The 62,507-nt window shown below is 35.6% G+C and overlaps 3 protein-coding genes across 5 annotated transcripts in view; all 3 read left to right on the top strand.

Moving 5' to 3' along the window:
• Nucleotides 1–17,216: 17,216 nt before the first annotated feature.
• On the top strand, nucleotides 17,217–40,992 carry LOC114494671 (cysteine-rich secretory protein 3-like). 3 transcript variants are annotated; one of them, XM_036024219.1, is made up of 8 exons: nucleotides 17,217–17,346; nucleotides 27,046–27,116; nucleotides 31,502–31,618; nucleotides 33,124–33,211; nucleotides 34,919–35,067; nucleotides 35,476–35,573; nucleotides 37,658–37,746; nucleotides 39,781–40,992. In XM_036024219.1, exons 2-8 carry the CDS (start codon nucleotides 27,048–27,050, stop codon nucleotides 39,906–39,908), a joined length of 738 nt encoding a protein of 245 aa, XP_035880112.1. In that variant the 5' UTR covers nucleotides 17,217–17,346; nucleotides 27,046–27,047; the 3' UTR covers nucleotides 39,909–40,992. The 3 variants fall into 3 exon arrangements, with proteins under 3 accessions (XP_035880112.1, XP_035880113.1, XP_035880111.1); XM_036024218.1 differs by having other exon boundaries at nucleotides 17,220–17,371; XM_036024220.1 differs by lacking the exons at nucleotides 37,658–37,746; nucleotides 39,781–40,992 and adding an exon at nucleotides 37,540–37,624 and having other exon boundaries at nucleotides 17,217–17,371.
• Nucleotides 40,993–46,367: 5,375 nt separating this feature from the next.
• Nucleotides 46,368–48,464, top strand: LOC114494825 (protein FAM177A1-like). Its single transcript, XM_036024217.1, has 2 exons — nucleotides 46,368–46,471; nucleotides 47,029–48,464. The coding sequence occupies exon 2, from the start codon at nucleotides 47,061–47,063 to the stop codon at nucleotides 47,694–47,696; it is 636 nt and encodes a 211-aa protein (XP_035880110.1). The 5' UTR covers nucleotides 46,368–46,471; nucleotides 47,029–47,060; the 3' UTR covers nucleotides 47,697–48,464.
• Nucleotides 46,368–62,507, top strand: part of CRISP2 (cysteine rich secretory protein 2) — a 16,662-nt gene continuing 522 nt past the window's right edge. The window contains exons 1-8 of the mRNA XM_028510121.2: nucleotides 46,368–46,471; nucleotides 51,684–51,761; nucleotides 52,917–53,033; nucleotides 54,033–54,120; nucleotides 57,512–57,657; nucleotides 58,081–58,178; nucleotides 60,082–60,170; nucleotides 62,453–62,507. The exon at nucleotides 62,453–62,507 is cut by the window's right edge and continues 522 nt beyond it. Of these exons, the coding sequence (XP_028365922.1) occupies nucleotides 51,693–51,761; nucleotides 52,917–53,033; nucleotides 54,033–54,120; nucleotides 57,512–57,657; nucleotides 58,081–58,178; nucleotides 60,082–60,170; nucleotides 62,453–62,507 (662 nt within the window). The 5' untranslated portion in view covers nucleotides 46,368–46,471; nucleotides 51,684–51,692. The remainder of the gene's footprint in view (nucleotides 46,472–51,683; nucleotides 51,762–52,916; nucleotides 53,034–54,032; nucleotides 54,121–57,511; nucleotides 57,658–58,080; nucleotides 58,179–60,081; nucleotides 60,171–62,452) is intronic.

The raw sequence follows: 62,507 nt of genomic DNA, 5'->3' as shown, positions 1-62,507 counted from the left end.
TCTTAGAGGTTCTACATCTGTGGCAACTCACCATGTAAGATGTGTGAGAGGTACTTTTTAAGAGGGAGCACATAATCATAAATGGAAAGTTGAGAAAGGTAAATCAGTACAAAGTTTCAATCAACACATATCCCAAGGAACTGTAGATACGTGGTCATAAATATCATTTTCAGGAAAGAGCACACACTTGGAGTTAGAGGATTCCCATAAAACTACCTGGGCTCACATTTCCTCAAGACTACTTATGTATCCTGGTGACATTACTGCATTTGGTAAAACGCAGTTATAAATTGCATACACGTGATTATACTAAGATGTTACCAGGGAATTTTAATAATCCACTTATTTAGCCTTAAGGATTTAGATACAGGCATGACTGAGATGATAGAGAAAAAAAACTTTTTAGCAAATGGAATAGTCTTTGACTTAGTGCTTAGTGAAGAGGTCGAAATCTACAGAGCACTTTAAAGAGGAATTAACTAAAGAAAACAGTGTGTTCCTTCCTTAAATTATATTTATAATAAAGCATAATTGGAGAAAGTATTCTTAGTAAAGAGTGCTGGAGTATTGGCCTAAAAGTGGTAATCAGAGAGAAAGCAAAACTCTTCTCAGATGAGAAGGTGAAGGTCTCCTGAGACATTAGAATTAACCCTTAAACTGACATAAATTATTGCTAATTTCATTTGGACAGTGCTAAAGTGTCCCATGTAAACAACGAGAGTCCTTTAAGAGGACTCTCCTGGGGTCCTGAGGACTTGATGACGATTGTGGTTTCCTGGGTACAAAGGAAGCCTAGTGCCAATTCAGACTTGATCTTCTTTCCAGGCAATTAATGATATTAAAAAATTAATTACAAATAAAACAACCACATAGCTCATGCTTTTCATATTCTTTGAGAAGAGAGAAGGTCTTTAGTAAATAAACATGTAAAATAATACTATGACCAACAACAGCAAAAATCATAACAGGAGTGTTCACGTATTGAGCGTTACTTTGTGCTGGGGAATGACCTAAATCTTTACATATATAAACTGCTTTAATTCTCACAACCACCCTATGGAATGTATACTATAATTATCTCCATCTGTGGAAGAGAAAACATGGAGTTAGCAGTTAGTGATACACAGAGGTAGCAGTTAGTGATATAGCTAGGAAGAGGCTCCACTGGAGTCAGCTCAAAGGACTGCACGTAATGTTTTCTGTAACAGGGAAGGTGAGTGAATACGCATAACCGTGTCCCACTTGTGATCATTGTCATTCCCCTAATACTGCTTGCATTTTACCTAGAATTTTTATTCTCTCAAATCTTAAGTTTAAGTCCGGGGACTCCAACATGTTATGAAAGACAAAATTTTGAATGTTTAGATGAAAATATATTTTAACTTCTGACCTCTATTAGCTCCATGACCTTGAAATATTTTTTAACTTTTCTAAGCCTCCATTCTTGTAAATTGGAGATAGTAACACTAGTTTTCCATAATACAATTTAAAACTTCGAATGATACATGCGAAGTTGCTTTGTGAACTGTAAAATGCTGAACAAATGTGGATACTCGATATCTATTTCTGACTTTTTCATCTCATCCACACCTTCCCAGTACTTCCAACATGTCTTAATTTCCTAAGGTATAACACATGTAATAACGGATTCATCCAGGCATTTATTTAACAAATTTGTCTTGAGCCTACTCATGCAGTGCAGACTAGGGGAGCCAGGAAAGGCTTTTCTAAAGGGGTAATATTTGAGTTAAAATCTGAAAGGTATGAGGAAGCTAGCCATGAAGCTATGAGGGCTGGGCTGCAGGATAGAGCAATCTGGGTAGAGTCCAGAAAGTATAACAACCCTATGGCGGGCCTGAGCTTTCACTGACAAGCATTAGGATGTCCCATGCAACTGGAGCATCATCAGGGAAGAGGAATGCGATCTTCATCGAGCGTTCATAGTGCTCTTAGCAGAAGAAAACCCTTCTGACCTTGAAGCTGGTAGAGAGGAGTTTAAAAAAGTAGACTAGGCATTAAAATGAAGGACAATTGGGTGAACTGAAACCAGGTTCAAAACTGGAGAACCATGCTTACAAAAATAGTATCTTTCTTATAAATTACAGCACAGGGAATTAATCTATAATACTGTAATAGCTATGGATGGTGTCATATGAGTACCGGACTTATCAGGCCACAAGTTACATAAATGTCTAATCACTAAGTTGTACACATGAAACATATAATATTGTATATCAACTGTAATTAAAAATTAAAAAAATACAACAACGATAAAATAAAACCGATGGTGCTCCTGTCATACCAGGACACAGGTCCCCTGTGGTATTTCAGAGTGATGACAAAAAAACCCCAGAATGTTTCTCTAGATTTGGGGGTGGAGGGAGAGCACACTTCAGCCAGTAGGAACATGTGGATAAATCACCTGAAGACCCAATTCAGGACGAAAGAAAAATTTGAAAACTGGAAGACAGTATGCAGTGATTCTATCTAAAAATTTTTCTGGCAGGCTGAAGAATGGTTTCTTTACCCCATATAAGAAAGAAATTTGCCAAGGACAGCATCACTTGAGTAAATAAGATGATCTGACACCACACAGAGGGATCAGCGCTAGTTATTCATATGTGTGAATCTGTAATTATAATTCGTTGTCCATCCTTAGGCAGGAATCCCACTGTCGTAAAAACTTTTGCTTTTGCTTAAGATCATAGTGAAATGAACATATGTTACTTTCAATTTTATGAAACTGGAAAGAAATAAAATCACAGGCTAAAATTTATTTAACCTGATGAAGGTGATACCGCTTTCACTATGGCTATGAGTATTCTTGGAGTAATCATTTACCTGAGAAAGGGAAAAATAAAAATAGATAACTGCAGTCAACCCATAAGCTTCATATTAAAAGCAGATGAGGTGTCTTCCTTATTGAGGGCTAAAAAATACACCCACAAGGACTGGCTTCTATTGAGTCAGAGAGGGCCTTTGAACACCAGTGAATTATTAAAACAAACATAAAAGGTCACATGCCAAAGAGCAAGGAGCCAGTGCCAGGTGCAGCAACATCCACACAAATCACTAAATAATGGATTTCTTTATTCCTTGGGCCTTTATTTAAGGGGGATTAACATTTGACAAAGAGCCACATTTTGAAGGGACAATGAGCCAGCAGACCCAAATAGCTATCAGCTGACCTTTGAAAGAACAGGATGAGCTTGGGAAGTACAAGCACAGGGAGATTGGTTAATGCTTAACCTAGATTTACATCTTTCTGAGACACAGATGGTAACATTGTGTAGAGTTGGAACCAAGCCCCAGAGAAGAGTAAACTGCCACGTGTTCCAAACCTAAGCCTATTATGAGGACCTAAGGTTTTGAATTTACTGGTTCAGTGGTATAGCTCTAAACTCCTCAAACTGGTACAAAATGTTTTGGAGTAATTCTCTTTCTTCTATATCATCTGCTTACCCAATATTGCCGTTCTTTACTCACCTATGTACTAATTTCTCTTCCTGTGCTTTGCTTTTGTCGCTGACTTCATTGGGAATGCAAATCTCCCTTGTCTCCAATCAACCATATCTATTACTCCTTTGAAGTTCAGCTCAGAATGCATCACATTCATGAAATCCCTCTCCGACTGATTTTATCCATCTTTTTTTTCATTCATGTACTCTTTCAAATAAGCATTCTTTATTCATTCTTCATCCTTTATGTGTCATATATTGACATATACTACATGCAGGAAAAGTGCTAAGGATGGGGAATAAATATACATGAAAATCCAGGGTTTGAGAATATAACTGTTAGAAAATAAAGAGACATGTTTTAAAAATAGCCACATTTAAGAATTACTGATTGAGAGATATGTCCAAAGTGAAATATGAGCCTAGGAAAAGTATTCAAATCTGCAGGGACTAAGGAAGACCATCATGAAATACACACACACATTTACATATATATATATATATACACACACATTTACATATATATATATATATATATATATATATATATATGGCTGAGATTCAAACAATAAAAGTAAGAGTTACGTGGAAGGGAGGTAGAAAAGAGAGTGGTTCAGGAAGCAGATGCAAAAACAGGAAGACAAGGGAGAAGATGTCATTTTTCAGAGCAGTGAAGCATACAGTGGAGGAGCTGGACCATGGAATTGACGAGGAATGAAAAAGCTAGATTATGAGGAATCTTGTGTACCATGAAAAGGAAATTATTTATTCTAAGGGTGGATATTAAAAATACTTCTAGCTAGTCCAACACTGGCACTGACGCATTAGAACTTTTCCAGGAGGACATGGCCATGCCAGGCTTAGCCTTGTTTGTTGCCAGATTGTGGGAATGTCACGCAGGCTCCGAGGGCAGGTGTCAGGGTGGCCCTGCCATGGGCAAGGAGCACCTGAAAGCTTGAGAGCTGTTGCCAGCTGGTATTTTAACTAAGGTGTGTACCAGGTAAATAACACTGTTTTTCCCCATTAAATAATTTATTATTCATATCAATATTATTATGGTCTACTTTGATTTTATTGTTTATTCTGCTCATTGTTATAGTTTAAATCATGTCAAAACATTTATTGATTTCAAGCATAATAAGAGAATAGTAATTTATGCATCATTACTCTGGCATCAGTTGGGGAGAAAGAATGGGAGAAACAAAAATTGAGAGAGCAAGAGCAGACAGAAGCACGACACTATGATGTGGAAGATCAGTGATGAGGGTTTGGTCCAGGACAGTGGTGCTGGCTTTAGCAATAATGTGGAGGCATAGTCTGTGGTGCTCATGGGGCATGAGGAGGGGAAATAGGAAGCCAGCAGTCTAGGATGCACCCAAAACTTTTTGTCTGGCCTGGATTTCATACTTAAAATGTGTCTTAGTATTCAGCTCTTACTAAAATAACAGTTTTTTTGGTTTGTCTGGGAGGTCCCTGATATAAATAATTTATCTTTAGTAATAATTTTTGATAATGTCCTCTTTTTACTTTCAAAGTATCACAAATTAATGGTCATTCTAACCGGTTTTAGAGAACTTTTCAAGTGAATCCACACATGTATGCCTTTTAAAAGAGCTCTCAACCTGTAAAAACCACTTGGAAAGCTTACTGAAAATGCTGAAATCTGAGCTTCACTTTCAGAAATTCTGATTCAGTGTTTTGAGGAAGAAACAACAACAACAAAAAAACAACATAAAACAAGATAAACCCCCCAAACTTTTTTTTAAATCAAGGACCATTGGTGATTTTGATTATATTATTAGGATCCCTATATTAACATATGCAAATGAATTGTATATCATCTATTCTTTTCTTCACAAATGAAAACATAAATTTTACGTACAATAGGTGCTTACTAAATCACATACTGCTTTTATTGCTTGTGTGTGTATGTGTGTGTGTGTGTGTGTGTGCTCTGAGAAAAATGACTTAGAGTTCAGCAACTACCTTGGAATGTCACTAGGGAAACTGCCTATTATAATAAGGCTATAAAATAAAATAAATAAATAAATATGAAAACAAATGAAACCAGAGACATTCAAAGCCTAGTTGAGGAAAAATTTTAAATACTCTTGGATGATCTAAATACTTCAGCAGAATTTAAAACATGGAAAGATATAACATAGTCTTGTATAGGAAAACTCAGTGGCATAAAATTGTCAATGTTTCAGTGTCCCAGGTTCGATTCCCAGCGAGGGTACATTCCTGGGTTGCAGGCCATAACCCCCAGCAACCGCACATTGATGTTTCTCTCCCTCTCCCTCCCTCCCTCCCTTCCCTCTCTAAAAATAAAAATAAATAAAATCTTTAAAAAAGAAAATTGTCAATGTTTCCAAACCTAATTTACTGTTCTAATATAATCTCAATAAACAAACCATCAGTTTCTTTCCCCTACCAGGAAAATGCTGACTCAGATGTTCATATAGAAATATTTCTAAAATACTGTGCATAGTTAATCCAATCTTCTGGCAGAAAATTACCAAATGAAAAAATTAATAATACATATTTTAAACTTTAGTTTTTCTTTCTTTTAAAAGATATGGTAGCCAATAATATTGTGAATTTAAGTGAAAATAAAAAGATGATTATTTGCCATACCACCTTTTATCATTAACAGGATAGATAACTCAAAGGAAAAGTAATAATCACTTGCATGCATAGAATAAATACTTTGAATATCAAAATGACCAAGTACATGAAAATACACAAAAGACACCACTGTTAACTACAAAAATTTCAATTCATAAACAGCAACTTGCTAGGAGTTAAACTCATACCACAAATATAAAAGTTAAAAGTGAAAATTAACTTTTTTCATGATGAATGTATGTTGAAATAATGAATGAGAAAGGAGAGAGGAATGAGAAGAGAAAGTGACATTTTCATCACTTCTAGGATACAATGAATTTTCATGGTCAGGTATACTCAACATTTTTTGTTAGGTAATGTTAAATAACGACTATGTTAATACATTTAAACAGAGCCTCAGAGACAATAGAATTAATATAAATACCTGTACAGATACAGTTGTCTTTGCTGGAAAATTCTGTCAAGATCTATAAGGAAATATCACCAAGATGTGAATCTGCAAATTAATTGCTTTTTTTTTTTTTTTGCTTTCTTCATGAGTAAACACTGCTCTATTTGCTAAAGGTAAAATATGTCACCATTATAAATTATGCCACTCATCTTTTAACTGCTCACTAGATTCTCACCTTATAAACCTCTTCAAGTAACAAAAGATAGATTCCTTCCTCATTGCTTTCAGTAATAATGAAAATTTTAATCTCTACATATAATTGATTAAATCATATATAAATATAATTATCCTGTATTTATATACCCAGATTTTTGGCAAAGTCCCATCACACATCTCAAAATTTACAAAGAGATGATTACATTAATTTTCATTCATCAAAAATTAGGAGTTCAGTCAAGTACTGACCTTTAGATGCCTTAATTTCTAGGAGTCCATTATTTTTACCAATAATTCAATGTTCAGATTTTGGAACTTTGATCTAGCCTTTGAGCACGAACATAACTCTAATTTTTAAAATGTATGAAATGATGCTTCCATGCTTACTTCTATAAAAAATGTTACATTGAGCCAATTTTTAACTAATATGAATATTTTATTTAAGATGGAAATTGTCAGAGACTGATTGATTTTAACAAATAAACATATACACTAAATTAATTCAAAGAATAAACTAAGAGATATGGTTGGATTTGGTTGCCTTATTAGGGCCCCAAAATTTATTCATCCTTAAATACTAACTCTCCTTCAAATTTCTGTATGTGTGGATGTGCAATTGTCATTAAGTGTATTCCTTTGATTAAATTCTTACAACCATTGTAGTGAACACAGCACATAGTGTCACCAATCATGTGCACTAATGACTTATTGTATGTTTTCACATATTAATCTTTTCAGCAACTTGGGGAAGAATTTTTCATGTTCCTTATAGTACTTAGTACTACATACTAGGTGTTTGGTACTTACTTAAGAAATACTTGTTGAGTAACTAACTTGTTTCTCCAGTGATTGCATTTTGTAGAAGTGTGGTTCTCAACCTTCACTTCAATTATAACAACCTGGAGAGCTTTTAAAAGTCACTATACCCAAGACATACCCCTGATCAGCTGAATCCTAATCTCCATGTGTAGGACACAGGCATCAGAATTCTTTTAATCTGAAAATTTAGGTTAACTATTTTTTAAAAATCACAATCATAAATTCCAATGCCTATAGAATTTTTAGGGGAAAAGTATCATGACCTAAGAATTTTATTTCCAGCTATGGTATATTTAATGTTCAGAATATACAGAACAGCTTCAGGTAGGCATGTGCTATTCATTTTCTTTCTTTATATATTTATCTGGTACTGTACTGAAGCCACCCAAAAGAAAAGTAAGATTAAAAAATTAGTTAAGCAGAAATAATAGTATATTCTTTTTTTCAAAATTTTCTTTTATTATTATTATTATGTATTGTATTTTCCCATTACCATTTAACCCCTTTAACTCCCTCCCCTGCCCCACAGTCACCATGCTGTTGTCCATGTCCATGAGTCCTATTTCCTTTGGTTCCATACCTCCACCCCTTCAACTCCCCTCATTGCTTAGCTGTCATCCTGCTCTCCATCTATGAGTCTGTCTCTATTTTGTTTGTTACTTCAGTTTGTTCATTAGATTCCACATATAAGTGAAATCATATGGTATTTGTCTTTCTCTGGCTGGCCTATTTCACTTAGCACAGTAATCTCCAAGTCCATTCATGCTGTTGCAAAGGGTACAATTTTCTTCTTATTTATGGCTGAATAGTATCCATTGTGTAAACATCCCATAGTTGTTTTATCCACTCATTCACTGATGGACATTTGGGTTGCTTCCATATCTTGGTGATTGTAAATAATACTGCAATGAATATAGGGGTACTTATGTTCTTTTGAATTAGTGTTTTGGGTTTCTTTGGGTGTATTCCCAGAAGTGGGATCACTGGGTCAAGGTCATATCCATTTTTTAATTTTTTGAAGTATCTCCATGCTGCTTTCTACAGTGGTTGCACCAGTCTGTATTCCCACCAATAGTGTATGAGGGTTCCCATTTCTCTACATCCTTGCCAACACTTGTTTATTGGTTTACTGATGATATCCATTCTGACAGATGTGAGATGATATCTCATTGTGTTTTTAATTTGCATTTCTCTGATAATTAGTGATGTTGAACATCTTTTCATTGTCTATTGGCTATCTGTATGTCCTTTTTGGAGAACTATCTATTCAGGTTCTTTGCCCATTTTTAAATATCAGTTGCAATTTTAAATGCCAATATTGAACTAACAGAAGGGCTTGTTAAGAAAACAATCCCATTCACAATTGCTTTCAGAAGAATTAAATACTTAGGAATAAATCTAACCAAGAATGTAGAAGACCTATACACAGAAAATTATAAGACACTGAAGAAAAATTGAAGAAGATACAAATAAAAGGAAGCATATACCATGTACATGGATAGGAAGAATTAATATCATAAAAATGCCTATACTACCAAAAGCAATCTGTAGATTCAGTTCAGTTCCTATCAAGATTCCACTGTTGTATTTTCCAGAACTAGAAAAAATATTACAAAAGTTTGTATGGAACCAAAACAGGCCCTGAATAGCAACAGAGATCTTGAGAAAGAAGAATAAAATTGGAGGAGTCATGCTTCCTAATATAAAACTACACTCTAAGGCCATAGTAATCAAAACAGCATGGTACTGGCATAAAAACACACACATAGATCAATGGAACAGAACAGATAGCCTAGAAATAAACCCACACCTTTATAGTCAATTAACATTTTGACAGAGGAAGTAAGCACATACAATGGGCTGAAGGTAGTTTATTCAATAAATAAGATTGGGCCCTGGCTGGCATAGCTCAGTGGATTGAGTGTGGGCTGTGAACCAAAGTGTCACACGTTTGATTCCCAGTCAGGGCACATGCCTGGGTTGCAGGCCACGGCCCCCAGCAACCGCACATTGATGTTTCTCTCTCTCTCTCACTCTCTCTCTCTCTCTCTTTCTTCCTCCTTTCCCTCTCTAAAAATAAATAAATAAAATCTTTAAATAAATAAATAAATAATGTTGGGAAAATTAAACAGAGTTGCAGAAAAATAAAACTCAATCACCTTTTTTACACCATACACATGAAGAATAAATTCAAAATGGATTGAAGACAAAAATTAAATCCCAAACCATAAAAATCCTAAAAGAAATCATAGGCAGCAAAATCACAGACACTGCTTGTTTCAATATTTTATCTAAATATTCTATATATATCTCCCCAGGCAAAGGAAACAAAAGAAAAAATGAACAAATGAGACTATATAAAACTAAGAAGTTTTTGCACATATAGGAAACCATCAACAAAATAAAAAGTCAGCCCATGGAATGGAAGAACATATTTGCCAATGTATCTGATAAGGGGTTAATATCCAAAATTTATTAAAAAATTTACAAAACTCAACACCCCAAAAATCTAATAGTATATTCTTAATTGTGAGATTTTTCTTTCATTGTGAATCTCAAATTTATGAATTCATCTATGGCATCTGAATTTTACATATTCTTATCTTAGTTATTCTTCTGCTTTACTCCTTGCCAGGATATGAGTCTCTTGAACCAAATACCTATACTGTAAATCTCTAAAAATACCAAGCTAATTTTCAATTATGGACTCTGTAGGGAAATATATAACAAAAGTTCTCTTTTTTTTTGTCCTCCTGTGCCTCAAAAGCAGTCCACAAAGAATGTATAGTGACTATTAGTATTATGAGAAAATGTGAGTCTTGACTTTCTGTATCTTTATAATTCTTTCCAAACAACTTGAGAGTTATTACTTTTTTAAAAGAAGAAACTCGTTTAAAAAACTACTCAGTGGCAGATTTTCAAAATGCCAGTCAGTTTGTTACCTTCCAAGTAGATCATGTATTAACTATCAATTTTGGAGAAAGAAATCTGACTCTATTTTGCAATAAAAAATCAAAGACCAAAAGAGACTGGAAGAAACTACCCTAAAATATTTCCTGTTTTGATTTACAATTGGTAAAGTCTTCAGTGATTAAAAAATAGTGTTCTTTCAAATACATTTTCAGAATGTACACTGTGTGATCATAATTGTAACTATGAAGTTAACCTCTGGCTTCCTAACTGAGGAGCTTGAGCAATTTTAAGCAGTACTCACTTGGGGGAAATATTTTTGTATCTTTTCTATTGATCCTACTTTATACTTAGTGTATTTTCAACAAATGTCTATTAAATTCCTGTCATGTACCTACAATTTTAAGAATTGACACACATGACTCAGTCACTGATGTGAAAGGAAAATCTAATTTTTCTTTAAAAAATTTGTCCTGTGCATGTATTTTGTTTGTTGACACAAAGTTTGAGAACATTGGAAGTGAAATTTGCTTGTTAGACCCAGCAACTCTTCTCTCTAGTTGGATATAGATTTTGGATATTTCCTTACTCACTTCCCTGCTGTAGAGTTGTGAGTTCAGCCAGACACCAGGATATCCATGTAAGACACTTAACTATGTAATCCTTAATAAATTATTTGTTAGTTTTATAAACTTTGTGATGATAAACAACAATTTCTCTATACTTAAAGTAAATTTCACAAAATTAAAAATCTAGCCCTGAATAGACCCATGCACTCATAATTGCTAGTATTTATGGGACATTTATAGTATATAAGAGATTGTTACAATATGTTTTATATCCATTAAATTTGTTAAACCTGCACAACAGTAGGTATTATTTTTATCCTTATTGTATTGATAACAAAGCTGAGAAATGCTTTAAAACCAAGACTAGTAAAAGTCAATGACTTAGTAAATAAATTCATCTAGGTAATGAGAGAAAAAAAATAATAGAACCTTGTTTTCTCTTTTCCTAAAACAGATACAGTAAGTCAGGAGTGGGGAGAGTTTTAAATTAGTCTGCATTATCATTTTTTTGGATGAGATAGCTGAGTCATAGAGAAGATAAATGCCTTCACTATACTTTGTATCACTTTTAAATATGCATTGATTATAATAATGCACATGTTATCCCACAGAGTGGTGGCTGTTTCCATAGCTCGCAGCGATTCTGTCCCAAGGTCAGTGCCTCCGACACCAGCTGCTGTGGGTACTGGTTACTAAGTGCCCACATCTGCTCCCCTTTTCAGGAGAATTGTCTGTGGTCAATGGGAGACACTTTGCCAAGGAAGTCTGGTCATCCCACTGCCGCTAATGACTGCTAGCTAGATCATAGGTTAGAAAGGCTGTCTGGAGCTCTGTCCCTGTGGTTGAAGAAAGGCTAGACTTGACTTGAGACCACACTTTTCCTTGGCTCTTTGCTCTTGCCAGGACTACTCCCTTGCCTCCACTACAGGCTTTTCCTGAAATGTACTTCTTCAATGGACCACGAGCAATCTAACTGTGCCTATTTCTAAAGAGCCTGACTCAAGAGACATATATGTATGTATATATGTAAATTGCTCATGCATTGAAGAAAAGAACATGTAAATAATTTACAATTCAGATATTTTGCTCCCGTGGTGAGGTGTATGAATGATCAGAATGATTTGGAGACGATGTGGTATATTTACACAATGGAATTTTATTCAGCCACGAGCAAGGACATCCTGCTATTTGCCACAACATGGATGGACCTCAAGCACTCTTGCAATGTGAAACTACTCAGACAGAGGATGACAAGTATGTATGGTATCACTAACATGTGGGGTCTGAAAAACCTGGATTCTTAAAACCTAGAGTGAAATGGAGGTAACCAGGGGATGGGGGAAGCAGGACAGGACAGATGCTATTGAAGGGTACAAATTTCTAATGAGTAGTAAATAAGTCTTGGAGATCTAATGTAAAATTTAGTGAATATAGACAACAGTATTATATTATAGCCATCAAACTTGCTAAAAAACTGGAACTTAATATTCCAACAATTAGCAAGAAAGTATAATTATATGACATATGCTAATTATCACTATAATGACAATCATATTATAATATGTAAAAATATCAAATTAATATATTGTACACCTTAAATTTATAGTTACATGTTAAATATATTTTGATATAAAAAAGAAGTACCATTTTGCAATGTGTAATGCACACCCACATTTTTGGCCCAAACTTTCAGAAAAAAAATCTTTTATTTAAATATTTTAATTCAATTTTTACTTATTTATATTTAGAAACAAAACTGATTATTGTATTCCAAGGTATTACTTTTCATACAGATATTGTTATTACTTTTTAGAATTAAACTTTTAACATATAAGCATAAATAACAGAATTAAAAACATTTATGTAACTACAGAATTATTACTACCCATGTATAATGTGCATACTTATTTTTCTTTAAAAACTTGGGCAAGAAAAGTGTGCATTATACAAGGCAAAATATGGTAATAATCACTGAATTAACCATGGGCACCGAAGGAACAATACAAATGAGAGAACACTACAAATTGGCACATAAACAATCCTTTTTCTGGAAATTAATGTTACTAAATTAAATTAATATGCTAAAGTGCCCTGGCTGGTGTGGCTCAGTGGATTGAGTGTGGGCCTGTGAACCAAAGGGTTGAGGTTCGATTCCCAGTCAGGGCACATGCCTGGGTTGCAGGCCAGGTCCCCAGCAGGGGGCATGTGAGAAGCAACCGCACATTGATGTTTCTCTCCCTCTCTCTCCTTTCCTTCTCCCCTCTCTAAAACTAAATAAACTCTTAAAAATTAATATGCTAAAGAATAATTCAATAAGACAACTAATTTATAAACATACTATTTAGGAAGTATAGTGAAATTATTGCTAATTCTGAAATGCACCTAGGTGGGTAATGCTTATTTCTTAGCAAGGACACAGAGGCCCAGAGATGCCCCGTCATTTTACTAAAGCCACCCTCACTGCCCCTAATAGAATTGGGCCTTGAACATTTGCTGCTTACAGTATATTGATTCTTTCCCATGACACCTAAAAAAAGAAAAAAGATCTTATAAAAACCCCAAATATCATACAATATCACTTATATGTAGAATTTAATGAACAAAATAAACTGACAAACAAAACAGAAACAGAGGTATGGGTACACCGCACAGACTGACAGCTGTTAGAAAGGAGGGAGGAGGAAGGACTAGAGGTGAAGGGAGTAGCTAAAGAACATATATGCATGACCAATGGACACAGACAACAGTGTGGTGATGGCCAGAGGGAAGGGGAGGGCAATGCCTGGGTGGAGGTGGGCAACGGTGGGAGGAAATGGGGACATGTATAATACTGTCAACAATAACAATCAAGTTTTAAAAAAGCCCTGCATTAGTAATTGTATCAAACAAAAATCATATATGGAAACATTTTATGTGCTCAACAAATAAGCTTTTGTGAAGATAATAATAAAAATGTTAGTTCTATTTATTGAGCATTATATGCCAGGCATTGGTTTAAGAATTTTCTGTACAATATGCTTTCAATCACCCAAGCAAACCTGTGATATGAAAATCAACATTTTACAGAAAAGAAAACTGGAGCTTGTAGAGGATTTTCCAGACCTGACAATTTCCAAAGACTGTGCTCTTAACCTGTAAGCTATAGTCAGTTGGTAACTGGGAAGGAAAAGTCCTAGAAACCTGGGCCATGGAGGTCAGCTCTAAGACAGGGATGCTTACATCCCAGTACTGTTTGCAAACAGTACTTAGCTCTAGGGGGTCAGCACGGTGGTGCCAAAGGGCAGCATCCAGTTACAGCTGTGTTGAAGACAAGAGGAGGGAACTTGTGCTTTATTTAATTTATATTATAGCCAACCTAGTTATAGTGTACTGGTCAAAACCCAAGGACAGAAGAATAATTTTAAGGAGTAAGATAAATAATATTCTCTAAACATGATGTATTGATTAATAACAATGGTCACTGAGACACTCAATGACAAGTTTTAAGGAATAAGACAAACAACATTCCCTAAACAAGATATATCGATTATTAGCAAAGGTCACTGATAGACTCAATTATAAGTTCCTTTAGAATGGTTGGAATTGATTAAATATATACACAGGAACAAATGACTTGCCCTTTTAACATAAAGTCTAGGTACACAAATAAAAATAACCTGGAAGATATTCATTGATAAAATTGGATGGGATGGATTGTGAAGGACCAACAATGATGATGCTCAATGTATGAGGCCTGTCCAGGAAGTATCCAGCCACATGCTATGAAAAATAAAGACACTTATTGAAGAAGATACAAGATACAAGAAACATTGTACATAAGACAATGACACCTCAGTCCCCTTCAAGTAGGCACCTTGGGACCTCACACACTTCTTCCAATTGCCATCAGCTGCCCTGTCATATTTTCTTGAATTTTGTCAATCTCTTCTGGAATCTCTTCCTTTTCAAAGGTGATTTTAGTCTTGAGAAAAGCCAAAAGTCACAAGGTGCTGAATGTGAGCTGTAGGGGAGCTGAGTCACTTGGGTGATCTGATGTTCTGACAAAAAACTCTGCACGAGTCTTGATGCATGAGCAGTATATGGTTGTGATGAGGCTGTCAATCACCAGTTACCCATAGCTGCAATCTTCTGAATCATTGAAGTAGTTTCCTCAGAGAAATCTTCAAACTTAATGCAAAATTTGATGCAGATCCCTTGTTCTACTTAGTCATTTTGAATGCAATGGCCACATAGTGCACATGCTCACTCAGGAGACTGTGTCTACCGCCCCCACTGACTAGTACAGTGAGGTCATCATTGTTCATGCATGTGCATTCCAGTCCACTCTCCTTGGCTGCCAGGTTATGCTGATGTCATGCAAACCATTATTGTTATGTTAACAATGGCTGTGCTTTTTCTGGACTGACCTCATAAATACAGAAAAAGACAAATTGATATCGTGGGAGGTGAAGGAACAAAGCTAGTTTCAAACAATTTTTAAAGATTAAAGTCAATATATCAGTTCAATATGTATGTGGCATTTTGTAATCCTAAAGGGCCACATATTTTTGTTTGTCTTAATGATAAGCATGCTAACAGTTGACATGCAAAATACCTATATAGCATGGTGCATGTAATGATCATTTAGTTGTAACTATAGATATACAATTAGAGAAAATCTAGTAAATGCTAATAATACATCAAAAATATAGTTCCCTTTTTTATATTTTTCTATTCATTTCTCTCATAGGACTACTTAATCATACCACCTCTCACAAAATGCAATTGTGATGTCATAGCTTACCAGTGTTAGAGACAGGCTTGTGCAGACACAAGGAAAGAAGTCGATAAAATGGAAGGAAATTAACACTTACTATATACCAGGAAACTTACATATATGACTCATTTTATCTCAGTGAAGAAAAATAATATTCCCATTTGTAGATATAAAACCTTATGGACAGAAAAATAACTTTCCAATACACATTGGTACATAAATTTAATCTGTGCTCACCATACCATGAATCCCAAGCTCTTAATATTCCACACTGTTAACTGGAGAGTAGGATAGGCTCTGGGTGTTTCTGGATCTAGTGTAGCCCATGACACATGTCCTCCCATAGAAAAATGGTTGCATAGGCAGCGAGTCCAAGGTGATTTTATTCTATTGGCTGATTCAGCTTATTGCGAGCTCCCATATCAAATATAATGGGGTAAAATACATTTTAGGGATCAAGTGGAGACTTGGCAGCCAAATAGTTCAAGATTTTTCAAAAAAAATTTGTGGTAATATCTATCTGGAGTTCTAAATAACATTTAAAGTAATATTCAATTATTTAACTTATAATTAGCTATAATTAAATTGTGTTTCTATCACATCATAGGCACTTATCTGCTTTAGTGCATTTTTGCTATGTAACTCAATAGAGCTAGTATAAACCTGAAATGAACAGAAATTATTAAATTACACACTGCATTGTGCAATGTATATGCTGACATGAGCACCCGGAAATGCCTGACAGTGCTGTATATGTGCTATTTGTGATTTATTAATTTATACTCCATTTGTAAAAATGCAATATTTAAAATCATTACACTTTAGAGGTAGAGAGAACCTGAAATCATTAGTCCACACCCCTTCATTTTTGAGATATGGCAACAAACCTGCAATGATTAAATAAAGCCTTTTATAGATGAACAGAATTAAATTATAATAATTTAGTATGCAATGTACATCAGTGGTATGTTAAATTCCATACAACCAGAGAACAACTTTTAACATCAAGAGAACTTAAAACTTAGAAATATCAATTGTTATGAGGTTTTTTGTCAGTATGTTTTGAAGAGCATTGTCACCTTACATTTACAAAGATAAAATATTAGATATTCTCCAAAACAATGAGGTCCAACAGAATACTAATGAATATTTTAGATCTCTGTAAGGAAATACTGTATTCTCTCATCATGAAAATCTGGGTTCATGAAAATGATAAGCTTAGCTTTACTAATACAGAAGTAATCTTGGAAGCTTTAATGTTGTAATGAGAGTGATTAAGAATTATCAAAATATTGATTGGCAAAAATGTGGATAAATTATAACAGTATATGAGCTCCAAGGAATACAGGTTTGAAATAAATGTTTAAGAATCACGAGATGCTGCCAAAACTTCCGTCAGACAGCTGGCAGTGAAATCCGAGCCCACTGGTGTGACAAACCCCGCTTCAAACCTGTTGACTTAGATTTACTTGCACAAACAGTATTTGCTAAAGACAGGAAATAGGTGTAATATATTTAGATACCTCTCTAACCTTCTCTGTCCACTTTCCTTCCTCCTACAGAGAAAGCCAATACGTTCCCTTGCTCAGAGAACCAACAGTAAGTGATAGTTCTTTATTTTAAGGTGAATATTGTATTATGCCAATATATTTATGCCAATGGTGCCAATGGTAAAATGATCGAGAGTAAATTAATCTGTGATTTTCAAAACTCTGTTGATAACTTTTATTGAGAATAATGACTTTGTTATTATCTTCTTTTTAATCTAAGAAAGTAATATATAGCTTTAATATTCCAAAAACACCTAATCAAATTTAACATCTAAATGAATTTTTTACCTTTTACTCTAAAATAAGCAATATAATTAACTCCCATGTCTGTGACTTTTACAAACAATTTGAGTAAAACTTCCTTTAATAGGAAAATTAAAAAGATGGTTATATGTGTGTGCACACTTCCAAATATTAACTTTACTAGTGTTCACATATATAATTTGTGTTAATATAGACATTATTAAAATGAGGATGGGAAGCTATTGTTAATAGTTTTAAACCCATCAAAACCAACATATAGTACTGACCTTGAGATAAAAAATATTCTATTAAAGATTATCAGTATGAGATACAATTTCCCTCATGAAATGTACTCAACTAAAAAAAAGAGAGAGAGACTTTAAAAAGTGTTCTAATACAAGGTCAATCTACTTAGGCAGCTAACTTTGTATAAATAATTTAAGGATAGTATCTGTTTTATATATTTTATATCAGGAAGCAATTTCCAGACAGAGTTTTTCCTAATAATAAGTGATTCTGGATAAACAGATACTAAAAGACCACAGAGCTACCTAAGGACAATCTGTCAGGAGTTATTTACTTCATAGAGAAAAGATTTTACTTTCAAAATATTTTATTAATGCTTTTCCCCTCTGTGGCTGAATGCTAGGCAGGGAGCTTGGGGATGATTTACACTGTTGCCAGAGAAGCTCTGGAGTTGCCTCTTTTGCTAGTTAAAACTAAATACCGTATGATCTTACCTTTAACAGGAACCTAAACAACAAAACAAACACACAAGCAAAATATAACCAAAAACACTGAAATAGAGAATGGGTTGACAGGGACCAGAGGTGGGAGGGGAGGGAATTTCAGGGGAAAAGGGGAAGGGTTTACAGGAACAAGTATAAAGGACACATGAACAAAAACTAGGGTGGGAGTGGAAATGGGAGGGAGGTGGGGAGGACTTGGGGGAGGGCAGGGAGTAAAAGACAGAAAACTGTACTGAAACAACAATTAAAATCAAATAAATAAATAAATAAATAAATAAATAAATAAACCAAAACCAACATCTGCCTGGATGACTAACACTCTGGAGGAGAATCAGAGGAAATTAAACTGATGACATGTTTCAAGACCGGAGTTACATCTAATGATGTGTTGTGAGGTCAGTTGGGGCCACTGATCTGAGCTCAGATTTGATAAAGAAGCAAATCCGGAGGAAGAGTGTCAGAACTCCCAAGCAGAATATAAATCCCATACTACTAAGAATTCCAGTGATTTTTGGTAAATTCAAGCAAAGGGAGGATAATTCATCCTTGAAAAGGGAAATATAAATTACTCTTCAGGAACTGTCAAGGCAGTTATTACCACTTAGAAATGTTTATGGATTTTCTACACAATAAAATCTAGAAATTTCATGAACTTTGTATAGTTTTGGCCTGCTTTCTATCCCACTAAGAAGTGGTGAAGTGAAAGAAAGATATCAGAACGAAGATTAAATATTACACTGAGAGTTTGAAAATGCTGTTTCAAATACTTTCCTGTACTGTGAGTTGTATATAAATGTAGACACCTGCAATGCACACATCACACATACACATCACACACACACGTTAATGCTTTTAATGGCCTGCTATCTGGTCTGTGTTGTTTAAACCACCTCCATCCCCTCCTGCCAAACTGTCTGGATTTATCCCTCAGTTCTCCTGTTTGCAAGTTTATGGTATTGAATTATTAAATCTCTGATCCGGGTACTGCCTATCTGTAAACTTGGGTATTGAGTAACAGCAGCTAATGCCTAGATTGTTATGAGTTTTGAATGAGCCCAAACAGAATGCCATTGTTATGTGTGACTCACTGAGGGTGAAGTCACACATAACAATGGCCCTGATGGCCCTGATGGCCCAGATGGCCCTGAAAAGTGGTATGTAAACTTTTATCTATTTATAAATTGAATACCTCTACATTCACCTTTATAGTTGATGCTTAAGAAGGATCTGATTTTATTTTTCTCCATATAGTGAGCTAATTTTTCTAACACTGTATGCAAGATAACCTGCTCTTCCTCTTAAACGAATTTTTATACTACCTTTTTGGTCTGTCTCTTCAATTTTCTGTTCACCTCCCTTAGTCCATTTGTCTGTTCCTGCAATAATATCAAATTTTTGTCAACATAAGTTTAAAGTCTATGTTAATAACTAATTATAAAAAGATACCCAAATTAATTCTTCTTATAAATGGTTTACTTAATTATTCATAATGCCTATCAGAAGTTTTATTGGAATTTTAAGAATATCATATTAATTTAATTCAAATTGACATTTAAAACATTTTTTTAAAGATTTTATCTATCCATTCTTAGAGAGAGAGGAAGGGAGGATGACAGGGAGAGAAACATCAATGTGTGGTTGCCTCTCATGTGCCCCCGAATAGGGGTCTAGCATGCAACCCAGGCATGTACCCTGACTAGGAATCGAACCAGTGACCCTTTGGTTTACAGGCCTGTGCTCAATTCACTGAGCCACACCAGCCAGGGCCAAATTGACATCTTTATTAACACATACAATTTAAGAGCATGGAAATATCTCAATTTATGCAAATCTTTTTTTTAAAGTTTTTTTTTTCCTCACCCAAAGATATCCTTTCATTGCTTTTAGAGAGGGGGGAGGGAGAGAGAGAAAAATCGATGTGAGAGAGAAACATCAATCAGTCACCTCACATTTGCACCTGGAATCAGGATCATATAGGACCCAGTATCATACATGCCCACACCAGGGACTGAACTTGCAACCCAGGCATGCACCCTGACTGGGAATTGAACCTGCAACCCTGAGGTTATGGGACAGTGATCCAACCAAGTAAGCCACACTGGCCAGGGGAGCTTATACAGACCTTTTAGGTCTTTTACTAGGGTTTTAAACTTATCTCCAGGGAGGATTTTTTTATTCTTGATTGTTTCATAGATGCTTTATAGTTTTTGTTACTACTATGGGTAGGATCTTTCTTTAAATCTTATTTTCTAGTTGAGTGTGGCTGGTGTATGGTGATAGTATTTTTTGAAAAGTGGTATTGCATCTGGCAAACTCATTGATTATGATGTATTCTCTAGATAGATGACCATATCACTTGAAAATAATAAAGTATTATCTCTTCCCTTGCAAGACCAATGAATATATTTTTTCTTTGTTACAGCTTTGATCAGGAACTCTCCACTTTGATGTTGAACAATGGCAGTGATATCAATCATTTTTTCTTGTTCCCAATATTAAATGCAATGCACCTAGTTTCTCGAGTAACTACAATATTTGTTGTAGATATTTAATATAATACCATTACCAAATTAATGATCTCCTCTATTTCCCTGTGTTCTTTTTTTAGCTATGACTAGGGACTGAATTTAGTAAAATATTTTTGCCACATGATCTTTTTAGTCTATTCATGTGATAAATAGACCAATGAACCTTTTCATTTTGCAATAATTTTTCAGTACTTATACAAACTTTCCTTGATCATGATATTTTAATTTTATTTTTGAAATTGGTCTGTTAATATTTAGTGAGGATTTTTGCATGCTGTTTGTGAAATGAACCTATATATTATGTACTATTACTCTCATCTGTTTGGTGAACCAGTGCCAGAATCATTTCCATTCACTGCCACTCCTCAGGTTACGTTTGAGGGGAAACAGGATTGGGAAGAAGTAGTCACACTATTTTATACTCACATAACCCTAGGCGGTAGCAATGTAGGTTAGTCCACATTTCATTACTTTTATTAGTTCTTGACACTTGCTGGAGGTTTTTATGCTTTCATGATGATATCCTGCAGAGAATTTCACAATGAGGAGGAAACAGTGATTGTTACGAGGTGAAAGCAAGATTGTTACTGAAACTACATAATCAGGTCAGTCACTGTCCCAGGATGCAACACCTTCTTCTACTTCATACTCAAAACATACATACATCTCCCCATACATGCACACTAGAGGTGTTAAATAACTTAATTTTCCCCTGCTTTTCTCACTGTCTTTTTGATAACTTTCTTGGAAGTTATGCTTTCCTTTCATTTCTCTCATTCCTTCGGAGTTCATGTTAGGGTGATAACCAGAAGCCTGCCTGTATTGACATTCTGACTGCAATTGAAGGCTAAAAGCTCACATTTTAAGTGAACCATTTTGTGAATTCTCCTCTTAAGAACTAAGCAAATTCTTCCTAGTTTATCATTTCAATTTCCTTATATGCACAAAATGGACTTTTAAGGCAAGGTATGCTGGTATACTATTTGTAAATACATAGTTTTTAATCAGTTAATAAACAGTGATAGGTCATTATTTTCTTTTTCATGTGAGTCTTTCAAATATTGTTGTGGTCCTATCATTGGTGTGAGGAAGGAACGGTATATTGCAGTTTAATTGTATCTTTTACATTTATGCTTCAGAAAGACAGTTTGCTTTCTGCTGTCTGTAATCGGGTAGTAATAAACCATCGACACTTGGAACTGTACATCTTTGAATCTTTGAATCTGGCTTTTCTCTAATCACATTTATGAGAAATTACTAATCTCTTTGAAAAAGGAAAATTACAAATGGTAGAGTGGAAAACTGTATAAAAGGAGAGACTTGGTGACCAGCATGTGGCTAAGTAAGTCTTTTAAGGGAAATGATTTTAAAAGAATCTAAAGTTTGTCCCTAAGTAATAAGCAGAGGAAATGTGTAACCACACACATTTGGAATTCGTCTATATGCAAGTAGATGACAGGAGGAAGCAGTTATTAACCTAATGTTTTCTAATGCTTTCTGTGGGACTGGACTCAATGAAAGAAAAATAAACAGTATTATGTCAGTACCAGGCAAAGGAGGGTGTTGGAGCTAAATGCTTTGGTCTTCTAGCTGGTGCTTAATCATATTTACCATACCTCTAATACTTCCTGAGATGTGTGTTATGTAGATATTCCCCATCCTTTTTCAAAAGCATCACAATTGGTCAGGGCAAAAGAAAAAAAAAACTTTAGCTTCCACTTTTGCACACATGGGAAAGGCCAAATACTTCCCACTCTAGGTACTTGAATGATGGGCTCCCATAATGGTGTGCTAAGACTCTGAGGATGGATAGGAATCATATCTTGTTCAGTTGATCATGTTCGGCAGTATCCAGAGTTCTATCCCAGACATATTGTGTAAAATTTGATGAATGTCTGTTACAGAAAAGAACAATATCTGATTGTCATTAACTTGAAAAAAAAGAAAAAAATCTGTTTTCCTCTGTTGCTTTCAAATTCCACAGGAGGCCTCACTAGAGGGATGGGCATGCACAAGGACATCAGTCTAACAGAGTCCTCTGGGGACTCTGAAAGCTTCTGCAGCTCCCACCATGGAGCAAACACTGTTTAGCCAAAAGGCATTTAAAAGAAAGTGATGATGGTATTCTGCCTTTTCTAGATACTCAGTCTTGCTATGGGAAAACATCTAATGTGTATGAAGAAATTGAGATAAATTAGATCCTGAACATAATCAGAAAACAAGTTTACTGGCTGGGCTTTTTTTTTTAAGACTTTCATTTATTTTTGGAGAGTGGGGAGGGACGGGTAAAGAGAGGGAGAGAAACATGGATTGGTTGCTTCTCATAGCAGCAACCTGGGAATGCGCCCTGATGGGGAATCGAACCAATGACCCTTTGCTTTGTGGGATGACACCCAACCAACTGAGCCACACCAGTCAGGACTGGGTGGGTTTTAAATGCTCCACAGGGATAACTTCTGTGTGTTTGGAGTTGGTCTGTGAGTTTCTTTGTAGTGAGAGACTTTGAAATGTTCTTGAAGGAAGTGGCTAGAGTCCAGATTTGAGGATTAACATTATCAAAGGCATAAAAGGCATATGATCAGAGGAAAGGATCAATAGGGAACCTATCCTGATTAAAGTAGTGGAATAAAGATTATCTAATGAATGATGTCACAGGTTGGGTTCCCTAGGTAATGTTCAGAAATACGAGACACAAGAAGTTCATTAAGGAATCCACTTGGGATTAATTTCCTAGAAGGGGAGTGGAAGGAAGTGAGATTGGACAAAGGGAAGAAATCAAGCTGTGATGTAGTCTCATTATAGGTTTCAGTGAATCAACTGCTTCAGAATGGTTCTTAAGCTGAGATGATGTTTCGGTGCTGTCTGTAGTCAGAGTGAAGAGGTAAGGCCTTTTACGCCCCATGTCAGGCAGAGGATGAGGATGCCCTGGGAAGAGAGCATGATGTTGGACCACATGGCTGTCTTCAGCAGACACTGTTCCTGAAATTTATGCTGGCAACCCTCCCAGCTAAGGGAGCAAGCATCCCAAATGACAATAAAAATAGTAATGTTAATGTTAGGACTTGTATGTACATGGGGATTTTTTTAATGCTTTCAAATTCTTTAATATGATTTATATTTTTAAACCTCACAAAAACCTTATGAGGTGACCCTATGTCCCTGTATTTTAATTTTACAAATGAAGATTGTCAATTTCATATGCTTAAAGATGAGCCAGGTAAAAGAGCACCATTGACACAATAACAACAGCCCAGGCTTCTTAACACTTGTTTTGTTCTCTTCATCACGATACAGTAGCCAAAGTTCTGGTTTGCTTAATAGGGAACCAGACATCTCTGAGAAATAAAATGGCTCTTTTTAGCATTCAATTTATGTTTTCTATACAGAAATAAGTTCATTGTTCTTTCCATGCTTTCCTTTTTTGTCTTCAAATTTTCATTTTTCTTCCCCTCTTCCTCTCTTCTACCTAAAAAGCTACAATATACACAAAAATCAAACTTTCCCCATTGTCATGAGTGAAATTTTAATTGTATAGAAAAGCTTTAATCTAAAAAAACATGATAGAAACACTTACATAGTTTGTACTCATTATAGAACCCCAACAGGAATGTGTTATCAATTTTGTGATTTCTGTTTCAACACTTTCCCTTCCCTTTCTAGTTAATTTAATGGACATAATCACTTTATTAAAATGCCTACAACATCCTTCATTAGTTCAACAAGGTAACATGAATAAAAATGATCAAAATGGGTTATGCTTTCAATTCAAAATAAACCTCCTAGGAAAATATGTTTTGAGCTCTCAAAGCCTTAGGAGTTTTATTTTGTAGCTGAAGGTAAAGATTCAACTTAATTATTAGTATTTTTTTATTTTTTTCTAATTTTCTCAAACATTTTGAGCAATCTGCCAGGTATTTATCAGCTGCCAAAAGATTTATAGTAATGTATGACTATTTTTTCAAGGCAAAAATATTCGCTTTTTGAACCTTCACACCCCCAATTTACTACAATTAAAGTGGGAAATGAATACTGAGGTTAAAGAAATCTTGGGTTCTGTCTCAGCTACACACCAACTAGCAATGAGGCTGTCAGGAAGTCACTTAACACCTCCGAGGCTCTGCTCTTCTCTCCTTGAGCATCATGATGCCCAACCTGTTAGCTACACCAGGCTGTCGTGAAGTAACTAAGACAATTGGTTTGACAAAGTCAGAGGCATTCTTCCAAAAGTTAACAATCGCTTTGGAATAAAGATCTTTCCTTTTTGTAATTACTTATAATTATAAGTAATGTAATTATAATGTAGACTCATTATAGGAAATGAAGAAAGAAAGAATGTCTTATTTATCACACAAAAATAAACTCATTCTCTTGTATTTCTGTTTAATCTTGCTTGATCTTTGCCTGGCTTTTTGTTTGAGTATTAGTTTTCCAGGAGAAGGGGATGAGGTCCTATTTCTGCTACTGTCCTTCAGAAGAATCATAATATACTTATTTCCGGATCTCCCTACACATCTAGATCATCAATACCCTTATGGAATAATTTTTTTTCTGTTACCTTATCTTAAAATTGGCCCCAAGTCCCTATGCCATAGAGGTGTTGTCATATACCCATGAGGGAAGCACAGCTGCCTTGAGATATGGATGCTGAATGGTAGTCAGGGGTACCCATCCATCTCAGTGCTTTGCTCACACATGCACACTGGAATGCAGACCTGTTTCTCCAGGAGATTTCAAATTGCTACATGCTATGGACCTTGTAACACTCTTGAAAAGCAACATATCCCTCAGATGTTAAATATGAGAGTGTATATGAGTCTGCCTGGGCTGCCATAACAAATTACCACAGACTGGGTGGCTTGAACAACAAACATTTATTTTCTCACAGGTCTAGAGGGTAGAGTCTGAGACCAAGTTGCCAGAATGGTCACTTTCTGCTGAGATTTCTCTTCTCACAGCATTTTCACATGGCCTCTACTCTGTGTGTGCTGAGGAGAGAGGGAGACAGGCAGACATTGAGTGAGAGAGGCAGCACAGGTGAAAATACATTCCCTGGTGTCTCCAATCCTATCAGATCAGGGCTCATCTTTACATTTAACCTTAAGTATCTTTTAAGGGCCCCAAAACACATATAGCCTCACAGGAGGTTAGAACTTCAACCTATCGATTTTGGGAGGGCACAAACTTTTTTTTATAACAGGAGACTAAGGATCTCCTATGCTATTTGGTGTTTTTTTTTCTTAACTTAATTTTGAAGCATAAGCATTTTCTTCTTATAAAACCATCATAAACATAACTTTATGTCCAATATATGCTAATAAGAGAATGTACTCTAATTTATTTAGACATTTTATCTCCCTGTTATTGAACACATAATTGTTTTACCCTTAAAAATATGAAAGTGCTAAAAATGATGACTAAAGTTTTCCTAGTATATATTATTTCTTCAGGATTCTAAAAAGTTGAGTAAGTGAAGCAAAAATGGTGAGCATATGAAGGATATTAATACAGATTGGGTTGGTAAGCTCTTAAAAGTGGTTTTCTGGCTTTAGATCCAAAAGGAGAGTATTACCTTTTTGGAATTGAGGCAATGTAACTAAAAAAATGGTTGGAGTGGAAATGAATGACATGTGGACAGAGCTATGGAGAGTGGTTGAAAGGTTTTTGTTTTTGTTTCTTTAAATCACTACTTCTTAGCAAATTTACCTAGGGTTCTAGGAATGACTAGTATATGAGGCAGAAGATATGGCCCACACTAACTGGTAGATTGAAGAAATGTTAATGAGGGGATATTTATAAAGATAAGCAGTGTTAAGGAAGCCAGCAAGGACTAGTTCAGTAGTATCCCCATAATCAAAACGGTTGAGAGCTATTTTTACTCCTAAATGGACAATGTGAAGAAACCATTCCCCTAACTCGAAAAAGTTTCTGTGTAGACAAAACTGGAAATACGGTGGTATTGGGTAGTGTACCTTAAATATTTACAGGTGTACTACTTCAAGAGCTTCAGTATAGTATATCTGTTTGTTCTTTATCATACCCGTTAGAAAAGCTTGAGTCTGGGCCTGAATCCATTAGAATTCCATTGGCACCCTGTGACAAATCTACTCTTGTTATGTTACTAATGAATTTGAGATAACTGATGTTGCATTGTTTCTTTTTTCTCCTCCTGTGTTCTTTAGAAGTTCTTGCACTAAAATACCAATGCAAGTCTTTGTTTTGTTTCCTCAGCGATGACATTATTCCCAGTGTTGCTGTTTCTGGCTGCTGTGTTGTTTCCGTTCTTCCCTGCAAATGGACAGGTATGATCAAAGTTGAAAATATTTTCAGAACAATGCAACCAACCTTGAAGGACAGCACGCTGCTAGATCAATGTTCAAAAGTAAAAAGAGCTAAAGTATCTAGTGTATCACTAAGTATGGTAGTACCTAAGCACATGAAGGTATTGAACCCTGATATATGGATAGTCAGAATTGAGATATGCGTAAACATAATGCATAGCAGACTTCAAAGACTTAGTTTAAAAAAGGAGGTACAATTTCTCATTAATAATTTTAATATGGATTGCATGATGGAAGCTATAGTTTAATATGCTTTAAATATTGTATATATTCAAATCTATAATAAATATAAATTTAAATATATAATATAGCCACATGTATTTAATACACAATATATTTATGTAACTATATGCATCTATACATATATTATACATTTAAGTATGTTTGTGTATACATATAAATATATTTATATAAACATAAATGCATTTATAAATTTATTTATCTAAATATAAACATGTTTATATATATTTATCTAATGCATAAATATATACATTAGATATATTTATCTAATATGTATAAATATATTTAAATATATAAATATAAATATATAAAATATATTTAAATATATAAATATATTTAGATAAATATATATTTTAAATATATTATAAATATAATTTAATCTGTTTATCTTTTTATAAAGTGGGCACCAAAAAAAAAAGACATGTGGTGTTTTCATTGTTTTTCTGGTGACACCACTGGTCTATGGGTTTAAAAGCTTACAAAACTGCTCCTATCCCAAGATTTTGTCTACTTTGGTGTTATTTAATCCATTTCTATGTGACCCCCACTGAAAATTAACAATTTGTTTATCTAATCCCTAATTAAGAAAGGTTCTTCACATACATCACCACATTTAATTTTTATAGTTACTGTGTGAGAATAGTTATACTTTTTTTATTTAAAAAGAGAAAATTTACTAGGGGTATTAAGCATTCAGATATTTTCATAAGTTTTACAATTAATTTGTGTAAGATGAGATGCTCTAATTATTTCTGGTATGCTGCTTCAGTTCAATAATCCCAAGAGCAGCATCGGTGTTTCCCTTCCACTGGTGTGTAGGCTTTTCTGGTCAGAAAACCTCTGAACTCGAGGAGCTCTGGTCCTTGCTCTCTGTTCCCACACCCTTCCTTGGCTCTGGGTGCACAAGATTAGCTAAGAACCCTCAGACCAGAGAATTCTGACACTGGGCCAAACCTCATCTGGCATTCAGAATTGAAGTCATTGTTAATCGAATTTTTCAATCTGAAGACAATATATTCATCACTAAGAGCTTCATTTAAGTAGTTCTGTCTTCCCAATTTCATTCCTAAAGAGTTCCTTTCAAGGCCATTTTTGATTCCCTGTTATCTTTCTCATCCACCTCCTGATTTTTATTTATAAAATTATTAAAAATGGAGATACAATTAGATCTTTCACATAAGTAAGTGTTTGCTGATGCTCTACATTCCCTGTGCCTGGTGTGGTTCTCTGGGCCCTCTCAATGTGCCCTCTTCTGTGCCCTAGAAAACACCACTCAGCTCTCGAACCTCCACTTCACTTTTTGTGAAGTGTGGGGGGCCCTGCCCACAGTGCCTCCGCACCCGTCCACAACTGATGAGAGTAAGTCTACCAAGACATGGTATGCTTGGGGAGGAAAGGTAGCTGATCTCTCAAAGGAGAAGGGCCTTGAGCCTGTTCCTCAATGGGCTTTTATTGGGTTCAGTTTGCCCAGGAATACAGGTAAAGCTCATCAATCATTGTCAGGCAGTAATGATCAAACAATAAATAACATTCAAAGAACTATGAGGGCTCATTCTGAGTGAGGGTCAGTTAACTAAAGGGATATAAAACTTTGGGAAACAAACTCATTTCCTGCACAGAACATTATCAGAAAATTGAGAACATTCTGAGCAAAGCAGTTTTCACAGGAATTTAGGCATTTTTTTCTCAGTCCTGATTGACCTGGGGAATCCACCCTTTCCTGCACAGGGCTGCACCCACCTCTGGCATTTTTTCAGGCTTAAGTTGGGCAGGGGAAGTAAGGCAGCCAAGAGATTAGGAGATTTCTTACAGACAGAATAAGGACTCAGGCTATGTCAAAGCTGAGGGGCAAGAGTCCATCACCTTCTTTTTATATAGCCCCCCAAGTCCTTCCCTGAGGGCTCCTTTGTGACAGTGACTGTCTTAGGTTTCCTTCCCTTGAGGAATCTTGCCTGTCATTGGCTAACCAATCATCTGCCTGGGGCCAAACAGGGTCAAGCAAAAGGGGGCAGAGGTGGTGCCCCTGAGAGGGAGATAAGCTTTGTCTCCTTAGTGGCTTATTGTTCCAAGGTCTCTTCCTCAGCCTTAGCCATGGAGGGTTAAAGCTTCTGAAACCAGGCAGGGCAGTTTCCAACAGTGAAGCCTTGCCTGAACCCAATAAAGAAGAACTGATCCCTTCTTTTTCAACATCTAGTAGACCCTGCTGATTATTTTATTTGTCATGTGGTATTATACTCATTTATACCATATTGTCTTTCCAGTACAAATTCTTTAAGTATAGACAGATACCATATTTTATTCATCCATTTTCTTCTGAACACTTTTCATATTTCTCATCACCTAATAAAAGCTTCTTTAATGCTTATTTAAAAAGAAACAAAGATATGTCTGTCTTCATCAGTAGAATTTTTACCTGCAAAAGAAGTTGGTATAAGAAGCAAAAAAAATGCCCTGGCTGGTGTAGCTCAGTGGATTGAGCGTGGGCTGCAAACCAAAGTGCTGCAGGTTCAATTCCTAGTCAGGGTACATGCCCGGGTTGCAGGCCATGACCCCCAGCAGTCACACATTGATGTTTCTCTCCCTCTCTCTATCTCCCTCCCTTCCCTCTCTAAAAATAAATAAATGAAATCTTAAAAAAAAAAAGAAGCAAAAAACAATTACTTCTCCTTTCTCAAGGGACAAATTTTGATATGCTTTGAAATGAAACTATTTTAACAAAGTTTTTGAGGGCAAATAGGACATACAAGAGATGTTATTTTGTGCTGTGATCAGCCACTGCTAATATTTCACACATGCACTTTTTCCATTTTAGGAATAAGTAGCTGGGAATGCTCCAAATCTGTGGATACACTGGCATACTTGTGTTCATTCTTGGTCTCTGTCTTTAAGAACATACCAGCAGGTGGGAGAAATGGACACATAAGTAGATAGTGGTAATAGAATATGATCAGACCTATGTTCTCGGTATTTGGAGAAGTTTGCAAAAACTCAGTATTGTGGGAGGAGAGAAGAACTTATTCCAGAGGCCCTGTTTAGACTTTTAACTTTGAACCTTGCTCGTGCTCCTATAACATCACATTCTTGTGTCAATTTAGGTCATCAAATTTTGTCAGCCTTATGGAACAATCACACAGCTTACTCTACCTCTAGGCTTAGACACCCCCAACACCCCACAAAGATATACCAAAAATATAAGTATGTGATTTAATACCTTAATTATATTTCTATTACTAAAATTAATGGTCAGCAATAATCCATTAATTGGCTGACTTTTTTCCCTCTGCATTGCCTTGGAGATGTGTTTAATATTATAAAACTGCCTTTTGAATAATTCCATAAACTCTGCTACATAATAGGTGGATTCATTTACTAAAATATAGAATGCAGTTGGACTGGGCCTACACATTTTTTCTTTAAATACTGATACCATGTTGGATCAAAATTCCCCTTAAAGTCTAGATGAGCCACCTGTCTCTCCTCTTAGTACTCCTTCACTATAGCTTGATTGTGAATGAGAATGCCTTAAAGGTTCCCATCATAAAACACTGTCATTACATTATCACTCATGTGTCTAGAAAAATCACATTAAGACATGTTTTAATACTAGAAAGTGGCATTTGTGGCCTTGGAGATGTTTTTAATTGTCATAACATGAACTACATCCACACTCAAAATTTAACACTACTTCTTTCCTATTTAAAAAAGTCATAGCTTTGGTTCAGATTCATTGGCAATGCATAACAATTAATATTGGTTTGAACAGAGCACTTTTTTCTTATCTTCACCTGAGGACATGCCTTTCGATTTTAGAGAGGGGAAAGGGGGGAGTGAGGCGGGGAGAGAAACATCAATGGGAAAGAGAAACATTAATCCGCTGCCTCTCACACACCCCTACCAGGACCAAACCACAACCTATGCATGTGCCCTGACCAAGGATTGAACAGGCGACTTTGCACTTTGTGGGACAACTTCCAACCAACTAAGGCACAACAGCCAAGGCTAAATTGAATACCTTTTAAATAATCTTTGTTTTCTTGGATTAACTTATTCATTCAGTTGCAATTTTTAAAAGTTTTAAAAATAATTCTAATTTTGTTTTCCGTTAGGATCCAAAGTTTGATGCTTTGTCAACCACCCAAAAAGAAGTCCAAAGCGAGATTGTAAATAAACACAATGACCTAAGGAGAGCAGTCACTCCACCTGCAAGCAACATGCTGAAGATGGTAAGAGGTGATAACAAAAGGAAAGTGGCTTGTGGAGCTGTGATAAGCACAGACTTCTAGTAAATAAGATTACTAAGACATTTGTGACAGGAAGTTCTGTCTTTGTTATTTTATTAAAGCTTTGTTATTGACAATGCATAAATACCTTTTTTTCATTCCACATACTATTTTTGCTTATAAATTGTGTATCATCCTACCATTACATGTTCTGTTCACTAGAATAATACAACCTGGAAGAATTAATTTGCTATCATTTCCATTTCAGAGTTTCCCATCTTTTGAGTGAAATATCTCTTCCCAGAAAAAAAATGCATATGTGGAATGCACTATATGTAATGTGTAATAATCTATTTCTATGTTTATATATATATAATATATAATTTGCATACACTTTTAGGGTACTTATAGAGTCATGCAGCTGATTCTAAAACCTTCCCCCAATGTTAGTGTGTGCCTTCTGACCTTGATAACTTGACTTTTAGACACTTTCACCAGGCATTTTCTGTTCATTTTGATCTAAAACAATTTTCTAATAAGTTCTCTGACTGCAGGCAGCTCTCTGTCCAGTCCCTCTCTGTACAGTGAGTTGATCTATGTATGATTACTGACACCATCCTTATTATTAATGTCCACCCCACCCAGGTTTCACCTTATATCCTCTATCTTTCCAAGACATGTTTTTAGTTGGGGAAATTCAACTGTTGCTGATTTGAAGCTTGAAGGAACCCTCTTTACAGAAGAGTACACAACTATCTTACCACTGCAATTTTTTTTTAAAAAAATGACCCTGTGTATTCTGTGGTCCCCTAGCACAACCTTAGAAGAACCTATGCAAGTGAGAGATGCAAAATTTAAGCTTAATTAGCTCCATGGGACAAAGAAGAAATTCTTAATTGTACTTTATAATGGTCAAATAACTTGTCTATTTTACAGAACTATTTAAGTTGTGGAGGCAGAATTAAAACCAAATCTTTTGACATCTAATAAGGGGCCATTATGTTTTTCTGATCACTATTGCTCTTAATTTAGAATCAGGAATGCCTTTTCAATGTAAGGATCAATGTAATTCAGGGTAAATAACAGACAATTCTGGGCCCATTACTGAAAGCCACATCTCCCAAATGTATTCCATGGTGGGGGCAAGGGAAGGAACTAGGAATGAAGTAGGCCATTTTAGTATTTTAGGAGAAATAATTTCAATGGATCTACATGTTTATTGATATTTAGTTAAGAACCACTGCTAAAAGTCTGTAGGTGTTCCTGTTGTGCCATCATACATAGATTATTAACTACCTTAGGTTTTATAGTTCCTTAGGGTAGCCATACTATCTAATTTCTTTAAGAAACAGAAAAAGACACATCAAAAATATATTTGATTATAAGGATATGCACGTACAGAAAAATTTACAATGATATGAATCAACTACCCATCTCATTACAAATTTTATGCTCCTTTGTGGTTTGAGTTGTTATGTGCTTATCTTTTTCTCCCTCTTTCTTTTTAGACATGGGAGAGCAAGGCAGCAGCAAATGCCCAAACGTGGGCAAACAAGTGCACTCACAAACACAGTAACAGACAGAATCGAGGAATTGGTATGTACACTGATAAATTTTTATTGAGTAGATGAAAAAGTGAAATAATAAGGGGCCTTATGTTTTGATGTTGCATTACGAAACTTTGTGGATAAATGTTGCTTCAAATGCTACCTTTTCAAGTTAAAGTATCTCTGCGAGAGAAAACTCTTGAGAAGCACCACTCTGGGCTTATGCTTTTATCTTTTACAAAAACGGTCTCACACAATATCACATTTGTACCTCTTAATCATCTGTTAACAGGAAAGAAAATCATTTTCCTGTTAACCACCGTTAGCAGGAACATAATTACTAAGAAGTGTCATATCTGGGAAATTTAGAATTAGAATTTCATACATCTAACCCAGTGTCATTTTCATATTATAGAGTCTGCATTTTAAAAAAGTGTTTATTTTTAGATTTATAAAATATGTTGAATTTTGTCAAACTTACTGAATTTTACTCAAAATTATTTAGCATTAGCATCTTTTTAATCTTTGATGACAATAAGTCAAAGTTTTTGTTTGTTCTGGATTCCTCTTACAATGCATACAGTACTATATTAGACTCAAAATAGCCTCAGAGACATGACCTCTACATCAAGGGACCTAAAAACAATTATATATCGTATTGTATGAGCAAGTAAACAAAATATTTACTTAATTATTAAATGACAGATATAGAGAAGTACAGTTAGAAAGTAGTAAATAACTTACCTGTTTTGAAAATAGAACTGCCACTGTTATTTGTATTTTTGATACAATAATTCAATGAAATTATTGAGAGGGTTGACTATATTCAGTAGAAGACTGAAACAAATGATTTTGAAGATCCCAGTCTACTGTTAGCATCTCACCTTCTTTCTTTCCCTCTTAGAAGAGCTATTTGAGAGTAGTTCACACTCGTTTTCAGTGGTATGTAGATATTACATTCCAAACCATACAAACGTAAGTATTAATTTCAAAGTTCAAAAAATACATTGAAATTTTTGTGGGCTGCAAAGCACTTTTATCCTAATTCTTTGAGGAGAAGTTTGCTTGTGACTCTGATTTGGTGATGAAAGGGAGACCCATAAACTTTGAAAATATTGTTCCTCCTAGTGTCACCTGTTTCATGCTTAGGACTCTTAAAGACTAAATTTTTTTTTCAAAATGTACACAAAACAACCCTAAGCATTTATTAAAGTTGCTATAAGTGATAAGTTTCTGGTAAGTGTGGGTTAGGGTAGGAGACGTGTTATGAATTGCTTTCTGCTTCCAGCAAGCTAACAGTGCGCAGCTGAGAGCACGAGACCAACATTCACAAAGAATTTACTATGTGAATGAATGTCTCTAGGGGAGTAGATGTTAAAGAAGGAGAACTTCATCTGTTCACAATCTGCACATTGAGACCAGCCTCAGTGTGTTGGGTACATATGGCTTCTATTCAGCTTACAGCTGATAAGGAACTCTTTATGCTTTAATCAGCAGTTAGCAACAACTATGGGCACTGTGTCTGAAAAGTAGTGAATCTAGATAGCATAGATAGATACATACATACATACATGCATGCATACATACATAGCATACATACATACATACATAGATTTCTCTATCATCTATCTATCTATCTATCTATCTATCTATCTATCCATCCATCCATCCATCCATCTATCTATCCAGGCATATATACAGGCATATATACCATTGCATACTTTTTTGCTTACCTCAGGAATGATCTTTTTCTTAGGTGAAATGAAATGTGGAGAGAATATCTTTATGTCAAGTAACCCTGTTTCATGGTCACATGCAATCCAAAGTTGGTTCGATGAGAAAGATGATTTTATCTATGGTGTAGGGCCAAAAGATCCCGATGCAGTGATTGGACATTATACCCAGGTAAGGGAAACAAGTGAAAAAAAGCTGCTGTAAATGCCTTGAAAAGAAAGCCTCTCAAAATTTTGACTGATTCCAATATTGAATCTGGGGGGAGATCTCAAATAGGTAAAGGACAGTCTTCGAATTTTGTGGGTATTTAAGCTGTGAGCTGTCACTTGTCAAAAGCCTGTCGGCTCTTGGTAGGGAAACATACTCCATATTTTTTGAGTAGTCTAAATGGATAAAGTAGTGAACATACATGAAAATGAACTGTTTGAAAAGATTTTTAATTTAATTTAATAATTTAAATATTTCCATAAGGTGTATGTAATCATAATATATCAGTAACATTTTTTTATTTCCTATTATTCATTTTTTGGATGTTTCCTTCTCTAATGTACTCTTGGATCTTCACTTATGGACATGTAGGTTGCTTGGTACTCATCTTTCCTTGTTGGATGTGGAACTGCCTATTGTCCCAATCAAAGAAAACTAAAATACTATTATGTCTGCCACTATTGTTCTGCGTAAGTATATGTTTTCAAATTCGCTATCAATGATGCCATCAGCAACTTAATATTTTAAATTTATCATGTATTAGACAACCCAGGCTGAAAAAGCATATTTCCATGAAAGGGAGAGATTGATCTTTAGAAAGCTTTTCTAAATTTGAGACACAATCAACTTCTCAGACAGAAGACCAGCTTCTCAGTTTCAAGTATGATATCTGAAGCTTACTCCCTCATGATTAAAATTATTTGTCTTCCCTCTCAGTTGCTTTCCTGAGGCTCAGGGTTATGTGGAAATATGTTATATGTAGTTATCTAGATTTAATACTATCAGTTTTTGTTACATTCACATTCTAGAAAATGAAATCTTGGTGGTAAGTCCAAGGGTAAAGGTTAGGTAACAAACAGTACTCAAATGTTTTTTGTACACAAATGTTCTTATGGTTGTTTATCTAAAATACCTATAGTATACCATTAAGAACTGATTACATATTGGGCCTCAAAAGGTTTTCAGGAAATCCCTAATATATTTCAAATTATCAAGAAAAGGTAATAATAAAGTCTTTGTTTTTAGAATTTAACACAAAATCTCTGAAGGAACCATGCAATAAAATCTTGATTTATAGCAGGAAATATACTCCTTCCTCAAGCAACATATTTGACTTACCCACAAAAATTCTATGGATATGGTAAAGATATATCTATAAATAGAGGTTACTTTCAATGTTTGAAACTCCTTGCTACTGGAGGGAGAGTTTTCCTCCCAAGCAAGCATCCTACATGATAAAACTATAGATAAGCCAAGTGAAGTTAGGTTCCAGTTTGAGAAGTATGGCCTTCAAAGTCATTTTCCTGCAAGTACCAGTTAGGGTTTAATAGAAAGGATTGAAACGTCATAAGAGAATACACCGAAGCCCACTGTCTGGATGTGAGAGGGGAGACAACGAGAACAAGTTATCTGTGGTAAGAGTTGAAATGAATAACAAAAAAAGCAAGAGTGAAAGAACTTATGAAATATTTTTATATATATTTCACAATTTTCCAAAAGCTCACACACCTCCATAGCTATATTTTGTGCAAGGAGACTGAGATTCAGATGCCTTGTCCTGGGTCTTTCCTGGGTCTTTGGATCATTAGGTCCAAATGAAACTTTGACCCTTTTCAGATAATAACAGCCAATTGGTTAATAATTATCAATGAAGCACAGACTAGTCATTGTAGGACCACTTTACCTTGGAAGTTAGTGTTAATGAAACCTTTCCTTCTAATATTCCCATTTTTAGTAAACATAAAAACCTCACATACAAAACCTCTAGACATTCAAAATCCTTCCTACCACATCCACCTCCCACAAAATACTTGAAAATGTCACCAGCCTGCATCTAGAGGCCAAAAATTATCTTGAAGCATTACTTTCTCCAGTTCATAGTATAGAACTTATTGATAATTAGGGTTTCCTTTTTAAAATATAAAATTACATACAATATTAAGTATTTACCATAATGCAACCTTCTGTCCCCCAGGAGATTCTAGTATCTCTCACAGGGGTGCCAATCTTTTGGTGTCTGTATATCACACTGGAAGAAGAAGAATTGTCTTGGGCCACACAATAAATACATTGTGACACATAATCACAAAAACATATATGTCATCATGTTTTAAGTAAATTGATGATTTTGTGTTGGACTGCATTAATAGCCACCCTGGGCCACATGTGGCTTGTGGGCTGTGGGTTGGACATTCCTGCAGGGAATGTGCCTCACTTGTAGTCAGCACCTTGGGGTGCACTGCCTTAGCAATTTGACCAAGTCTACTGATAGATGAAGAGTGTTGCCACAGTAAAATATACTCTCAAAACTTTAGACCCTATTTACTCCATTTCAGTTGCTCAGATGTGAGATTATGGTCAAGGGAGTGTTCATGTGAATTACTCTCTTACTTTGCACTGCTACCTGAGTACACATTGGGAATATTCATTTTTCAGGTGGCATGATTAAAACACTGAGTAAATATTCAGAATATGTGATGGATGCTACCCTTGGAGCATAAACTGAACTAAAGAATTTAAAGAAGTGTTTCATGTATTATATTTCAAATTTCAGTGGTAATGTTGTTAGCAGAAGATATACTCCTTACCTCCAAGGAACGCCCTGTGCCAGCTGCCCTAATCACTGTGACAATGGACTATGCAGTAAGTTTGAAGTCACTAATTTACTAGTATAATTAAATGACCTGATTTTTCTTTTTAAAAGTTAGGAGATCTTCTGAATAGAGCCAACTTAAGCAATGCCTTCATGCACAAGACAACAATAAAATTACTCAACAGTGTGTGTTTAAGCAAAAATCTTAAATCATTCAGTACATATATGCATTATTTGCAATGAAAGCCTATTGCCATAGGTAACCTAAAGGAGCATCTACCATCTAGGTGTATCTGTGACTATGTTAAACCCATTTCATATTGGCATATATGAAAATGTTTATGTGAAAATAATTTATTGTAATTAAATATGAATTTTCTTTTTATCAAAATTAATGTTATTATAGAAAAGGTTGCATTTTAAAATGACAATAAGTACAAATATAAAGGTGTGAGGCTGCACATACAGCTCAGTCTGGACAGGCACACTAAATATAATCCCTTATATGCCAATGAGTTGGTCATCGTACATTCTTCATTTTTCTCATAGTATAGTTAGAATCATCAAGTTTAATTGAATAATCATTTGCACTTTTGTTTGCTATAATTTTTATGGACTTTTAAAATTTCTATCAAATCTGAATAGGGTATTATTGGCTAACAGAAGCTTCAAAGCTGTTTTAACAAAAAGGAGTAAAATTAATGTCATATATCTGCTTTCCAGTATTGTTATGAATTAATGTACAAAGAGTTGGTATCTTTGTTTAGTTGGGATGTATTATTAGAATTATTATGAACAATACAATTGACCCATTAACTAAAATTTTTGCTTCTCAAATGCATTCATGTGACTCAATTGTAGCATTCTGAGTGAAACATATAGCCATAATTCAGAATATTGATGATATAAAAACTATAAACTAACTAACAAGGAAAATACTTATGCCTCTGTGGAATACTATTTGTTAATTTTGGAATTTTTTCTATTAGTAATAAGTAGCCAGTTGAAAGATTTTAGACAGAAGAGTGATAAGATCAAAAATGTGTTTTATAAAGAGTTCCTGGCAGTATGAAGAAAAAATTGAATAGAAACCAGCTGAGATACACTGTTGAGAAATATGGATTCAGAAACAAATGGATGTTCTTACTGTATTAAGGTGAAATGAATGAAGATAAATGGACAGTTTATGAGAGACAAGGAGAAAGTAGAATAGCCAGTGTTTATTGCCTCTGTGCTTTTTAAGTGCAGATAAAAGGAGAGGGGGGTGAGTTCAGGTTGATTCCTAGTTCTTGGTTTGAATTGTTTAGTAGTGGGGAATGCTATTCCTTTGAGTATGGGTAAATTGAGCTGGGAGTTGGGGAGAGATACCAAAGAAATGCCAAGCTTGTAGGAAGGGTGGTTAATCTAGTTTGAGATTTGTTGAGTTTTTGGCCATTGAGCAACATCCAGTTGGGAATGTCCAAAAATAATACTAAAACTTCTTTCTGTTTTACATTTTACATTTACTTTTTTCTTATAACAACTCCTCACTCCTGAAAGAAAGGCCAATGGCATTAGAATTTGGTGAAAAGACTGCCCAATGTAACTTTCTGCAATGATGGAAATGTTCAATTTCTGCACTGTCCTGTAAAGTAGCCCCTAGACACATTGGCTATTGAGCTCTTGAAATGTAACTAATACGTGTCACTGAGGACCTGAAATTTCAAAGCTATTGAATTAATTTAAGTTTAAATTAAAAAAAAAAACACATGGCTAGTGGCTATACTTGTGAATGGTGCAGTTTTAGAGAGATTTATTTATGGTAAATTCATTTTACCCTTTTTTTCTGAGGGAGGAAACTTGGTCAATTATTTTAGAAACATTTGGAAAAGCTCAAATTTAGAAAGAAATGATGCCTTAATCAGTGAATTTAACTAAGGACACTTATGTGTCCCTCAAGATATGAAACAACCATCAGAGAGAAATGAATGATGCCAAATTTTTTGCTCTATTCCCTCCTCCTCACTCACATAGGATTTATTGTTTGTGTTATTGCTGTGGAGGATAATGATAATGAAGTTACTAATTTACTGTTTTTATTCCAGCCAATACTTGCAAGTATGAAGATGTTTTTAGTAACTGTAAAAAGTTGAAGGAACAAGTGGGTTGTGACAATGCACTCACCAAGGGCAGTTGCAAGGCTTCCTGCAATTGTTCAGACAAAATTTATTAAAAATAAATGCTCAATACAGATGGAACATGGTTAAGTGGAGGAGAGCTACATCTACTTACACTTGACATTTATTACCTAGGAAATCATAGACATGTTAGCTATAAATTTGATTCCAAATAGTAATGTCTTTTTTTTTCCTGGATCTGTTCTTAACTTTACAGAAATCTCTTTTATCTCCAAAAGTGTTCACATACAGGGTCTTTAATTCCTCATCTGCCATTCACCCTTCTTCTCACTCATCTAGCTTCCACCCTTTTTAACTAAATTAAAATATTTCTTTTTAGGTAACCCCCACCTTCATTTTGCCAAAAATCAACCTTCCTTTTGCCAAAATTCTTCATATGCATAAGTAAAAGACCACACCTTCCTGTTTACACCTCTCCTCTCTTAGACAAATCTTCCTTAAAGAAGAATTTAATATAATACAATCCCCTCCCTTTTGATTCTGGGCTGAACTCAGTGACTCATTTTCACAGAGTGAAGTATGGAAAGGAAACAATATAACTACACAGAGATAGCTGGCAAATACCATCTTAACCAAGTGATCGAAGTTAGCATCACCTGTAATAAGTCACGTGGACTCATGAACCCATTCACGTGACATGATTAGAAAGGCATTTCACTGCTGGGGTAATCTGTCTAAAATCTTATAACCCAAGTCTTGTCATGACATAAAATATTAGGCAAACTTAAATTGAGGGACATTCTACAAAATACCTCTGACCCGGATTCCTCTAAATTGTTGAAATCGTGAGCGACAAGGAAATTTGGAGAAACCATTAAAACCAGAAGAGACGAAACAAGCATGAAGACCAAATATAATGTAATATTTTGGATTAGATTCTGGAATAGAAAAATAGTCATGAATGGAAAAACTGCTGAAATCTGAATAGACTTTGTAGTGTTTTTAATAGTAATATTGATTTCTTAGTCTTTACAACTGTACCAGTGTATGTAAGATGCTAACATTATGGGAAACTGAAGCTGGATGTGGAGTATGGGGAAACCATTGTACTATCTTAGCAACATTTCTGTGAGTCAGAAAGATTCTAAAATAAAATATGCATTAAAAACAGAAAATCTATTTTTCTTGGCTCTATGGCACTTCATACTTGTTCTCTAGTTTATCTGGTTATACTTTTTCAGACTCCCCTGCCCCTCTAAGCTTGAATTCTGCTACTTCACTGCTAAATGTTTGTTTGTGTCTTTTGAAGAACTCTCAGATAATACCAACGATTGAGACTGTCAAATTCAACTCACACACTTATCCAGTATCAAGCTCAGTAATCATTTCAAGGATATTAGTCATGAGGTAAAGGCAAATGAGGACAGGCCCAAGGCTGCCAATGCAACCCCTAGATGCTGTTTTTTTCTTTTTATTAAACACATTTCTTAACCTCTGAAGTAATAGACTTCCTAATTAGTCTAATCTCAAAACCTTCCCACAGACCTCTTAAGTACTGAGGACAATATTTATACTCAAACTGATAGGCAAGAAGCTAAATCATCTTTTCTATACTTTCTTATCCAATCTCACTTCAATCCACCCTCCCTTAAATCTTATGCTCCAAATTCAATGATCTTATTATATTCTCTCAAGAGCCTCAAGATAACTCTCAACTGAAAGCTTTTGTGTTTGCTGTTGGCTCTGTGTGGAAGAGTCATCCCTCTGTTATTTTCTAGACTGGCTCCTTTGCATTAAATGTCATTTCACCCAATGTCCCCCTGTTCCCTCTTACAGCTTCCTATACCTCCTTTCATAATAATCATCACAATGTGTAATAATTTATTACTGCATTCAACAAATATTTATCTGGAACAATTATGGCTCAGGTATTTAATTAGGTCCTTTGAAAATAGTGATTAATAAGACTGACCAAGCTCCAAACCTCATGGAGTTCAGACTCTAACAGGGCAGAGAGAAAGAAAACTATGTATTTGCAAATAAATCCTAATAAAACATAGAAAGTGGTAAGTTCTATAAACTAAAATGGGCAAGAGAATAAAGAATGACGAGAATAGACTGAGAGGAAGAAGGGTTGATTTAAATAAGATAGATACTGAACACTCTCTGGGGTAATGACATTGGGTTGCAGACACAATGGAAGTAAGAAAACAGTAACAACAAAAGGTCAGGATACTTTTACGCAAAGGGAATAGTGAGTGCAAAGTTGCTGAGGTATGAATAAATCTGGTATATTTAAGGGAAGTCAAGAAGCCTAGAATGGCTGAGTGCAGTGAGCAAGATAAAGATAATGTTAAAAAGGAGTCAGAGCACAAATTTAGTCACATGGTGCCCTCTAGGGCAGGTACAGAATTGTGATACTACTATAAGTAAGCAGTGATATATAGTGTAAGATAACAAAATAAAGCAAAAAAGTCTTTAAGAGACTGTTGACTAAAAGACAGATAAAGCTAAATTTCACTAGATTCTAAGTGGGTTTTTATGTATATGTACTTATACTCATATGTCTATCATATATATTCCACAATTAATTTCAGGTTATTTTTGTTTATATCATGACAGGAAATGAGACAACTATTTCTATCTCAGGCTAGTATTACCTTATATCAAAGCCAAAGGCATCACAAGAAAAGGAAACTATAGACTCTTATTTCTCATGAACATAGTTGAAACATATAGAAAGGATTACACATCATGACAAAGTAAGGTTGTCCCAGAATAAAAGGTTGTTTTAACATTCAAAATAAATTAATGTGATATACCATATTAATAAAATAAAGACACAATCACCACACAAGATGCAAAAATGCACTCAACAAAATTCAGCACTTTCATTAAAACAATTTTCAGAAAACTAGAAATGGAAGGTAACTTCATCTTAACAAGGAACATCTAATAAAATCTAGCTAACATTATACTTAGTGATTGACTGAATGCTTTCTCTTTATATTACTTTATAGGTAAGTACATGATTCTAGTACTTTTCAATCTGTAATCCACTATAAGAAGTAAAGCAAGGATGCAAATTTGTACCACATGGTTCACATTCTAAGTTTACAGCTAATGCAATAAAATATAGGAAAATAAATTAAAGGTATATAGATTAGAAAGTTAGAAACTCTTTACTTGCAGATTAAAATGACTTTCCTTGTAGAAAATCCAAATGAATCCATAAAAAACAACTAGAACTAATAAGCAAGTTTAGCACAGTAACCAGATTACAAGGCAGAATGTGGAGCATCTTACAAATAAAGAAACAGGACAAGAATTACAATGGGCTTCTCATCAGAATCCATGCAGGAATCCAGTTTTTCCAACTCTCAGGCATCTAGACCACTGCTCCTTTCGGATCAGCACCAGGCAACCTTGGATTTTGCATGAGTGTGTAAACAAACCTGCACTGTTCCTGTCAATAATGAAGAGGAAGTTTCCGTGTGCTTTCCAGCATATGTAGGATCTAAACTTATAAGCTTTTTTAAATCTAGATTTGCCCTCTATACCACATTTTTCAACACTGTTTTTTTCTTCACATGCCATCCTTTTGTCCTATTTCTACTACTCTAAAATTAATATGGGAAATTGTCACCACACTTTTATTTTTCCCAACACCAATATCTGAGCTCCACAAATCACCTTGCACAGTGCTATCAGGTAGCTTTCTCGAAGTAATACTTGATCATGTAATTTCCCAACTCTCTACACATCAGTGAAATTATTACTTTCCCATGTTATACAAGGAAGCAAATCTCCTTAGACTTCTATACAGAGTTTCCGCAACATTTTTCTAGAGCCTATCATTCTGATAATATCAACTCACAAAACTCTCAATTGCTGTACATTTTTCCTGTTTTAACTTAGCACTAAACTGCACTACCCAGTAAGTTTATATGTATTTATCAATATCTTTCCCACAGGACTACACATCTTAGAAAAGAGAGATGGCATGTCCTTTTCTCTGCATTACCTAAAAATCTAAGCTAGGTCAATATATATTCACAGAACTAATCTTTACAAACTGCCACCTATGTAACTAATATTGTGTTAAGCTTTGGGAATACAGCAATAATCAAGAGAAACATAGTCAATTTCTCAAATACAGGGGTGGGCAAAAATAGGTTTGCAGTTGTGAGTAAATGAAACATAGTTTATTTTTATATTATTATTTATGAGTTGTTATATTATTCTCCACACTAACAACTTTAAACCTACTTTGGCCCACCCCTGTACATGTGCACTGACATTATCTGTCACTACGGTACTCAAGTTGCTCTCATTCTGGCATTATCCATGGGAACAAGTAATAATCTTGGAGGTATCATGCCTCCAAGAATGAAAAGAAGGATATTCACAGTAAATTACAGAGTACTATAGGATAACAATGGATTGTTTTGCTCTAGAAAAAGAACAACGTACTAAACAATTCTTTCTCCAAAAGATGAGCAGCAATTTCATGGCTACAACTATTTGAAATGTTAAATTAATAATCCAAACAAAATATGGTGAAAACATAAATATAGCAGCAAGAGAGATCTGGGGATGGATTTTATAAGCATTTAAAAACGACAACTCAGGAGTTAACTTTGATTTAATGTAACCATAAGAGTAAAGCAATATAGGATGACTTCTAAATTCCAAGATTTTTAGTCAGTTGTAATCGAACTGAAATGGGAGAGAAGAACTAAAATGATGTCTGTGCATTTGTCACTTGGAATTTTAACATTGCAAGGGGAAAATGGCACTCAGCACCATGAAACTACACAAAGATAGAATTGTGTCTCCATGAGTCTCAAAGGGTTGAAATTTCAAGCCTCTTGGCATTGGGTACACAGAGCTAACGTGTGATGGATGGTAATCCTTGGTTTCACATCTTTTGACCCAACCCATCTTCTAAGTAATAAATTAACTCATTTCTTTAAATCTTGAAAACAGCTAAGCACAGAAGAAAATGCATCAAATTCATCCACCTTCTTCGAAGAGAGGCAGCACGTCTTGAACCAACGCCCTATATAAACCTGCCTAACTTGAAGCTAGCGGCCTTGGATTAGGAATTCTAGACACTTTCTTAAAATGTGTTCATTTTACGCTCCTTGGATTTCCTGACCACAAAACAATTATGGAAATCAAAAAGCAGGACCAAGATAGGAGGTGGTTATGAGCAAACCTGCAAACGCCAATTTTATCTGTGTAACCTTGAGTGCATTATTCATACTACCCTGGCATTGCGCTGAAAACCTAAGTATCTATAGAATTTTCCAATCTGCTTTTTAAATTCTGCCCCATGTTAACTCAGAAGACCTTGTTCATCAAGGGACACCTCCCTTTCAGCCATGCCCCGGGCATTTCAAATCCTGATATATATCCAGCCTTGTACTGTTCAGGTATGTGAACAGACACGTACCTTCCTCATTAAGTAATGATAATGAGAGAAGAAGCAGAACTCTGCTTTTTACAAGGGACAATGTGTAGGATTTTCTCTGGTGCAGCCCTAGAGGGAGCTGCGTACGTTGCAGGAAGAACTCAGTTAGCGGCTGACATCACACTGAAGGCACAAAGCCCTGTGACGTGGTGTGCCCACGTGGCTGGCTGGGTGTTTTATACGTGCTGTAGGCGGGGCCAGCTGCAGCTTGACTGTGGCTCTGCCCAAGGCAAGAAGATCTGGGCGCTGGAGCCTGGGTAGGAAGTACAGCAGACTGGGAAACTGGAAATGACTAGGGTTGTGGAGGTTGGGTAAAGACAGAGGAGGGAAAGGTCTGTGAGGTTGGTGAGGGGTCTTCTGATCCTTCGTGCTTCTTCTGGCGCTCTGGTGCACATCGTTGTCTGAACTGGTGCATAGGGTACAATGTTTCCTTGTGTTGATTAGTGCCAATCCAGCAAAGACTTCCAGCATTCCTCTTTACGTCTATCCCATAGAAACTCTTTACCTATCTTAAAAGATAAATCATTCTTTTCACTTGATAAGCTCTGAGTCATAGCAGAAGCCTGGAGTCATTTCTAAATCTGGCCTTTCATAGTGTCAAATTAAGAACTTTAGCTCCTTATGTTTTGAATGCTGTAAATTGTGACTGTTGAATCTTCGGGACTTCATATCATCTACTCTCTTCCAGGAAAAGACATGAAGAGAAATAAAGGCATGGCCTCAGATCTGTGTTTTAAATGCTCACTATGTGAGCAACTACTTACAGAATTTATCTTCTAAAGAGTATGTGAGTTAGAGGCCTAGATAAGGAGATGGGAATCTTGAAAATACACTGATATTCCAAGGAAGTCAACCAATGCAATCCTTTTCTTAGTATTCAAGTAAAATACCAGGACATCAAAACAACCTTATCTCAGAAGGCAATTATGGTCTTAATGGTGAGATCAAATTAATACAGTGAAGTATTAGAGACCAATACTGAACAGCTATGTCAAGTTTTAAGTTTACTGCAGAGATTATTTGATTATACCTATTCTTCACATCCTTATTTTAAACACCCTCTTATTGCCTGTTCCAGGGTTGTGAAACTATACATCATGCTCCACCTGTAGACCCCCCAGCAGAGCCATCAGATCCTGGTTTTAAAACACCTGCAACAAAGGGCACAGTACTTTTCTATTAGTAAGTAATGAGAGGGGAAAATGTCAGCCAGCCTTTTCAATTCTCTATGAATATGTGTTTAAAGGAATAAAATATGATCTTTTTTTCTGTAAGTATACTCTCACTGAAAATGTTATTGCTGTCACTGATGCAACAAAGATAATTATAGATTGGGTGAGTTAGGTGTGGGGAGAGGGCCAGGAAGGGGTATGTGGTATTATGATCTGTTGAATGATGGGAATCATGGGTCATCTAATGCAAACCTACTGAATGATTGAGCTTTATAAACTCCTCAGGCTCGTATATGTCTTTCAATGAGCTGATGAGGGTACAATAGCCAAGTGTTAGATCATTTTCCTAAAGTTAACAAGGAGATCTCTGCTAGAACTGGGCCTTACATATTAGAACCTTTTATTTGAATATACTGATTTCTTTCTATGACACTTGGAATTATAAATACTTAAAAATGCAAGTCTTGGTTATGGATGAGTCCCACTTCCAAACTTCGGGCTCTGTCCATGGCTGGGTGGGGAGGTGGAGGATGGAAGTGGGCTTATCAGCCATTACGTTCTATCTAGCCAGCACCAGCAGCCCTGTGGTGGTGATAACGATGGACCTGGAGCCAGTGAGCTCTTCGGAAGAAGGAGAAGGGGTCACAGTCTTGGGAGCTGCTGCCATGCAGGCATTCAGGGATGTGGCATGGCAAAAGAGTAAGGAAAAAGGCTTTGAAAATGTAGAGCTTGGAGTCACCAGGACAGAGAAGAAAGTCCCAAGAAGAGTCATCCACTTTGTCAATGGTGAAACAATGGAAGAATACAGCACAGACGAAGATGATGTTGATGGTCTGGAAAAGAAAGATGGTTTGCCTACTGTTGATCTGAAAAAGCTTACCTGGGGCCGCTATTTATGCTTCCACATGCACCGTGCCACTACATCAACCCTCTTGGTATGTGACTTTCTTAGAAAGAAGATTGCATCTGTTTTTGGTGTGAGCAACCCAAGACACCAATACACCATTGATAAATGTTACCATATGAAGAAGGAGGAGGGAAAGGAAGAAGACAGGATGTCTGAAGAAGTAGAAAAACAATACCAACAGAATGAACTCCAGGCTGATTCCGCTGTTCAGACAGATCAACCAGAAACAGTGATATCCAGTTTATTCGTGAATCTCAATTTTGAAATGGAGGAAGATTGTGAAGTAATTACAGAAAACAAACAAAATTCAGTCTCTGTCCTTCCATAAAGTGAAATGACTCTCAAACTTCAAACCCTAAGGGGGTTTTTATACCAGGAATGTTCACATTCTCTAGTCAGTGGGACTTAATATGTTAGTTATTATCTGGAAAGGGGAAAATGTTTCTTTATTCTTAGGCTCTATCCAGCAAAAGTCAGATCTGAAATTTGGATATTTGTGTTATGCTTTTACTGTGTGTAAAATTAGTTCTTTGGTTTTAAAATGATTTTTATAAAAAAAATTAAGGACATTTTTACAACCCTAACTTCCAATTAAAAAGAATTACATTATCAAGCTTGTCTGTTATTTGTGTTTGTAAGAAAAAAAGTAGGGAAGTTGCTGATAAAGGCTAATCGAAGTTGATTTTCCTAATCTCAGATGAAAATGAGGATTTTCCCCCTATACATTTTATACTATATCTTTATATTTATGTATCTAACCATTAATTTTATAGGATGGTTCATTGAGTGTGTAGTAAAAGGAGCAAGTTAAAAACATTTTGAATTTTCTTTCCTCAAGAATAGCTTTATTTTATAGGAAAGGTGATTGAGTTCATAACACTAACTTTTAAGATGGGATTCTTTTTTTTTTTTTAATGCAGGTTACTTAATCTTGTTTTCTCTTTTCAGTAGTTACTCAAATTAAATAACTGACTTTGAACATAATGCTAAAAATACTAGTTATTGAATAAATTTATCAATGTACTTTTTTCAAGTGGTAATACCTAGTGATTATCCACGTGGCGTCCTGGTTATGAGCCAAATAGTTGCAGGGAGGGGGTATGGAATGGAGGGACAGGTGTGAAGACTTAATCCTTCAGAGCCTCACTGTTAATTAAATTTTGCACAAGGTGCCATGGTAGCATAATGAAGGTACTTGTCATTCACCATTTCAAAGTAACAACAGTAAAGTGGACAGTGTACCTGACTGAGGTTGGCCTTCTCTCTACTCACTGTGCTCTTAGCCAAGCTTACAAAAGTATAGTATAGAACTAATTTTGAAAATATTTCTAAATATGTGTTCAGAATCTTATGAGGTATCTGTATAGCTTTGATTTATAGCTAAGTCAGTAAAGAAGAACATGTGTCATATTTCAGATATCGCTGCTCTTAAAAGCCCCTTCACAAATATAGGGAATTTTTGGAAGTTAATAGTTGCTAATAGCCATCTAAACAGCATTAAGCTTTCAATCTTAAATATATCTATATAAAATACAAAAAACTGACAACATGGATACAGTGGGCCTATTATGGAAGTCTGTTACCAATTAAGTGGAATTTGGAGAATTTATGAAAGATGATTCTTTACTAGGAATCATTGGTTACATAGATTCATGGTGGGGTGATTCATGACATGTGATATAATCTTGGTTATGAGTGTAAACTCTACATACTTTAGTCTCTAAAGGATTTATCATCAGATTATGTAATTGATGTCCCTGTGAGTTAATGGTTTACAATAGCTCTACCGCATGCAAACCTGATGTCTTCCCTCTAGTTTGCTTTTAATTTCATTGGAGATAGTACCTTCCACTCAGATATGTGGCTGTCTAGTGGAGGCATGCATATCTAAAGTTCATCTGAATCTTCTCTCCCTGGAGGTACTGAAAGAAAACTAGGAATGTGGAGGATACTGGCCAGCAGTATCCATCTTGGCTGCGGATGCTCGTCGAAACATGCTAAAAACATACACAGAGACAACCAGGTCCTGTGGGGGAATAGGGACAGAAGGGACACTCCTCACATGGGGAGCGCCTTAGCCACCCTCTCTCCTGGAGGGCACCACTTGGCCACCCCCTCTCGTGGGGAGCACCCCGTGTCCATACCCAAGCAGATTTTTATTGAGAAAACAGACTGAGTTTGTGGATTCACAGTCTGGCAGAAAAGATCAAAAGAAGTAGGTGACTTACAAAGGTGCAGACAGAACCCCCGCTGTGATTCTGGGCAGAGATTGGGGTTTTATCTAACAGGGCTCAAAGGGCAGTTTCGGTTTCCTGTCTGTGCCTTTCAAATTCCAAGTTAATAACATCCTCCAGAAAACAGATCTCGCAGAATCTTGCATATTCTATGTCCCAGGCCTAATTACCCCGGGGGTCCACCATTTCTGGTCTGGGCTGTTTTGCCCCTGCAGGCCTGAGAAGGGCAGGAGACAGAGGCAGCCAGGAGACTTGGATTTCTCACATCCAAGAACAAAGACTCAGGCTTTGACAAAGCCAAAGGGGGTAGGGGTTGATGTCGATCACCCCGTTATTTCCACAGCCCCATGAGTCTTGTTCCTGTCATTCCTTCATGAACACGTCTGTCTTAAATTCATTCTCTATCCAAGAGAATTGTTACCCGTCATTGACTGCCATTCAAGCATGAAAAGGAATGAGGCATATGAACAGGCAGCGTTCATGCCAGGGAAATAAGTTTTGTCTCCTTCAGTGGCTCCTGGTTTGGAGGTCTTTCACTTAGCCTAAGTCACGGGGGGTTACAGCTTCCTGAGACCAGACAGGGCAGTCCCCAACATAGCAACTTATCTGATTATAGTAAAAAAAGGTAATGACTTATGAAGGTTTTATGTCTAATTTCATTTTATTTACTTGTCCAACAGTGGCCCATTTGTAATGTTTACATAGTTATACACTGTGCCTTAAACTTTTATATTTTAATTTACTCAAACTATAAAATTTCCCATAAATACAAAAAATAAAATAAAATAAACACAGGTCTTATAAACACTTCTAAAATAAATTGATGACTTAATCAAATAACATGCATTTATGGAAGATCTTATGAGCTCAGAAAATGACCACTCATTGTAAAGGGTAATAATGAAAATATTGATAATTTCCATTTATTGAGTATTCTATGCCATACATTTTATTAGGTGCTCTATGTATATTATGCCTTTTAGTTTTCAAAGCAAACCTATTATAAGACAATCCATATTTTACAGAAGAGAAAATTGAATCTCTGAGAGGGTTTCTCAGCACTAATGTTTTTAAAAACTATGTTCTTCACCAATAAGACATAGAAAGTTGTTAATTAAGAAATAAATGTCACAGAAAGCTGAGCCACAAGAGTTCAGCTGCAAGGTAGGGTCCTGGTTCCCTTTGCAGTGATTAACCTGCCTGGAGCAGTTTTTATAAAAATACTAGACCAAAAGCAACATCCAAATGTTAGCATTCCTGAGAAGAGATGGCTGGTTAGGGAAGAAAGGAATGCTTTACTTATTCAGATTAAAGCTAAATGGAAAACAAATAATGTCAAAAAACAATGTCAGACAACTGGCAATGAAATTGAAAGCTATTGGTGTAAAAAATTCTGTTCTAAAACTTCTTGACTTAGATTTACTTGGGCAAACAGAATGTGCTAAAACAAAGATAAGTATAATATATATTGTGTGCTAACCTTCCCTCCACCTTCTTTTTTCTGTCAGATAAAGAATGTACTTCATCTTGCTTTGAGAACCAAGTATAAGTGATAATTCATTTATTTTAAAGTGAACATTTTATTTGTCAATCATTTTTATTTTGCCAATGGTAAAATGGCATATTTAATCCATCCATGTTTTTCATAACTTTATGTTTAATTTTTACTGAGAGAATAATCTCAAGTAAATTTTACTTTTTTCTCAGTCTATCAAATTGAAACCTCAATGAATTCTTTATATTTCATTCTAAAAGAGATAATATAAATTATCTCTTAATGTGTATGACTTTGAAACAATTGAATGAGAAGTATCTTTAACAGTAATATAAGAGTATGACAATCTGTATTATATATATTTCAAGGGCATCAGTCATGTTCTTCAGTTTACATTTTATTATCCCTATCAGAGACAAGGTTGATTCCACTATGATTTTACTGGTACCCTATGACAGTCTTCTCTGGTTACATTATGAATCTGGAGATTGCAGTTGCTTTGAGATGACCATGGTCATCACAATGGTTTTCCCCTCTTAGTCCACAGACTGATGTTCAATGCAGACCTTTGTTCTCTTTGACTTAGTTCCCAGCAATGGCTTTATTCCCAGTGGTGGTGTTTCTGACTGCTGTGCTGCTTCCATCCTTACCTGCAGAAAAAAAGGTAACTTGGAGTGGAAAATCTTCCCAGAGCTATTCAAGCAACTTTGTGGGATGGCAAGGCACTTGGGGAGTAGAAAAGGGAAAGAGTGTCTGGCATATCACAAAGTACTCACTGGTTGCTCAGAGTATTTATCATCATTATCTAGATGAAAATTTAAGGCTGTGCTGTGAAATGCGGAGCTATTGTCACATGTGGCTATTGACAGCTGAAATGTGGTTTGTCCAAAATAAGATGTACTGTAAGTGTAATATACATACCAGATTTCAAAGATTTCATACAAAAAAGAAGAGGTAAATATCACATTAATTGTTTTTATATTAAGTACATGATGCAATAGTGTTTTAGATCATTGTAAATTTCAGCCATTCAGTTGTGTAACCCTCATGGAACAACACCCACATTTTCCTCTACCTTCAGACTCAAAGCCCCACACTCTCACACACAAGGACAAACCAGAAAATAGCAACACCTGATTTAATACTTTAATTACACTTCTGTTAATAAAATAAAAAAGTCAGCAATAGTCTATTAATTGGATGGTTTTGCTTCCTCCAAATGCATCAGAGATTGTTTAATATTGCAAAGCTGTCTTTTGACTGACTTCATATAAGCTAACCACAATAGGTAGAATGAATTTTCTAGAATTTTGAATACACTTCCACGGAGCCTAAACATTCTTTCCCTAAAATATTCTAAATGCATTCTGTCTCTAAATACAGATAACCATGTCAAGTCACATTTCCCTCAAAGTTGGGATGAACCTTGAGCCACACCCTTAGCCCCCTGATGCAGCCTGATCCAATGTAAATGAATATATCTTAATGTTCCTATTGTGCACCTTTGTGATTTTAAATATTATCACTTGTATATCATATTGAGTTCCCTTGAAGTCAGAAATGGGCATTTTTGGCCTTAAAGGATTTTTAAAAATTGTCATGTCATGAATTACATTTTATTCTCAAAGCTTCAAATTCCTCCTTTGCTATTTGTCATAGCTTTGGCTAAGATTCACTGGCAATGCTTTGCAACTAATGTGGTTTAAACTGAACACTTTCTAAAGTGACCCTTGCTTCTTTGAATTAATTATTCAATATTATATGTTTAAAAATTTCAAATATGTCATTTTAAAAAAATTCTAATTTTATTTCCTTTTAGGATCCAGCCTTTTCTTCTTTGTTAACCTCTCAAGCGCAAATACAAAGAGAAATTGTAAATAAACACAATGAATTAAGGAAATCAGTCTCTCCACCTGCCAGCAACATGCTCAAGATGGTAAGAGGCAGTAATATAAGGAAAGTGGTAGGGACAAGTGGTGAGATCAGGAAGCTGGTAACTGGTGTTCGCTACCAGCTTTGTGCCTTACAACATTCTGCTTCTGTTTTGCTATTTCATCTGAGCTGTGCTATGGGCAGAAAAGAAATTCTTAATTTTATTTTATACTAGTTAAATAACTCATCAAAATTGGGCTATAAAGTTTGGAAGGCAGAATTAGAGGTCGAATCTTCAGGCATCAAATGTGAAGCTGTTACTTTTTTTCTTTGCTATTTTTCCTAGCTTAAAATAAATCCTGTTTCTTTCAAGATCAGTGCCATTTAGGGTAAATAGTCCACTTTCCAAGGGGTAGTCCCCGAAAGCTAAATATCTCCTGTATGAAATCAATAGGCTACAAATGGTGTTGGGAATAATCTAGGCCAGTTTATTACTACTATTGAAATGTAGTTATAATTATAATACTTTACATGTTGGTCACTATTTAGAATAGCACCATTACTGAAAATCCTGACCTGTGGCTGTTGTGTGATCATAGTCAGATATTATTGTGTTAGACTTTTGATGGACACGCTACCTATAGGCTGCTCTTGTGGGAAACTGGCACTGGGGCAGATAAAGACACACCAAACAAAGGATATTTTAAGACCTAAGACCAGTGACAAATAAATTATATATCTACAGAAGTGTTTTTTTTTAAATCCTCCTGGGAGGGCATGCTTACTGATTTTAGACAGAGAGGAAGGGAGAGAAAGTGAAAGAGAAACATTGATATGAGAGAGGTACATCAATCGGTTGCCTCTTGTACACACACACCCTGAGCAGGGGGCAAACCCTCAACCTTTCTGCTTATGGTGGGATGCTACAACCAACTGATCCACACCAGCCAGGGCTCTACAGAAGTATTGAGGTAGTACAGGTTAATCTACCAATCAGATTATAATGCATATGCTTTTTTGGAGTTGAATACTTAAGTGTATTTTTTTTTCTTATAATGCTTAGGAATGGAGCACAGAAGCAACAGCAAATGCCCAAAAATGGGCAAACAAGTGCACTTTACAACACAGTAATGCAGAGGACCGAAAAACCAGTATGTACATTAGTAGCCATTTGTTGAATAAATGAAGAAATAAAATAGCAGTGGACAAATAAAATAGAAAGGACCATACCAGGGTCTTGCATTAAGACTTGAATAAATGTTGCTTCTATTTGTCTTTTTGAAATCAAAGTACCTGTATATAGAAAATGTGATAAGTACCATTTTGTGCTTACAGATGGTTCATGTTATGCAAATAATTTCTCAGTCATTTGTTCCTTTCAACCAGCTCAGGAATAAATAGGTCATGCATCACCATTTTTTAAATTTTAAAGATTAGAAAACTAGGACTTGACAGGAATGACTTACCTAAGAACACAACCTGAAGTAGTGACATATATTGGAAACTTAAACAGGCTCTCTGATTTCTAATCCACTGCCCTTTTATGATATTGTGTAGCTACTTGGCACTCTGAAATCTATTAATTTCATATTCATAAAATATATTTAATTATGTGGAACTGTTCCTGATTTTTTCTTTAAAAAATACTAAACTTTTAAAAAGCAGGATAAGTATTTGGGATATGTTCAATAATTTCAAATTTTTAATAGCAGAAAGTCAAGTATTTTATATGACTTTGTGCCTATAATGCATAGTGTAATATATTAGATTCAAAAAGCACAGAAGACATACCTTATAAAACATAAAAATACTGAAAGGGAAAACACTTGTATGCATAAACCTTACATGCAATATTTATTTACATTATCAAACATTATAATGCACAATATCAAGCATAATATCACTATGTATAGGCAAGCTCAGTTTGAAAGTAGTGAATAATTTACTTGTAATTTCAGTAGAACTGTTATTGTTTGTATTGTTGTTGCTCACATTATAATGAAATTATGAAGAGTTTCAGTACAAGATTGAAAACCAAATGGTCTTAAAGTTCCAAGTCTATGGTTAGAGTCTTAATTTCTCTCCTCCACTGTTAAAGAATATATCTAAGAATATTTTATACTCTAAGTGGCATGTAAAGATTAAATTTCTAGCCACCAAATGATAAACATTAAATGAGAGCTTGAAAAGATAGGGAAAACTTTCTGGGCTGCAAGAAACTTCTTTATTTTTCTAATTAATTTTATTATTTAAGAACAATTAACATGAGATCTACCCTTTAAACAACTTTAAGTGTACCATACACCATTGTTGTATTGCTGTACAACATTGTACAGCAATGTTGTACAATGGTACAAAGGTACAATGCTGTACACTTTTTCATCATTCATAACTCGGGCTTCATGCCCATGGATTGGGAACTCCCCACTTCCCCCTCCTACCAGCCCCATCAACCACCATTCCACTCTTTGACTCTATCAATTTGAGAATTTTAGTAGTTTCATGTAAGTAAAGGCATTCAGTAGTCATCTTTCCATGGCTCATTTCACTTGTCCTCAGGTTCATCCATGTTGTCGCATGTTGCAGAATGTCCTCCTTTTTAAAGGATGAATAGTGTTCCATTTTATACACACGCACGTGTGTGTGTACTGCATTTTCTTTATACATTTATCTGTCAGTGGACATTTGGTTGTTTCCACATCTTGGCTATCGTGAATGGTGCTTCAATAAGCATCACTTTGATCCTCACCATCACTTGTCTTTAAAAAAAATAGACATTCTGATAGGAATAAGGTAATATCTCATTGTGGATGTGGTTTACATTTCTCTGATGATTAATAGTGTTGAGCACATTTTCATACACCTGTTTGGCCATTTTTGCATCACCTTTGAAGAAATGTTTATTCTAGTCCATTGTGGTCAGTCTGAGAAACAATCCTTAGTTTCTCAGGCAGCCCCCAGAAATGATAGATCCTTGGATGTTCCATTCAATTTTTTCCCTCCCAAGGTAAAGGCTAAGAGCTGAGATTTTTTTGCCTGTTCACTTTGTGCTGGACCAGAAAGAGAAACTGTGGCTATTGCCAGCCAAACCCCTGCCTCTGTTTTCAATAGCCCTGGGCAGCTAGATTATGGTAGGTTTTGTTAGCATTTCCAAATAGGCAAGTCAGAAAGCAGTCCTTCAGACAGGCTCTGGAAATTCGAGACATTGCATGTCCAGACAAACTCTTTTATTCCTGTGGGGAGGAGCAAGCAGCTGTGGTTTTTGTCTGCTTGCCATGTGCTGAACTGGGAAGAGGATCTATGGCATCTACCAAACCTTCTCTCTTCTTCCCCAGAGAGAAAGACTGTGCTAACCCCATCAAACATCTAAGAATGGAAAGACAGATGCCAGTTCTTTGGGTAGCCTTGGCAAAATTGGAACATTAAATGCACTGATCAACACTATGCCTCCCATAGAAGAAGCCGAGAGCTAAGATTTTTTATTTTCTTGCTCTGTACTGAGCTAAAGGGACAATTATGGTGTCTCCAAGTCCAAGCCACCACATTGATTATCCTTCAGGTGACTAGCCTGAACCTGACACTCAGGGCTCCAAGACAACCAAAACAGAAGCCAGCCCTCTGGGAAGTCCCCTCGGAAAAGTTGGGATGTGGGACACATAAACCAAATTGTTGCCTCCCCTGGGAGAAGCTGGAAGATGGGAGGGTATCTCCCTGTGCTCAGAGTAGAGCTTCTAGCAAGTGTTCCATTCCAATCTCCCTACAGGCTTCATTGAGTCTGGCTTCATATTCTACTATATATAGGAGCTTTTCAATTAGCTTTGGGGTTTCTCACAAGGGCAATTCATTCATGAACTGTTGTTGGATCAGTGTGTTGAAGGCAAGAAAGTCCAGGCTTCCTATTTCATCAATCTTGCTGATGTCATCCTCGGCAAGGTCTTTCTTGCCTTACTCTCTGAGGGGGACTTGACCTTGTGACATTCTTATTTACTGATAAGGGAAGATACAGAGTTTTGAAAACTGCCAATCCTCCTGCTGTCAGTTGCTTTTTGTTTGGGGTCTTAAAGACTGCCCATAGAGCTTTTACCTTTGAGTTTGACACAAAATCATAATCATAAACATTTGTTTAGGGTTCTGTATGTGAAAAATCTCTGGTAAGGGTGGTCATGAGGAGGAAAGAAAGATTAAAAGTTGGTTGTTGCCTTTTACAAGCTCATAATACAAAGCTAAGAGTACACGAGCCATTGCACACATGAAGCATTTAGCACGAGAAAGAATGCATTTTTGACAATCAGAGGAAGGGAAGAAGAATGAGGTCTTCTCAACCTATTCAAGTTTTGTATGTTAAGGTCAGCTTCACTGTGATAGGCAGACCTGTGTTCTATACAGCATTCCAGCTGATAATTTAACCACCTTTTTATGTATTAATTTTAGTGAACATTAGCAAGTATGGGCACCATAGAAGGCAACACCCTGGTGTTCCTATAGTGGATTTCTTTTGCCATTGCAGCTATATCACTTTCTTCATGATCTATTCCTTCATAGGTACAAAATGTGGTGAGAATCTCTTCATGTCTACTGACCCTACTGCCTGGTCCAATGCAATCCAAAACTGGTATGATGAGAGCCAAAATTTTGTCTACGGTGTAGGACCAAAGAGTTCCAGTGCAGTTGTTGGACATTATACCCAGGTAAAGGGAGCAAATGAAAATACTTCTGCCACAAATGCTCTAATATAGAAAGCTTCTCTAATTTACGACTATCTCCAGTGTTTAATTTGGGGGAATGGGCCTGAATAGGTAGAATATAGTCCTGGTGCTGGGCTGGCACTTTATCTAGAGCTGTCATTTTTTTCCCATGACCTGCAAAACTCTTGGTCGGGAAGTGCACTCTGTATTTCTGCAACATGATATATCAATAAAGCACTAAATTTACATAAAAACTTAATATTTTTAAAGTGTGATTTTGTTATAATAATTTAAATATTTCTATGAAATACATGGTTATAAGCTATAGTAGTAATATTTTTTCTAACTTTTATTTGGTATTTGTTCTTTAATATTTTCTCTCTTTTTTTTACTGCATTCTCTATATACTCTTTTATGGTTTTGTAGGTTGTTTGGTACTCATCTTACCGTGTTGGATGTGGAGTTGCCTTTTGTCCCAATCAAGACAGTCTAAAATACTACTATGTCTGCCAGTATTGTCCTGCGTGAGTATACACTTTAGAGTTTAAATCAATAATTTCATCTGCAATTTAATATTTTTAAATTCTCATACATTAAACAAACAGGAATAAAAATATGTTCCAGTGAATGGTAGGAATGAATCTTTGGAAATGCTTTTTTAAGGTGAGATACATTCAACTTATCAAAGAAGAGACCAAGTTCTCAGGTCCAAGTATAAAATCTGAAGCTCTCTTTCCTCAGTTATAAAATGATGTCTTTTCTCTCAACTGCCTTTCCCTAGAGCTGAAGGTTATTCCATGAGTGTGTGGAATGTGCATTTCTCTAGATTTGGTATCATCAGTTCTTATTAATTTCACATTCTAAGAGGGTGGAAACTTGATGATTAAGCAAGGGGTGATAGTGCAGGGATCACAAATTGTGATTTCTGCCTTCTCTGCTAACATGTTTCCACTTGTGTTTATTGAAAGGCCACTTACATTTTTACCATCAAAAATGATTTAGTTTTTTGAGTTTCAAAGATTTTCTAAGAAATTTTTAATATATTTTAGAGTCCAGAAAAAGTTAACATCATCTTTGTTTCTCAGCAGTTTTCACACACATACACAATACGTTCATAACAAACCATCCCATACTGTCTTGATTTATAGCAGGAAACATGCTATTTCATCAAGCAATATGTTTGAAATCATCCACAATAATCCCTGTGAATATTTTCAAGGCCTGATTTCAATGTATCTGTTAGCCCTGATTTCTTTTAATGTTTGTAATTCCTTATGACTAGAGGCAGGGGGACCCCCAAAACCACATTTCCCATGGGATTAATTTTGAGACTGTAGACAACCCGGGGATGTGGATCTCCCACTGGAGATGTGTGGCCTTCAGACCCATTTGCCCACAAGCATCTATTAAGTCTTACAAAAAAGAAATGAAAAGTCCGAGGAGAATGCATTCAAACTCACTGCCTGCCTGTGAGAGGGAAGGTATCTGAAGTGAGGGGTGGAGTGAATAATGAAGGAAAGCAGAGGTGACAGAACTTCCAGAACACTTTTATGTCTATTTTACAACTTTCCAAGGGCTCACACACATGTAGTTCTATTCTGTGCAGGGAGACTGAGATTCAGGTGCATTCTTGGCCCATTTAACACTATGGGGATTAGGACTCCCACATATTTTCAAATAAATTAACTGGACAATGAGATAATGATCATCAGAGAGTTACAAGTTAGTCTCTGTAAGGTGATTGCACCTTGGATATCGATGTTTATAAAATCTTTTAAAAACTAATGTTACTTTGTGTTAAACATAAAAACCACACACAGCCTCTAGAAACTTACACATTTCCCCAACTCTCCCCTCCTCACAAACACAAACACAAACACCACTAACTACTTAAATATCATTTCCCCTGTGTAGAAGATAAAAAATGTATATACTTGAGCTTTACTGTCCCTAATTCATATAAGAAAAATTATGGTATTTTATCATTTTTCAACTATAAATGATACTGTAACATTGAGTATTCTTTTTCGTACTGCAACCCCCAACCCCCCGGGAGTTTCTCCTGACTGTCTAGGAGATATGTCCTTCCCCTCACCAGCACATCGGCTGCACTGCCTTACCAATTCGACCAAGTCTATTGGGAGATGAAGAGAGTATTAAAATATACTCTGAAAAATTTAGATTGTAGTCATCCCAATTTAGTTGTCCAACCTGAAGAATAATGGTCAAGGAGATGAGTCAGTGTGTGAAGCATTTTCTTAATCTGGAGTTTATCTGAATTACACACTGGGAATTATATTTTTTTCACTTTTGTTAACATATCTAAATATATTTAATAATTGCATATTTTGTGACTGATGTTACCCTTGGAGTATAAACTAAACAGCAAAGTGAAAAATATTTGACATTATGTATTTTAAATTTCAGTGGTAATAACGTAAGTAAAAAGAACACCCCTTACCAACAAGGAACACCCTGTGCCAGTTGCCCTGGTAACTGTGACAACGGACTGTGCAGTAAGTTTAAAGTCATTAACCTGCTATGATAATAAAATGTTCATGTTTTATTTTCTTTTTGTGGATTAGCAAATTTCATAAAGCTACCATTTATGTAATGTCTTTATGCAAAAGACAGAAAGATTCCTCAACAGGATATATAAGTAAACATTTTATACATTTTACTAACCTACATATTTTTGTAATAGAAAGAATATTACCATATCTAACATAATGAAACATCTACCATCAATGACTTTTATGGCTATGCAGAGCTCATTAACTACATATTTCTGGTAACTAGCTCATTTCATCGAAGTATCATTACACTACAGGTGGTAATTTGAAAGAATGAAAATGTATAAATCTATGGATGTGAGATGACTGGCTCAGTCTAGACAGGCACACTAAATATTAAGTTTCTTTTTTTAAGAGATATTATTTATTTATTTATTTGTAGAGAGAGGGGAAGGGAGGGAGAAAGAGAGGGAGAGAAATATCAATGTGTGGTTGCCTCTCATACACCCCCTACTGGGGACCTGCCCTCCTGCAACTCAGGGATGTGCCCTGACTGAGAATCGGACTGGGGACCTTTAAGATTACAGATGGGGCCCTGGCTGGTATGGCTCAGTGGATTGAGTGCCGGCCTGTGAATCAAAGGGTCACCGGTTTGATTCCTAGTCAGGGCACATGCCTGGGTTGCAGGCCAGGTCCCCAGTAAGGGGCATGCGAGAGGCAACCACACATTGATATTTCTCTCCCTCTCTTTCTCCCTTCCTTCCTCCATCTCTAAAAATAAATAAGATCTTTAAAAAAAAAGATTACAGATGGGTGTGCAACCCACTTAGCCACACCAGCCAGGGCAAATATTGTTTCTTTTGTGCTAATGTGTTCATCATGCTGATTACCACATTTGTATAGTATAATAGCAATCATAGTGTTTGACTTAATAAATGGTCACTGACCCTAAATAAGTAGTTTTGTGCACTTCTTAATGACAAAATCCAATGCACATATAATATTGGTTCATAGAACTCACAAACACATTGTTGCAAAAGGAGAGAATAAAATGCCATATATCATTTCTAAAGTTGTCATAAATAGAAGTAAAAAGTGTTGGCCTTTTATAGTTGGAATACTTTCATTAAAATTATGAACAATAGATTTAACTTACTCACTGAGAGTTTTACCTTTCAAGTACATTCACTTTAAGTTAGCATTCTGACTGAATTATATAGCTATAATTCAGATATTGATGATATCAAAGCTATAAATCAAATTTTAAAAAGCTGAATCTTTATATCTTGACTGAATGCCATTTGCTAAGGAGATTGGAATTACTCTGTTAGCAATAAGCAATTAACTGAAAGATTTTAAATCAAAGAGTGACAAGGTCAGAATGACATTTCATAAAAAACTTTCTAGCAATAGTATGTAGAAACAATTGGATGGAAGCCAGCTAGAAAACTGTTAAAAAAACATGGGTTTAAAAAAGTGGATGTCTTTACTGTGTTAATGGCAAAATAAATAAAGAAGAATGGACAGGCCCGAGAGCCCAGAAGAATAGCCAGTGTTGGTTATCTGTGCTGGTTGAATGTCAGTCAGAAGTAGAAAAGGAGATCAGATGGATTCATTTCTGGGCCTAAATCACTGAGTAGTCAGAGAGCCATTCCACTGAGATTGTGGGAGGGATGTAGGAAGACAAAAGCCAAGAATCATCAGCCTTGTGGGTAGTATGATGAGTTTATTTTGGAATTTGTTGAGTTTGGGGTCCCACGGGAACATTCAAGAAGAAATACCAGAAGGAAAGGGGGCATATTATCACTGTTTTACATCTTAATCTTCCTACAAAAATCACTTTCTCCAGAAAGGAAAGCATTAGAATCTGAAGCCATGCTGTTCAATAGCATAAAAGGATGGAAATGATTAAGGAAATACATTTTAAATTTTATTTAATTTATAATAATTTAATTGAAATAGCTACATATGGCTAGTGGCTCCCATATTAGACTCTGCAGGTATACAGAGATTTACTTATATTGATCTTAGTTTCTTTGAAAAGGGGGAAAAGTAGGTCACTTAATTTTAGAGACGTGTTGCCAAATTCAAAATTTTAAGTGATGGATTAAACAGTGAGCTCAACTAAAGCACCTTATTATGTCCCTCAAGAAGTGAAAAGCCTATCATAGTGTAAGAGACACTGACATACTTGTCCAACCCTACCCCCTATGCATTTTGAATGTATAACTTGTTTTGCTGCCACTAAGGAAAATAATAATGTAGCTAATCTGTTTTTCTTACAGCCAATAGTTGCCAGTATGAAGATCTCCTCAGCAACTGCGATTCTTTGAAGAAAAC

This window comes from Phyllostomus discolor, chromosome 4 (genome assembly GCF_004126475.2).
Source record: "Phyllostomus discolor isolate MPI-MPIP mPhyDis1 chromosome 4, mPhyDis1.pri.v3, whole genome shotgun sequence".
NCBI lineage: Eukaryota > Metazoa > Chordata > Mammalia > Chiroptera > Phyllostomidae > Phyllostomus > Phyllostomus discolor.
Note: the sequence above shows the minus strand (reverse complement) of the source record. Positions and strands in the feature narration are given on the sequence as shown.

What these genes read in the sequence shown, in the direction of transcription:
- LOC114494671 (XM_036024219.1), top strand. Translation starts at nt 27,048, where the DNA reads ATGACATTATTCCCAGTGTTGCTGTTTCTGGCTGCTGTGTTGTTTCCG. An exon ending in CAAGCAACATGCTGAAGATG is followed by an intron (nt 31,619 to 33,123) that starts GTAAGAGGTGAT and finishes CTTTCTTTTTAG; the next exon opens with ACATGGGAGAGCAAGGCAGC. An exon ending in CAGACAGAATCGAGGAATTG is followed by an intron (nt 33,212 to 34,918) that starts GTATGTACACTG and finishes TCTTTTTCTTAG; the next exon opens with GTGAAATGAAATGTGGAGAG.
- LOC114494825 (XM_036024217.1), top strand. Translation starts at nt 47,061, where the DNA reads ATGGACCTGGAGCCAGTGAGCTCTTCGGAAGAAGGAGAAGGGGTCACA.